This window comes from Castanea sativa, chromosome 8 (genome assembly GCF_040712315.1).
Source record: "Castanea sativa cultivar Marrone di Chiusa Pesio chromosome 8, ASM4071231v1".
Taxonomy (NCBI): Eukaryota; Viridiplantae; Streptophyta; class Magnoliopsida; order Fagales; family Fagaceae; genus Castanea; species Castanea sativa.
Window position 1 is genome coordinate 11,754,019 of NC_134020.1, and position 72,089 is coordinate 11,826,107.

General features: G+C 36.2%; 1 protein-coding gene across 1 annotated transcript; it reads right to left on the reverse strand.

Moving 5' to 3' along the window:
- Positions 1 to 25,997: 25,997 nt before the first annotated feature.
- On the reverse strand, positions 25,998 to 55,939 carry LOC142606867 (seipin-1). Its single transcript, XM_075778230.1, has 3 exons — positions 55,335 to 55,939; positions 36,234 to 36,417; positions 25,998 to 26,518 (listed from the first exon to the last, which is right to left on the reverse strand). The coding sequence occupies exons 1-3, from the start codon at positions 55,902 to 55,904 to the stop codon at positions 25,998 to 26,000; spliced, it is 1,275 nt and encodes a 424-aa protein (XP_075634345.1). The 5' UTR covers positions 55,905 to 55,939.
- Positions 55,940 to 72,089: the final 16,150 nt, after the last annotated feature.

Here is a 72,089-nt window from a genome sequence, read left to right on the forward strand (position 1 = left end):
TAGATGTTAGAATACATTATGCATAAGTTGTCCTTATTTTGCTAAATTAACATTCACCTTACAAATGTAGTACTTTATTTTAGCAAGAATAGGTCCAAAAGAGGTCCAAAAGAATATTCTTAACTTTTTGAGGAGTAAGGGTTATGATGATGTTCTTACCTATGGGGTGGTTCATCTTCAAGTTAAAACACTTATTGGTTAGTACTTTATTTTAACAATTGACCCACACTACATGGTGTGACTACTTTTTTGTTGTTGTATTATTTGAAACTAATTGTATTATATTACACATGAAAATCTATATTTGCTTTCTACAACTTATATATTAGGAGTTGTGATTTTAATTCATTGGTGTAGCTACTCTTAATGCATTGTTAGAACTGTTTCTTATAACATAGTTAATGTTTTTACTTTACGTTTTTAATGTAGTATTGTTTTTATATTTGTGCAGATTTCTTATTGGTGGCTTTTAGGGGATTTACTTTTGGCATTACTTGAAGATATATGAGGACATCTTTCGTTGGTTCTAATTATATTATGCTACATTTTTTGTATTGTTATAAAACATCTTGAGTTATTGTATCTGTTGCAAACAATTATTATATGGAAGGAGTTTGAATTGGATACTTGTTTTATTTTTTACTTGTGGAATGTATGGATCGGTTATTTATAAATGTGCTGTTGAAATAAATGTGTTATTCAAATGTGAGGTTTTAATAATGTAATGACAGGTTACATGTTAATATCAAAGCCATGAAAAAAAATAAAAACAGAAAATAAGTTTTAGCGACGAATTTTTTTGTCACAAATATAGCAACAAAAAATTGTTTTAATGACGAAATATTTCGTCGCTAAATGTAGCAAAATTTTGTAATAAATGGTTTTAATGACGAAAATTTTCGTCACTATATGTGCTTGGATTTTCTTAAAAATAGTTTTAGTGACGAATTTTTTCATCACTATATGTACCCAAAAATAGTTTTAGTGACGAAAGTTTTCGTCACTAAATATGATTTAATAAACTGAATTGTTTTTAGTGACGAAATATTTTCGTCATTGAATAGTGTTTTTAGCGAGGAAAACATTTAGCGATGAAACATTTTTGTCGCTAAAAGTTTTTTCTTTTTAAAACAAATCGGACTTCTAATGACGAAATTTTTCGTCGCTAGGACTTTTAACGACTGGGTTTCAGCGACGAAATGAGTTTCGTCGCTGAAAGTCCGATTTCGTCACTAAAGGTTCTTAGTGATGAAAAATTGGACTTTTAGTGACGAATTTTTTCCTCACTGAAAATACATTTTGTTGTAGTGATTAGTGAGAGATGAAAGAAATGAGAGAGTGGTAGAAGATTTTTGTAGAGGGAAGATGGAAGTTTGAGAGTTTGAGAGAATATGAAGAGTTGAAGAAGATGAAAAAGAATAAAAAGAAAAAGAAATGGTTGGTAACCGTTGGAGACAAATGAAGAGGCGAGAAGGTTTGATGACTAAACTACATGTAGTTTAGGCCTCCCACTTAACTACGTGTAGTTTAGCAAAAATAATTTTATTAAAAAAAAAAATTAACTTTCATAATATCCCCAGTGGACTCCCAAAAGGTGGGAAATACATAGAAAAATTCAAGAATGCATCCAAAGATGACAGAAATACCCCAGTTGGGTGGAAGACACAACAACTCTCAAAGCACCTCCAGTGGATTGAAAGGATCAAGAACATCCCTTAGTAGATCAGAAATCACTTAGGAAACTTCCTCATGAGTTAAAACCATCAACCAAATCCCCAATAAGTTACAGAATGCACAATTTTTCCAAGTATCATAGAGGACTCCCCTGCAAGTCCAAGGCATAAGGACAACTCCCTCGAAGGTTGTGAAGAAAAGAATTTCCCCAAAGAGTTGAGGAAAATTCCTCGTGAGTGGAATCAACACAATTTCCCCAATTAGTCATGAAGGAGAAGAAAAGAATTTTCCCCTAATGGATTGCATATCATCAGAGACTTCCTCGTAGGTCAAAATTACCAAGAAAGCTCCCCCGTGGGCCACCAACACACTCCTTAGTGAGTTATTCTCCCTTGTGGATCTTACACCAAGGACTTTCTCGTGAGTCAAAACTACCAAGGCCACTTGTGTACATATCCTGCGGAAATTGAATTTTCAGGCACAGCCTTATACAAGTCAAAAGAGAAGAATACAAAACATATGCACATATCCTCGTGGGAATTGTTAACGGATTTCAAAAATAAAAAAATGGGCATCTATAGACACCACATTTTGTACCCCTTACGACTCAAGCCCCTGTCCTTCAATTATGGCAGTACTCTAAAGCCCAAGGTTGGTTTAGGGCCCAATTTTGTGAAAATTGAATTGAGGAACGTATTTGTAGAAAATATAACTTATTTTTAGAAGAATAAAATAATTTTTGGGAAAAATAAAGGCTGCTGAAAATCCTAGAGTGTGCACACTCATACACGTGTATGCATACGCATACTCAAGTCATGCGTATGCATGCTTATGGCATGCACATGCATACACGAGCATGCGTATGCAGCTAGGATTCCAAAAACTATGTAAGGAGATCTTTTTGTACTTAATTCTGGTTCGGAACAAATCCCACATTGTTTGGGAGTTGCCCTAAACCCCTATTTTACTACTATATAATTATAAAGACATAAATGACACTTTTTCAAAGGAGGATGAAAATGGTGGCAAAACACACAAGATTCACTAGAAAATAGTCAATCAAAGAGGAGGATTTGTCAAAAAACATCCTCAAGTCAAATTTTAGTTGATTGGGACCTTTTTTGGTCTTGATCTTCGAGTTCAAAAGTTTGCTAACCCATTTTGATTTGGTTTTGAATAAGTTTATTGAGGGAAACTGTCAAAATCAAGCTCTAAAGAGTTCTAGTGTTGAGATAAATGTTCTAACTTTCGCTGTTCACTTTTCTTTGTTTCTATTGTTTGTTTATATGTTTTAAATACTTTAATATATTTGTTTAAGTTTAGGTTTACTTCATGTTATGTTAAGAGCAAGTTTCTTTGTCTTCTGTGTTTTTTGTTTTGAGGGTTTTTGGTGTGTATATGTGTACATGCTTTATGCATGCATATGCATACTCATTGTGTGCGTGCACATACAATTGGGATGCACATGCATACCCTATGTAGGCATATGCACACTTGTGCCTAGAAACCCTAATTCATTTCTGTTTGTTCTTTCTTTGTTTTCTTTATATGTTTAGCCTCTATTTAACCTAGTTTTCATATCTTTAGGTCTTTGTCTCTTTGTTGTGTTTTGTTTTGTTTTGTTTTATCTCTTTAATGCTTATTAGGGTTTTAGTTTGTTTGAATACCATGAACATGCATTGATGCATAGGTGTTGTGATGTAGTGAGGTAAGTCATGCATAATTACATGAACATGATATGGTTATGAGCATGAATATGCTTGGTTGAATACCTTGAATTTGATGCTTGGTTATCTACACATGCTTGTCCAGATTTTTCTTAAGTTGTTTCTGCCCTTGGTAGTGTACGTATAATGTCATGATAGATGACTGCTAGGCTTAGGGATGATTATGTCATGTTGTTTGCTTTTAGATGCATCTTAGAGTGTGTGTGAGTTAGAATAACATGTTAAATATGCTTTTAATGAGATTATGATTTGGAAAACAATGAGTGGTAGGGTTGGGTTCCTAACACCTTCCCATCCCCATACCTAAACTCTGGACACGTGCTCCAGTAAAGATCAATCCTTCCATAAAGGGTGCTATATTTGTGGTTCCTAGATCTAAACTAGGTGGCAACTCCATTTACACCCACTGCCATGGTTCATCATTGGCCAAGGTGTAACTGAATGAAAAAACCACCTAAAGAGGTAGTCTATCTAAGGAAGAAAGTCAGGGATGGACGAGCTAAGGAGGTTGAAGAGTTAAGGCTGAGCTGAACTTGTTGGTTCAAGGAAGGTAATAGTAACTAGCATGGGAAAAGTATCTTGGACAAGAACCACCCACCCCCAGGTGGATAGCCATGATTGAAGTATTGGGACTATAAATATGGGGAAATCCCTCATGTACATGGATCTGATCCAAAAATAGTGAGAGAAAAAGATAGAACACTTAAAATATTGATAGAAGTCCAATCTTGTATCTTCCTCTAAGTGTAAACGCTCCTTAGTAATTCCGAGGAAGAATCAATAAAGCCCAAATCTTGTTTTATGATTTAAATTTGTCTTGTAGTGTTTTATTTTTAGTTCTTTGTTTAGAAGTATTGATTTAAACTAAACTGTTGGTCCAAAAACCCACCTCTATAAATTAATTGTCTTGGATATCAATCTAGTCCAATCCTTTAGGGTCATTGGATTTTAGCCCATACAGTTATCATGTGTCTATTTTTGCTTAGTTACATTTTTGTCATATAAGTTTATTTGTGTATGTAATAAATATAGTTACCACAATGATTGATCAAAGGGTAAAATTTGGCTATAAATTAAGTTGTAGCATAAGGCTATAACAACCATTTTAAAAGTTAACATAACGCACATTTTAAAAGTCTACATGTTGGATTACATGTTCTTTATTTTCATAAAGCACATGTAAAGCTTATTTTTAAGTATAATTTTCATAAAGCACATGTAAAGCTTATTTTCATTTACAATTTGATATATAAACTTATTTTAATGCATAATTTTACACTAAAAAATCTTGAAATTAAAACATTTGATTGATGAAATAGCTGTTGATTTTTTTCTTGTATTTTTTGGAAATTTTGTAAACATGGAGGAGATAATAAGGAAATATAATCCAACGGTAGATTTGTCAAAATTCACATCTAACAAAAATATATTAAGTGGAATTGTAATCTTTGGCTACAACCAAGTTTGTTGCCAAATTTGTCCTTGATCAAACATAAATAGAAACATCTAATATTATTACCTAATCTTCTAACATATTTAATTGGCTAAAATTCAAAACTGACTCTCTAAGTTTCAACTTTTGTCATTTCAGTCATTTAAGTTTCAGTTTTGTCATTTCAGTACTCTAAGTTTTAAATTTTGTCAACTCAGTCCTCTGTTATATTTCTATTAACTATTGCCATTTACTCTAACCAAAACTACACCATTTTGGGCCCTTTTTTAATTTTTTAATTTAAAAAAAAACTATTATTACCACAAAAAAAGAAAAAAAGAAAAGAAAAAGAAACTTAGGGTATGTTTGATTGGGTAGATTTTAGGGAGGATGGAAAAAAAAGAGTAAAAAATAGGAGAGAAAATGAGTGGGAAGGGTGTTTGGTTGAGTGGGGGAGGGGGAGAGAAAAGTGGTGGGCCCACAAGTTTTCTCTCTTCTCCCTTCAAAATAAAATCTCTCCAAATTGGGGTGAAAAGTGGGAAAAATATTTGGACAAAACTACCCCCACCTCTTTTAATGTTTCTAGCTCTTTTTTTCTTTTCTTTTGACTTTTTCTTTGTAATGCAGGCTTTTTGTTTTTGTTTTTGTTTTTGTTTTTTTCTTTTCTTTTTTCTTTCTATGGTTTTGTTAGGTAGTGGGTTCTTCTTCCTTTCCTTCTTTTTTTTTCTTAATTTTTTTTTATTATTTTTTTAAGAAAACACTTTTGAACGATTTCTTATGCTATTTTTTGAAATGTCCACTTTCATCTATATACAATTTTTAAAAAAAGTATAATGTATTACTTTTTTTTTTATTTAAGAGAGACATGATGGTAAATTTATACAAACCTTATTTTCAACTAAACCAAAAAGTTTTCCATCCCTCCACTATTCCACCCTTTTAACCAAACACAAATGAGGAAAACTAAAAACTTTTCTATCCTCCCACTTTTCCATCCTCCCTCTATTTTATATCCTCTCACTTTTCCATCCTCTCAACCAAAAGGACCCTTAAGCGAAACCACATCGTTCCCTTGCCAATTGAAAACAAAACAATAAACCCTATCCCCACCAATACCCTAGCCTTACCAATTTCTAAGAAACAAATTAAGGGGTTGAGGGACTAATTAAGGGAGAAAGAAAGAGGGGGAAGGAGAGAGTGGGAGGGTCCAGATGGTGTGGGCTACTGACATGACATTTGAGAGGATCCATGTTAGGACATATGTGACATTTGAGAAGCTATTGCGTTTGTACGCTGTTGGATTTTGTGACTAAGAAGCTTCGTGATCTTCATCGTGTGATGAACTGATGAACTGAAGAACTTTGTATCCAACATCTTTCTCAAGTTGGTGATTAAGTTGCGTACTGGGATCCGCGCATCTATTGGTTAGTCACGTACTGGGAGTCGTGCATTAAAAGGAGAGATTGTCACAATAGAACAAGTCCAATTGGGTATTGGGGTAAGGGTTCAACTATAGGTTGGTATAAAGTACTGAGATTCCTTTACTTGTAACCATTTATTGTGATAATAGTGAATTTTTGGGAGTGGTGACCTTAAAATCACCCGATGGGGTTTTTGCCTTGGAAGTTTTCCCTATTCGTAAGCAAATTATCGTGTCAACTTTATTTTCCACTGCATTTTATTTTAGTTGGTAATTTGTTTGTGTTGTCACGCATATTGTATGTTAATCTGATTAATTAATCAACTTGGCTAATTAATTGGTTAATTCATAACAAGGGGTCAATACATTCTTGGCCTATCAATCTAGATGATGTGTAATGTGGTTTGGGCATTTGAGAGGGCCCAAATGGTGGGTGTTATTGCCAACACATTTGAGTGGGCCCTAATGGTGATTGCTAGGGTCTATTCAAAATCTAGGCACAGTTTGCTACCTTAACATTCTTGATCAATTCATCGAACACCCTATTGCCAAAACTAGCAAACACCCTTAAACCAGCATCCACCACTCTGTTCAACACCTTCAATGAATCATCAATCTTGTTCAGTTTCAAAAATGCATCAATCAAAGTTCTATGAGTTGTGACAACAGGAGACAATGATTTTGAGGATAATTCTATAAACAACATCTTTTCTTCTAATAACATCTCATTCTCACAAAACCAAGCAATGATATTATTATAACCTGCAACATCCATTTGAGGAGCCTTTTAAATTGATTTTGTCCCAACTTTCTTAAATGTGGGAATTACCTCCTCAAACTTGCCAAGCTTAAAACATTTATTAACCATTATGTTAAACATTTCTGAATTCACAGCATGGAAAGTTGGCGGGGTATGATTATCCAACATCGAATCAAACAATACCAAAGCTTCATTTTCTTCACATGCTGAAGCAATACCTCCAAAAGAACATTGCAAGTCATAGGTACCATCTTAAACTAGAGATCAAGCAAGTACGTATATGACTCCATTGCCTCCTTCACTCTTTCTTTTTCCCCTTTTTCTTCCCCCTAAGTCCCTTGGCCCCTTAATTTTTTTTCTCAAAAATCGGTGAGGGTGGGGTTTTTTGTTTTGTTTTTAGTTTTTAAGGGAACAACGTCGTTCCCCTTAAGTTTTTTTTTGTGGTAATAACAATTTTTTATTTATTTTTTAATTACAATTTAAAAAAAAAGAGAGCCCAAATTAGCATAGATTTGGTTTGAGTAATCGACAACATTTAATAGAAGTCTAACAAAGCACTGAATTGACAAAATCTAAAACTTAGAGGACTGAAATAGCAAAACTGAAATGACAAAATTTGAAACTTAGAGAGTCAGTTTTGGATTTTAATATATTTAATTTGAGAAACACTTTTTGTTAGAATGTCCATTAATTCATTTATAAAATACTTTATTTATATCTTGAAATATGTTTATAAATTTCAGAGGTAAACTACTATCATGTTAAGAAGACAAATTTAAGTGGGATTTTTTTTATATTTAAATATTAAATAAATATTTTTAATTAAATAATGTTTATTTAAGTTTCAGTATCATTCTTTCTGATTTATTATCTATTTATCTTTTTTTTAGATGTAAAATTATTAATTAAGTTTTTGTATTTAAGTTTCACTAGCATTTCATTTTCAATTGATAATATAACTGTTTTACTTAATCTTTCTTGTGACATAGTCGATTTTAAAATGCAACTGTAATAGATATTAATATAATATTATGTAAGTAATACATGCATTTAGAAAAGAATCCAGCGTTTAAGGTAGCCCTAACTAAACTGACACTCATTATAACTCAATTTTTGAAAAATGACATTACACCCATAAATCATCAAAATATCTCACTCTTCCCCAATAACGGCATATCCTCCCTCTTGACAAACAACTTTAAAAATTAAGAAGAAATATTTTGAAATATTCTCAACAAAACTATTTTCAATATATATTTAATTTCTATGTTTAAAATAAAATAAACTCTTTTGTATCCAAAGAATCCTAAAAAAGTTTCATTCCTGTGGTCAAATAGCCTGAAATATCCAGATTTAAGTCCTTTAGAATTTATAGGGCACTCTACTATATAAAGTTCTTTTAATCCCAACATTTCGTTTTAAAATAAATGGTTTGGATTATACCGCGCCATTAATCTATTAACAAAAACTTTAAAATAAATGCCACATTAAAAGACACATCAAAATTTAAATGTATTTCATTTAAAAAAAAATTTAAAAAATGAAAACAAAAACAAAAACCATAGATCTAAACCCCAATTTCACCGTGATAATGATGGGACCTGACTTGTCTCTGGTGAGATCTCGAGGCCAGAACTATAGAGAAGTATGTTTGCAGTGGTCATCAGCGTAAATAAAACAATTGATTTGGTAGAAGAAGTAGACCTATCAATTAAGGGGAAGTTGCACTTAACCCACCTGTGGTTTGACCAATTTTAACAAAGCCTACCCGTAGTTTGAAACTTATCACTTAACCCATTTATGGTGCCCTCCGTTAGACATCAATTACCAACCTCTTCCTTTTCCGTTACAAAACCCCCTTTACTATATAAGCCAAAATTAGAACCCTAATTAGAACTACAAGATAGAAGAACCAGCACTCTCTTTGACTCTACCCTCTTTTATACGAACTTAGAATCCCTAAAATCCTCAAACTCAAACCCATTATCCCTTTTTTTAATTCAATTTCCAAAGAAATTCAGTGTCCTTTATTGATTGCAAGCAAGGAGGTATACTGAAGTTGGAGTTCTCCTCTCTATTAGGTACGAAATATTTTCTAGGGTTTACTTAAGTACACGTGTTGTTGTCCAATGATTTTGTGTTTGTTGTTTTTCAATGGGTAATTTATTATGTTTGTACTTATGGTTTCAAGTTGTTTGATATCTAAACATGTCTTTATCAAGTTATTACTTAAGTTTCAGTTACCATTCATGCTCTACTGAGTATTGTCAACTATGGACGGCTTTGACCTAGAACAATTTTGGGAGGAGGTTTTATGGTTGCTGCTATTATAATGTGGTGAGTAATAGTTGGGTTTTATGCTTTTCTAGTTTTTTGGTTTTCTAAATAAACCCTGCTTGGATTTTGCTTGTAGGATGATGAACCTACTTTTAAACATTTTAGGTGGTTGGACAACAAAACATGGGTCTGAAGTTGCATCTATTGTCCTTGCAAGTATCAATAGGTTCAAGACTGAGGCAAGGGTTACAAAAGAGAAAGGATAGCTCAAGAGAAGTTACACAACTATGAGATTGCACTTGTTGTGTCATGGGTATTATTTGCTATTTTTTTTATATTAAGATGGGAGAATTTGGAACAAAGCCATTGAGTCTGCCATAAAGGCAAGTTGTTGTAATTGTTATGTAATTTTGGGTATTATCACTTTTGGCAATGTGTTGTATTGATACACTTAAAGACAAGAATGTAGTGCATGCCATGTATTTGGCAATATGTAATGTTAATATGTATGTTTATTTGAATAGAGTATGTTTTCTTACAACAATTTTCAATCACTTAGCAATATGTTGACTTGTTGATTATATGAAATATCCTCCAAGAGGCATGCATAAGTTTATGCACTCAACAAATTATGTTTTACATTAAACCAAAAGTATGTTTTTATGCAATAAGTTTATGCATCCAACAAGTATGTTTTATAACAAGAGTACCATTTCATCCATATATAATAATAACATCACCAAAAGTATGTTGGGAACAAGTGGACTACACTTAATAATAATGGCAAACAATGCCAAAGTACAAAAATAAGGATTGTAACATCTCCAACATCAACCAAATCATAATTGTTTATGACTACCACATGTCCAAAGAAACCTAATAATAAGAAAGATAACTTTGTCCATGAAAAGGCCAACATATGTGCACTGCCACTAGTAAACATGCATAATAACAAAAAAGTAAAATAAAAGAATCACAACTTCAGATTTCATTTTCCAATGACTTTGCCTTTGTCTTTATCATTTCCTTGCATATTGTTTTAGTTGAGAACATTGCAACAACTATCCGAGATCTTAATCCACCTCTCCTAGTTGGGAACACTTCACTGGTCCTAAGTACTTGATTTGGAGCTATACCACTTTAAGGCTGCAAAATATAGCCAAATATTTCAAGTTAATGTCATAGTGGGTGTTGATCTAAACAAAAAGAGTGGCGTCTGGGCAGATACCTGTGATAAAGGTTGTCTTGTGTCCCATGTTTCTTTAGGAGTATAAGAGATGGGCTAGCTACATGAGAACCATTAAGCTTTGGCTACTCTACTTGATGGTGGTGGTCTGCTTGAAGCTGAAACTGATGTCTAAGCTGGCTATGGATAGGGTGGCTGCCTATCTTGATAGTTGGCTGGCTGACTTGCTGGTTGTCTTGATTGCTTTTTCGCTTGTTGTCTTACTGGTTGGTTGATTGGTTGCCTTGTTGGCTAGCTCACTGGTTGTCGACCTAGATGGCTAACTAGCTACTTTTATGATTGGTTAAGTGGCTACTCTTGTGCCTGGTTGGCTGGTTGTATTGCCTGGTGCCTGGCCAACTGTCTTGTTTGATGGCTAGCTAACTATCTTGCTGGATGGGTGGCTAGCTATTTTGTTGCTAGGATGAGTGGCTACTTAGATGTTGCCTAACTGCTTGTTTGATTGGCTGCATTGTTTGCTAGTTGGCTAGCTAACTTGCTAGTTGTCTAGGTGGTTGTCTTGCAAACTTTCTTGGTGGCTACCAAGTTGGTTGACTTGCTGGCTAAGCTACTGAACCTTGGCCAAATTGGTTAGTGCTTGCACCATCTCCCCCTTGTGCCTACAAAAGAATGAGAATGTGAGAAGTTGTTTTGTAATAGAATGCTTATTGTTTAGTTTGTTGAGTGAATTCCTTATTATCTTTGCCTTTCAAGCCTATATCTCCTTGGCCATGGTGTCTAACCAGTTATTCTAGCCTTGCACCCCCTTGAATTATGCCCCTTTCTATGGCAAAACCCACACTTTATAGTTCTATTTGCCCTAGAAACCTTGTATGGATTGTTTGGCTCATCTACATCTTTCTTCCTTTTCATGGGTGGCCTACCTGGAGGCTTATGCACAATTGGGGCAACAAGTGCAAGTTGGTTGGTTTGAACCCATTCTTCCTAGCCAAGCATTAGGGTAACCATCTCCTTGTATGCAGCCACATAGATATCCTTTCGATAGCATGAATACAAATAATCCTCAAGTTTCTTCAGATTCTTATAGATTGCTACAACACCATGGTTACATGAGATTCCTGTCAAATCCCAAATTCTACAACTACAACTTGTTTTGTAAGGTTAACCACACGCCTTTCATACTTATTATCAACCTCATATATAAAGCTACTTGATGGAATGGCAGAAAAAGATTTACAATCAAGTTTCAACTGCTCAAGATTTTGTAATATGTTTGGACATATGTCACCAGTGAATTTATTAATCCCAATCCTCTTATTGTACATTCTAGTCATCAACCTAACCCAAATTCATTCTAACACGGCTATAATAGGCTTATTCCTAGCATCCAATATCATAAAATTAAATGACTCACTAAGATTGTTCATATAACAATCTGAGATGGCCTTTGGAGTGAAATGTGACTTGGTCCATTGTGTTGGTTGGATGTCTGCTAGGTACTCCCATCCATCTTTGTCCAACTCCTTCAAATCCTACATTCTCTTCTAAAACTCCCTAAGTGTTGTTGCTACAGCACGCTTCCATAATGCAACCTTCAATTCTAATCCCTTGTAATTTAACTTGAAGTTGTTGTAGTTATGCTTCACACAAAATTTATGTTCAACTGTTGGGAACAACTCCATGACAAGTATCAATCCTTGGTTGTAATACACAAAATTAGCCAACATCCAAAGAAACTATCAGTTGATGCTGTAAATACAATGACTAAGAAGAAAACATAAATGTCAATTAGTAAGTGAAATGTATTACCTTCTGCCTATCTGAAATGAACACCAAATTCAACTCATTTGGCTTTCTATATCATCTACAAATGTTTGTAAAAACCACACCCAAGAATCCTTATTTTGTTGCGGATACTATATGCCCACCAAACTTGCCTTTCAAATGGCAACCATCTAATCCTACCAATGGCCTGCACCCCCCCCCCCCCCAAATGAACCCAACTTTCTGTGCATTGTATCTCACATATAACCTCCTAAACATATTTTGTGTGTTAGGCTTAGTAATATCAGTCTGCAAAATTACCTTATTACCTACATCAATAACTCTAATCATCTCAGCATAGTCCCTAATCTTCCCATACTGCAACCTTTCATCCCTTAGAATGAATTCCCTCGCTTTCTTCTTAGCTATGTAAACTTGATTTCCTATTGATATCTTGCCTAATAGGATTTGCACACCAGAAATTTCTCAATTAGGATTTTTGTTGAAATCATCCAAGTACTTCCTAGCCATATATGTAGAAGTGACCTGATTATGCTTGAATGTCCTCCTACATGTACAATTTGGAACCATGGTCTTGATCTGGAAGTTTAACTTCCTTTTAATTTTGGATGCATATATCCTCCAACCACATTCAAACGTGTAGTGTACAAAAACCTTATGCTTTTCATTAAGCTTGAATTTAATGTCAACAGGTTTATTCACTACATATTCTCTCAAAGCAGCTCTAAACACCTTCCCATTAGCAAACTTCATACCCTTCACTAATTGAGGATTACTCATCTCAATCTTCTCATTAAACTCTAGTCATCTCACCCTTTCATCCTTATCATTAGAACTATTAAGGCTCCTAGTGTCATCATCATCAAGAGCTTTTTCAGCACAATCATTGTTATTAAGTTCAGAACTATCAGCTGCATAAGATGGTCGGTCCATCATTAGCCATAGATTGTGGTTACTTCCCCTTATCCCTAAGCTTCTCTCTACAATGCTCTCCCACATTTTCCTTTTCAGTCTCTCTCACATGCTTTCTCATATTATCCCTCTCTTTGTTTTGTGCATGCTCTCTCTCGGTATCCCTCTCATTGTTTTGTGCACATGGTTTAGCAAACATGTCATTTCGAAAACCTAGTCCTTCATACCCTTCATCTAGCTAATCAGGTTCATCCAAACTAACTTCTTCACTACCAACATTTTTTCCACCCCTAGTACCACCATTCATTTCCCCACCAATAGGTCATCACCTATTCCTTCATCCATATCCCCCCCCCCCCAATCGGTTCTTCATCATTTTCACTACCCCCTATTTGTTCACCCACATTACCAATCAAATATTCATGACCTTCTTCACTACCACCACTCTGTTCATGATCTTCTTCACTGTCAATCATTTCATCTTCATTATACATTTCCCATGGCATTTCTGCTATAATTGATTGATCTATTCAACTACAGGTTCTTCAACAGCAACTGGTTGAACTTCATGTTCTACATATAATGTGATTTCATTTGTTGGCTATTTAGCATGTAGTTCACACATGTAGGTCACTTCTTCATCTGAATTAATTAATCTTAACCCTTCCTCTAAGTTACTACAAGGTATTAAATGATAAATCCTAGTGCTAATGTGTCCCCTAGCCTCAGCATAAATATCTTGTATCTCAAAATGACTTAGAGTCTGTTTAGGAATAGTTTATTGAACTAAAACTAAAAAACTTTTGCTGAAAGTACTATAGATAAAACTAAAAAGTAGTTGAAATAGTACAGTGGGACCCATGAATAGTATCAAAAAGTGCAATGAGACCTATGAATAATAGCAAAAATAAGCTAAATAGTAAAAAAAAAGGTAGCTTTTTAAGCCAATGCCAAACACAAACTTAGTAGATCTAGATCAATATTGCCCATCACAAACACCTCACCACCTACATACTCTAACCTAGGGTTCCACTCAAAAGTCCCACTATGGTGAATAACAAATTTAAATCGAATTCCAGCCATCTACAAGAGTTAAAACACATGCATAAAGAACGCTAATCAAATACAGAATCAACATATGCAAAGAGAGCACTAATCACTGTCACACACATACAACAAAAACAACATAAATTAAATACAACTAAACAAACCAGTTAATGTGGCGCTAGGGGAGACAAAACACACAACTAACTAAATAAATTGTCTCCATGGGACCACAAACAACCTAAAGATGCATTTACCCAAAATATTTCTAAGGCCACAGTCATCAACGTTAACAAACGGTCCTAGGGTTACAACTATAAAAGCAAACCATTAATCATTTAACAAAAAACCTATTGGAAAATCTGGTTTTGTATCTCATACAAAACACACAGCGGAAGCAACAAACATGGATCTATTTCATTCATGATTGACAACATGCAATATGTAAATTTCAGAATTTAAGAACAAGATAGTGTACCTTAGTGTGGTGAAATTCAAAAAAAAAAAAAGAAGATTAGAAGTACTTGAGAACACTTTTAGTCTTCACTCAAATTCCACTTTACGCCCAAGAAGTGTGGTCTCTTAATCAGTTTCCAAGGGAGAATTATCAAGTGGCTTCACTCACACATACACACCATTTATAACAAACTGATTATCAAATTGAACTGGCCTATTGGGTCTTTCCAATTAGGCTTTAGTGTGTGGCTTGGAGTGGGATCAAAAGGGACCAATAAGACACTAGCTCCAATGGGCCTTGAGCTTTTCTGTCAACTCTTGACAAGTCCAAAGTTACCATTAATTATATTTAATACCACTATATAAATATAATTGCACTCTAGGCCTTATTAATAAATTATATCCCAAGATTTTATTATACATGTAACCCCTTCATAAAATATTTGTAGTAATACAAAGTCATGAATATAGACTGTCACTTTGAAAATTACTACATCTTAATCCTTGAGTATCCGGTTTAATCCTTTAAGTTATTCATCATATATTTATGAAATCTAATTTCATAAATATATATACTTTAGTATCTCTTTACTAAAGTGGTTAGGCTAAATACTCTGAATAACCAAACCCATTAAACTTATCTCAAGGGAATATTTTATATTTTTGTTAAAAGATTATGAATTTCATCTTGAGAATATATGTTCCATCAACATTAAATGTAGTAGCCCAACATACTGAGGTTTTGATCGTGATTTTAGATCTTACTCCTGATATATCAAAGCAACTTACACCTCATGATTAGGTCCATTATTCTCTCAGGATTAGAAGTCGTGAGATTTATTATTCATTTGACAGCTGTTAGGAGAATAATAAATCTCATAGCGGTCTAGTTCAATATGTCTTAACTCTTAAAACATATCAACTAAAAGTCTCCACTTCCATGATCAAGAAAAATCATCCTAGTTGATATGTTATAGTCTTCGTAGATGAAATTCTCAATTTCATCACCAACTACGAACTATAATTCTAAGTTTACAAAGAACTTGTGATTTATATCTTCTGTGACTTTTCACATAAATCACATATTGTGCATCTCGTGGACCATATGATAATCTCCAAATATTCATGTTACCATTATTTTAGATAAAAATAAAACAACTTTATTAATCATAACATTAAGTCATACATAGCATCATACAATAGGATTTAAGGGCACACATCCTAACAATCTCCCACTTGCCTTAAAGACTGCTATGCACTAATCTTACTCCCATTCCCTCCAAATGTGACTTAAAAGTCCTTTGTGGAAAGGTTTTGCTAAAGGGATCTGCTAGATTACTTGCACTATCAATCTTTGCTACTACTACATCTCCTCGAGTAACAATGTCTAGAATAATGTGGTACTTTCTCTCAATGTGCTTTCTTTTCTTGTGATTCCTCAGATTTTTGGATTGTGCAACCACTCCACTACTGTCGCAAAACAATGTGATGGGAACTTGCTCCATTCTCACAACATCAAGATCAGAAAGAAATTTCATGAGCCAAACAGCTTCCTTTGCCGCCTCACAAGCAGCAACATATTCAACTTCTATGGTGGAGTCTGCAATACAAGATTGCTTAACACTCCCAAGGTGAACACACAACCTGAAGTGGACTTTCTGAAATCAAAATCTGACTGAAAATCTAAATCTATATAATCAATGAGAATCAAATCCTCACTATGGTAAACAAGCATATAATCTCTCGTTCTCCGTAGATACTTGAGAATATGCTTTACAGCTTGCCAATGTTTAAGTCTTGGATTTGATTGATATCAGCTAACCATGCCAACTAAATAACAGATATCTGGTCTAGTACATAGCATGGTATACATGAGACTTCCCACTGTAGCAGCATAAGGAAATTTTCTCATTATATTTTCTTCCTCAAGAGTCTTAGGCCTTTGGTCATCAGACAGAGGAACTCCATGTCTAAAATGAAGTAACCCTTTCTTGGAGTTTTGCATGCTAAACCGTTCTAGAACCTTATCTATTTACCCAGTTTGTGATAAACCTAACATTTTATTCTTGCGATCTCACCAAAGCTTGATCCCTCAAATAAAGTTAGCTTCACCTAAGTCCTTCATTTCAAATTGGCTTGACAACCAAACTTTTATCGATGACATTACCCCTACATCATTTCCAATGAGTGGAATATCATCAACATAAAGCAATAGGAACATTACTATTTTGTCTCGATGTCTTTTGTACACACATGGTTCATCAAGATTTTTTTCAAAACCAATGATTTGATTGCTTGATCAAATATGATGTTCCATAATCTAGATGCTTGCTTAAGTCCATAAATGGATCTTTTCAACTTGCATACCATATGCTCTTGATTCTTTGCTATGAAACCTTCTGGTTGCATCATATATATTTCTTCTTTAAGATTGCCATTAAGAAATGCAGTCTTGACATCCATTTGCCAAATCTCATAATCATAATGAGTAGCAATGGAGAAGAGAATTCTGATAGATTTAAGCATGACTACTGGCGAAAAAGTTTCATCATAGTCAATACATTCTTTTTGTGTATACCCTTTCGCCACTAGTCTTGCTTTAAAGGTTTCAACCTTTCCATCTATCCCTCTCTTCCTCTTGTAAACCCATTTGCAACCAACAGGTTTAATGCCATTAGGCGCCTTTACAAGATCCCATACTTGATTGGAATACATAGAATCCAATTCAGAGTTCATAGCTTGGATCCAATGATGTGCATCTATATCATTCATTCTCTATTCATAAGTGTAGGGATTTGATTCAGCCTCTTCTGGGATAGCTTCATAAGTTTCTCCCAAACCTATAAATCTTACAGGAGGCCGAACAATTCTCCTACTACGGCGAGGCACCTGTGTACTGGTCATCTTATGAGTAATATCTTGTAGTGAATCCAATACAGCCACATCATTCCTAGTTTTATTCATTGGTTGTTCAATTACAGGTTCATCTAATTCAGCCAATACAACTTTACTTCTAGGATTAAAATTATTCACATAATCATCTTCCAAAAATTTGGCATGGGTGCTAACAAACACTTTGTTATCCTTATGATTATAGAATAAATAACCCTTGGTTTCCTTTGAATACCCTAAGAACATGCATACTTCTATTTTAGCTTCCAACTTATCAGACTTCCCTTTCAACACATGTTCTGGACATACCCAAATGTGGAGATATTTCATACTAGGCTTGCGCTCATTCCACAATTCCTTAGGCGTGTTAGAAACAAATTTTGATGGAACTAAATTCAAAATATGCATAGTAGTTTTTAGTGCATATCCCCAAAAGGAAATTGGTAAAGTTGAATAACTCATCATGGACCTAACCATTTTCAAAAGAATCTTATTCCTTCTTTCCACTACACCATTTTGTTCGGGAGTTCCAGGTGCAATTAATTGGGAGACAATCCCATTTTGAATTAGGTAATCCTTAAAATCCCCAAGAAGGTATTTGCCACCTCGATCAAATCGAATGGCCTTTATGCGAAACCCAATTGATTTTCAACTTCAGCCCTAAACTCGTTGAACTTTTCAAGGCTTCGGACTTCCGTCTCATTAGGTACACATAACCATATCTTGGGTAATCATCCATAAAAGTGATGAAGTACTCATAACCTCCTTTTGCTTTGGTTGACATAGGAACACATACATCTGTATGAACTAATTCAAGCAACTCTTAGGCTTTTCTACCTTTTGCATTAAAAGATCGTTTGGTTATTTTACCTTCCAAACAAGATTCGCAAACTGGATATCCATCAAAGTCCATGGGCTGTAAAAGTCCATCTTTGATTAGTCTTTGAATTCTATTTGAATTAATGTGACCCAAATACAAGTGTCATAGATATGCATCACTAGTAGAAGGAAACTTTCTCTTTAATGATTTTACATGAGAGTTACTATCTAATTCAGAATTTTATAATTCATATTTGTCAGGAGTTAAAATATAAAGACCATCCACAATATTGCTAGAACAGATAAACATTTTATCATTCTTTATTACAATATTGTCTTTAAGGATAACACAATATCCATGTTTACCTAAGTAAATTGTAGAAATTAAATTCCTACGAACATTAGGTATATACAAACAGTCTTCCAATATTAAAACTCTAGACTCAAAGCATAAATTAAACACTCCAACAGCTACAACTGGAATCCTACTCCCATCAGCCAAAGTAAGAAATAGTTCTCCTTCATTCCTCTTTCTGGTCTCCTGGAACCCCTGTAAAGAATTGCAGCTATGATTAGTACAACTTGAATTCACACACCAAGAATCCGTGGGATTTTGTACCAAACATATATCAAGAAGAAATGAACTTTTCATACCTTTATTCTTGGCAGCCTTGAATATTGGACAATTCATCTTCCAATATATTTTCTCACCACAATGGAAACACTTTCCTTTGGTGTTCTTTCCTTTGTTGGCAACTTCTAAGGCAATTTGTTTACCATCTTGCTTAGTGAAGTCCTTCTTCTTCTTCTTACCATTGCCTTTCGACTTAGGTTGAGAAGTAGAAGCTTCACCAACATTGGATGCAACACTAGAAGTACCAAGGATGCCTTCTGCCGTTACCAACTCATTCATTAATTCAGAAAATGAATAAATCTTTTTGTTCATATTATAATTAAGTCTGAATTCCTTGAATGATTCCGGTAGTGACTGGAGTATCATATCCACTTGGGATTCTCCATCAATATCGGCACCTAAAACTTCCAATGTATTCAGATTAGAGATCATCCTAAGACAATGCTCCCTTACTGAAGCACCTTCAGTCATTTTGGTATTATAAATTTGTTTTATAGTTTCCTGCCTTGCAGAACAGCCTTGCTCACCAAACATCTCCTTCTCCTTCAGACTTAGCATTATGTCCGAAGCTTGTTCTACATCTTACATTTGATGTTGTTGAACATTTGAAATAGATGATAGGATATAGCACTTAGTCATCTCATTAGATTTTTGCCAACGATCATATCACTATTTTTTCTCAGAATGAGCATCTAATGAAGGAAAGCTAGAACATGGTTGAGTAAGCACATATTTGTGCTCTTCAGCTGTAAGAACAATGTCCAAATTTCTCTTCCAGTCAACATAGTTGGATCCAGTCAGTCTGTTTTGATTAAGAATAGCAACAAGTGGTCTAAATGATGCCATGATTTAAATCTGAAAATAATAAACATGAATATAATAAGTAAACTGGACATTATCAATTTAGCATATAAGCATATAATATGGAACCTTAATAAAACCATAAAATAATATATGCAACGACAACTCAATCCATGTCTATAATTCCTTGGTAGCAAGTTTATTATAAACATATTAATTGGTTGAGAACTATTCTCGTTATCAGTGCTATCATGATAACTCTTATCAAACATTAATAATATGCCGTATTACCTTTAGCCTCTAAGTAATAATGACTCTAGTGTACACCATTATTTAGAATCATGTGTAACCACATTTCATCTCCCTTATAATGTTTAAACTTGTAGTACCATGGAACAAAACACCCTCCTTTGGGATCGCGAGGCATATACGCCAAGACGAGGTATTTGTCCACACTACTTTAAACAGGTAAGTTTAATCTTGTAGTACTATGAAGTGAACACTCTCCTTGGGGATCGCAAGACATATACACCAAGACGAGGTGTTTATCCACACTACTATGAACCGATAATGAAGGCCTTGAAATCCAACCCTTGTATCTCTCTCCCACTAGATGTTTTAAATTAAAGGTTTTTAAGATCAAGAGCCATAATAACGCTAGAAACCTTGAGAAAATAATCCTAAGCTCATTAGGAATAAATTTCACTAAACAAATACTTTAATCCTAGCATTAATATATTTAAATATATAAACCAAGGCAAGCAACAATATGATGAATCCTTTATAAAAAAAATTTGCATATAAACCCATATATATATATATATATATATATATCAAATAACGCACAGATTCAATGTAATTTGTATATAAAGCATTCAATACATTCAAGGCACATATTACATGCTTATAATAATCAAACCATGCAAGCCTTGTATATATTTATATCCAAGCTGTGCATTAACATCCAAGCCGTGCAATGAAGGATCCAAGTGGTGCAATGAATTGATACATGCAAATGATAGTTATTTGAATAACTATATCCAAAACATAAACTTCAAGATGGTTTGGATATATCAGTTAGAGCATTAGAATAACTACCCTTGACGATAACTACTTCACGCACATGATGGTTATTACAATTAGATTCATATAACCATATCTAGGCAATTAATAAGACACGATACCAATACTTAATACAATTGTCATCATCATGAATGGTTATCTCAATAACTCTCAATAACTATACTTGAAACAGCGTTGAACATCATCATGTGAATGAATTCAATACTCACATGAATCCACATATATTTTAATAAACAATATTAATGAAACAACGTTGAACATCAAGAAATCGTTTTTCTTTTATTCTAAAATCCAATCACATGTTGTACAATCATGATATGAAAACCTGGCTCTGATACCAATTGATGGAAAATATGGTTTTGTATCTCATACAAAACACACAGCGGAAGCAATAAACACGGATCTATTTCATTCACGATTGACAACATGCATTGTGTCAATTTCAGAATTTAAGAACAAGATAGTATACCTTGGTGTCGTGAAATTCAAAACAAAAGATTAGAAATACTTGGAAACACTTTTAATCTTTACTCCAATTTCACTTTACGCCCAAGAAGTATGGTCTCTCAATCATTTTCCAAGGGAGAATTATCGAGTGGCTTCACTCATACATACACATCATTTATAACTAACTGATTATCTAATTGGACTAGCATATTGGGCCTTTCCAATTAGGCTTTAGTGTGTGGCTTGGAGTGGGACCAAAAGGGACCAATAAGACACTAGCTCCAATGGGCCTTAGACTTTTCTGTCAACTCTTGACAAGTCCAAAGTTACCATTAATTATATTTAATACCACTATATGAATATAATTGCACTCTAAGCCTTATTAATAAATTACATCCCAAGACTTTATTATACATGCAACCCCTTCATAAAATATTTGTAGTAATACAAAGTCATGAATATAGACTGCCACTTTGAAAATTACTACATCTTAATCCTTGAGTACCCGGTTTAATCCTTTAAGTTATTCATCATAAATTTATGAAATCTAATTTCATAAATATATATACTTTAGTATCTCCTTACTAAAGTGGTTAGACTAAACACTCTGAATAACCAAACTCATTTAACTTATCTTAAGGGAATATTTTATATCTTTATTAAAAGATTATATTTTTCATCTTGAGAATATATGTTTCATCAACACTAAATGTAGTTGCTCAACATCCTAATGTTTTGATCGTGACTTTAGATCTTACTCCTGATATATCAAAGCAACCTACACCTCATGATTAGATCCATTATTCTCTCAGGATTAAGAGTTCATGCAAATAGAAGTCGTGAGATTTATTATTTATTATTTATTTAACAATCGTTAGGAGAATAATAAATCTCACAGCGGTTCAGTTCAATATGTCTTAACTCTTAAAACATATCAACTAGAAGTCTCCACTTCCATGATCAAGATAAATCATCTTAGTTGATATGTTATAGTCATCGTAGATGAAATGCCCAATTTCATCACCGACTACGAACTATAATTCTGAATTTACAAAGAACTTGTGATTTATATTTTCTATAACTTTTCACATAAATCACATACTGTGCATCTCATGGACTATATGATAATCTCCAAATATTCATGTTACCAATATTTTAGATAAAGATAAAACAACTTTATTAATCATAACATTAAGTCATACATAATGTTATGCATAGTATCATACAATAGGATTCAAGGGCACACATCCTAACAAAACCAATAAATTTATAACACTCTGAATAACCAAACTCATTTAACTTATCTCAAGGGAATATTTTATATCTTTATTAAAAGATTATGAATTTCATCTTGAGAATATATGTTTCATCAACACTAAATGTAGTTGCTCAACATACTAATGTTTTGATCGTGACTTTAGATCTTACTCCTGATATATCAAAGCAACCTACACTTTATGATTAGGTCCATTATTCTCTCAGGATTAAGAGTTCATGCAAATAAAAGTCGTGAAATTTATTATTTATTTGACAATCGTTAGGAGAATAATAAATCTCACAGCGGTTCAGTTCAATATGTCTTAACTCTTAAAACATATCAACTAGAAGTCTCCACTTCCATGATCAAGATAAATCATCTTAATTGATATGTTATAGTCTTCGTAGATGAAATGCCCAATTTCATCACCGACTACGAACTATAATTCTGAATTTACAAAGAACTTGTGATTTATATTTTCTATAACTTTTCACATAAATCACAACTGTGCATCTCATGGACTATATGATAATCTCCAAATATTCATGTTACCAATATTTTAGATAAAGATAAAACAACTTTATTAATCATAACATTAAGTCATACATAATATTATGCATAGTATCATACAATAGGATTCAAGGGCACACATCCTAACAAAACCAATAAATTTATAACAGAAAACCTTTAGTCATATTGTTGAAAATTTTGGTTTTGCATTTCATACAAAACACACAGCGGAAGCAACAAACATAGATCTACTTCATTCAGGAGAGAGAACATGTGACCTTGAATTCTAAAAGAAAGAATAGAAAGCGTACCTTGATGCAGTGAAATTCAAAACCAAGACTTGAGAATACCTGTAATCAACATCTCAATTTCCCTATGGTGCCCGAGAAGAGTGGTCTCTCAATCAGTCCTTATGTACGTTGATTCTCAAAGAAAAGTTCTTTTTCAAAAGATCTTCTTCTTATTATTGTAGAGAAAAACTGTTTTCTTTTCTTTTCATCATATGTACATCTAACTACCCTTGGTAGTTATTTTATTTAATAACTTTTATTAAATAAAAACTGATTATCTAATTGGGTTAGCTTTTTGGGCCTACCCAATTGGGTTTTAGTTTGTAGCTTGGGATGAGACTAAAGGGAATAAATAAGACTCTAACTCCAATGAGATTTTGGTTTATTTGTCAACTCTTAACAAGTCTAAAGTTACCATTAATTATATTTAATACCACTATATAAATATAACTGCAATCTAGGCCTTATTAATAAATTATATCCCAAGACTCTAATGATATCATTTGACCCTTCCATGAAATATCCATAGTGAACAAAGTCATAATGAATTGTCACTTTGTAAACAACTATTTTATCCTTGAGCACCCAGTTTAATCTTTTAGCACCCAGTTTAATCTTTTAACTATTCAAATTTATTGAAATCTGATTTCAATAAATATAATCTTTAGTAACTCCATACTAAAGTGGGTTCCCTAAATAACCATATCCCATTAAACTTATCGCAAGAGGATATTTCGTATCTCTACAAAAGAGATTATGGATTCCATCTTGAGAATATGTGTTCCCTTAACACTACGTGTGGTTACTCAACATACTAAGGTTTTGACAGTCAATATTAGATCTCACTCGTAATATATTAAAGTAATCTACATTTCATGATCGGGTTCACTATCCTCTCATGATTAAGAGTCTATGAAATTAGAAGTCATGAGATTAATCATTCAAATGACAGTTGTTGATTGAATAATTTAATCTCACAGCGGTCCAGTTCAATATGACTTAACACTTAAGACATATCAACTAAAAGTCTCCACTTTCATTCCATGATCAAGACAAACCATTTTAGTTGATGTGTTATAGTCTTTGCAGATGAAATGCTCAATTTCATCACCAACTACGATCTACATTTTGAGTTTATAAGGAACTTGTGATTTATATATTTTATGACTAAATCACATAAATCACATACAATGCATCTCATGGACTATGATAATGTCCCATTAGTTCATTTGAAAATAGTCTCATATAATTAACAATTTAATTATTTATGACATGCCAATAAATTGGATTTTAGGGCATAAACTCCAACAATATAACCTTCATTAATCGTTACACTACTCAAGTAAACCTTAGAAAATATTTCATACCTGATAGAAAGGAAAACTCTAGCTTCAGTATGTCTCCTTGCTCGCAATCAGTAGAGGACATTGAATTTCTTTGGCAATCGAAATCAAAAAAAGGATAATGGGTTTGGGTTTGGGGATTTTAGAGATTCTAAATTCGTATAGAGGAGGGTAAAGAGAGTTCAGTAAAAGGGATTATATATAGAGTTAGAGAGAGTGAGTTCTAATTACGGATCTAATTTTGGCTTATATAGTAAGTGAGATTTTGTAACGGAAAGAGAAGAGGTGGATAATAGATATCTAATGGAAGGCACCATAGGTGGGTTAACACGATGGACAAAATCGTCCATCATGTTCCACAAAAATACATACATACATCTAAAGAAAAGTTAGGTTATGTTTGGTAACAATTTTTATTTTCTATTTTTAAAAACTTGTTTTTGGGAATATAAAGAAAAAAACAATTTTTTTGTATTCTTTAATTAAAAAACATGTTTGGTTAGTTGAAATTAAAAAAATATTTTTTTGAAGAAAAAAATAGAAAATACTAAAATATCTTGTTACTAGGATTTGAATTCTAATGTTAACTCATTAAATAAGATAGATTCATTAAATTAAATGCATGTTTTCATTAACTTTTGAAAATTAGAAATTGAAAATAACATTTTACGTATTTTTAGTTTTTTTTACAAATTGAGTTTTGAGAACAATTTTTGTTTTTTGTCTATTTTAGGTTGCTAAACAAGTTTTTTAGTCTCAAAAATAGAAAATTGTTTTTGAAAACAGAAAATAAGGAAAAAAAATAGTTACCAAACATACCCTTAATAATTCCTCCCGCAAGATTAGATTTGGCAGATTGGCAAATTCCATATTTTGACCACCTTCCTTGAAATCTAACTTGCCTATTACTATTAGAACCAAAATGTTGTCTCAAAAATCGTACTTCTCATTTGACTTTTCAATGATTCCCTACACCACTTGAAGCTATCCTCGCACCTGAATTTATCTTTAGAAAACTCTTTTCCCTGCTTTTGCTCAATGCAGAGGGAGCTATTTCAAATTAGTCATTTCTCAAATAAACCCTCTTTGTGAATTAAATTGTAACTAGGAATTTATTTATTTATTTTATAATTCAAGTAAATTGTAACTAGGAATCTTGCAACTTGAAAATCATAAATTTCTTATCCAATAGAAAGCACGTATCTGGGTCTGGAATGATAACCATATAATCTTTTAGCCCTAACTACTCAACCTCCTAAACACACTGATTCTGAGTCCACAGTATCTTCCTCAACAACCGTACTAGTGTCTTCTCTGGTTACACTCATGCTTGATGTGGATGAGCCAACAGTTTCTCTCATGGCCTCATGAAAATAGATTGCCTTTGTTTTGCTCCTTTTCCATTTTCTCAATAACTCTGAGACCTCTCTTTCATCTCTAGCTTGGGTTAGTGCCTCTGCAGGTTCTTCGGTCATCAATTCCCTCTCACTACAGTCACCACGGAAATTTGCTGCAGTTGTCATTGGGAAGATGAGTGGTTTACAGAAACAGACCAGAACTATAAGTAAAATTATGTAAATATATAAAGACGTCCACACGTATAATGTCCATTTCCAGTTGGATACCAATTGTTTTGTCCAAGCCAGCTGAGAGTGGATGAGGATTTCAGCTTCATACAACTGGGGCGGAGATAAAGTTCCAGCCCTTGGAACCAAAGTTACTCTAATAGCCTCAGTTCTTCGAATGCCTTCCTTGTGCTTTAACATTTCTGATGAAGCCGAAAATATCACCAGTGAGTTGCAAGCGCTCCTCAAATGAAAGCAACACCTGCAAAAAGAAAATAGACGACCTAAAAGAGAGCACCGGTGTGGTGCCGGCCAAAAACCCTCCGAAGGTCAAGTTAGAATCTTGTTTCTTTAACCCTAGAGTGCCAGAGTTAAGAATAGTGTGCGTACCTTCGTACCTAGGGTTTCTGGGGTATTTATATTGAGTGGAATTACCTTTCTTTTAGGATATAACTTCCTTCTCAAGTTCCTTTCCATATAGGAGTCTTCCCAAACGTGCGTCGCAAGAAGTCCAAGTATGCACGTTTGCGTGGGGATAAAGCAAAAGCTCATCTAAAATATATCAAACGATATGCCACGTGGAATCCATAATTAATTTATACAAGACGGATATTCAGCAGTACTTAACCGTCATGGCCGAGTCAGTTAATCGTCATAGTCGAGTTAGTTAATCGTCATAGTCGAGTCAGTTACGGTGTCGACCCGTCCTCATTATCTCCGTCCATTTACTATTTTTATCCCATTCAGTTGCCCCCTTCAGTCCTTGGATCCGTCCTTAGAACCTGACGGATCCATGGAATAACTAAAAGCAATGTATTAAGTGGGGACGGCCTTGGTATACCACAACGGATGACATGTGGCCTGCATTTCTGACGAAGAGCACGTGGCCCTCGTGGATTGGCTATTTCCCCAAAACGAAGCGTCGCTTCGTATTCTGTGCCCTTTGTTCTATAAAAAGCCAGATTTTTCTCCCTTCATTTTCTCTTCTTATCAAAAAATTAGCGAGTAGAGCGCAACTGTCACATCTATTGTGTCTTCCTGTTGTTCAGCAGATCCGTCCATCGTTCCTCGTCAAAAACAATCTCGATACGGTATGTATTCCAAACTTTTCTCCGTCTTCCCTTTAATTTTATTGTTTCAAATATATGTATTTTCTTTAGATCCGTCGGTGTCTTAGGTCATACCGTCATAAATGTAGGTAATGTCTAGTGCGTCAAGTAACCAGTCGTTTGTCCGCGAGGGGGCGGGCTACGATGAAAAGTTTCCGTCAGGTCCAAGAGATCCTGACACTTCAAGTGAAGAGAGGAATCCGTCAAGTACCTCTTCTTGCCTTGATGGTGGTCTAGAGACGGAGAGTTCAGAGTCGTCCAGTAGTAGCTTGGACGGTGTGGATCCCCCCGTCCAGTCAGTAATTGGCCCCAATGGCCTTAGGGAGTTCGTCATGCTGCCTCTCTGGACGGTAAATGATTTTAGGTCGTCCATGACTGAATCTCAACTCAACACACTTAGGACCAAGTACCAAATACCAGACAACATCCGTCTACGTCTTCCCGAAAAATCTGAGAAATGCTACTACAAGGGGGTAGACGGTGTTGGGATCTACGAGCAAGCTTTAAAGGCGGGGCTCAGATTTCCATTAAGTTCTCTTCATCGTCGACTTCTTCAATACCTTGGTCTGTCTGTCACCCAAATCTCCCCAAATGCCTGGAGAGTGTTCATTGGGGTGAGGTTTTGTATGGGGCAATGTCTGAAGGTTCCCGAAGGTTGACGGTGGAAGAATTTTTCCATTGTTACCGTCCAACAGAGATTGTCAAGTCCAAGGGGATGTATAGCTTTGCAGCTAGAAGTCCCTTATTGAGGCTCGTCAGTGACACCTGCATCGAACAGATCGGAAGAGTCGTTACTTCTTTTTGGAAGGGGACGAATGGATGTGTCGTCCAGGAGATGTAACTAACATGCCCGTCGACACAACATGGGGCATAATGCCTCCGTCGGGTATGTGTATCCCTTTTGCTTCCGTCCAGTCTTTGAAGTTAATTTATTATTATTTTTTAGGTCTAACCGTCCTTTATTGCAGCTCGGGACCGTCCTCAGGTTAACTTGGAGCAGTGGAGTTTTTTGGAGAGAATTTTTAACAAGACGAAACTGCAGGAAAGAACTTGGGCTCAACTCGTCACCCTTGATACTCTGAATTGGTATTGTGACGGACCCGAACCTTCATCTGCTGCCCGTCGATACGACAACAGAATTCGAAAACGTAAGTTTGTTGAAAACATGTCCGTCTTTTTCCTTACCGTTGCTTTCTCAACCGTCTTTGATTTGCAGAAATGGATGCCGCCAAGAGGAGAGCCCTCATTAAACAACAGGCAGCGAAGAAAAAGCAGGAGGGGGGTCAAACAAAGGGGACGCCCCCGTCGGTACCGTCAAAACGAACTCAACATGAAAAGACAGACCGTCCTCAAAAGAAACAAAAGACCACCCTCGAGCCCGTCGTGGCCTTGCAAGCTGAGAAAACGCCCGTCAAACATGGAAAAGGCAAAGGCTTAATGAAGGGTCCAGCACCTTCAGAGGAGAAACCACCCATCTTCCGGGAAGATTCCAGCTATGCCCTCGAGAAGATGTCGTCTATGCTGACAGCTGACGACTACGCAGACCTTGGCAACCATTCGACGGAGGCGATGGGTGAAACGGGCCTCTTCACCCTTGCACAGGTAATTTTGAATCCGTCTAATATTGTTGCTAAGTTCCTTTACACCCGTCATTATCATGACATTGTGTTTCGCTTCCAGGCCATGGTGATGATGAAGGGGCTTTTTGGCCGTTGCCTTAATCACGAGACATCCATGGACCGTCTGAGACAGAAAAACAAGACGATAGAGGATGAGCTTCACGAGCTGAAGACCTATAAGATAAATATGGACAGAAAGCTCAAGTGCTCGGAGCAAGTTAGAGGTGAAGTGGAGAGAGAGAACGGGCATCTACGCAAACTTTTGAAGGACACGGAGAAGCAGCTGACGGAGACAGTGTCCAAGCTTGACAACGCAAAGGAGATAGCCGTCCAGGAATACCGTGATTCTAAGCATCTTCTGACGGAGCTTGGGAACTCCTTTGCGGACGGGTTCGATGACGCTATCCGTCAGGTTAAGTCGTCGTATCCTGACTTAGACGTATCTCATATTAACATTGATGCTCAAGGGCAAACACTCGCACAATCCGTCCATTCAGAAAGTACAGACGAAGTGTTTGCCATCACTGCTCCAGCCGACGAAGGTGAAGTTCTTCCTCCTACTCAGCCAGACGACGGTCCATTGGTCGGGAACTCATCTCCAAAGAATGAATAGAATACTTTCCTTTTTGTAAAAATTTATCACTGTTAAGAGAACTTTGTTTGAACCGTCATTTGTAATTATTAAACTTGACTTATCAAATCTTTTATTGCCTGTTGCTTGCTTATTATCCGTCGTATATTCAGATAACCCATCCACTTTATGAATGGACTTTCAAATGTATTTTTGCTAACCGTCCACTTTGTGAACTAGGTTTTCTAATCTTTTTGTATAGTCTGTCTACTTTATGAAGTTGTAAAACTTTTCATCCTTCAGATGATCCGTCCACCATGTAGACTTTTATCCATAGGATGATCCATCCACTTTATGGACTTCTAGGTTTTTCACCCTTTGGGTGATCCGTCCATTTTGTGGACTTGTAGGTTTCTCACCTTTTGGGTGATCCGTCCACTTTGTGGACTCGTAGGCTTTTTCACCCTTTGGGTGATCCGTCCACTTTGTGGATTTGTAGATTTCTCACCTTTTGGGTGATCCGTCCACTTTGTGGACTTGTAGGTTTCTCACCCTTTGGGTGATCCGTCCACTTTGTGGACTTGTAGGTTTTTCACCCTTTGGGTGATCCGTCCACTTTGTGGACTTGTAGGCTTTTTCACCCTTTGGGTGATCCGTCCACTTTGTGGATTTGTAGATTTCTCACCTTTTGGGTGATCCGTCCACTTTGTGGACTTGTAGGTTTCTCACCCTTTGGGTGATCCGTCCACTTTGTGGACTTGTAGGTTTTTCACCCTTTGGGTGATCCGTCCACTTTTGGACTTGTAGATTTTCATCAGCATGCATTTTAAAAAATTCCTCTCATAAGTTCAACAAACCAAATTGTCAATGGAAAAGAAAAACTGAGCTCTAAAAAGTAAAAGCTATAACTGTCTAAAATTAAACTGAAAAGTAAGGCAGTAGGTATCGTGACTGCTGCACTATTGGTAGTACTTCTTCAGGTGCTCCGTGTTCCAAGGATGGCCCAATTTCTTTCTGTCTAATGTCTCCAAGTAGTACGTTCCTCTCCTGCACCATGAGATGATTCTGTACGGGCCTTCCCACTTGGGACCCAGCTTTCCCAGGGATGCATCTTTCGTAGCGCCAAGCACTTTTTGTAACACTAGATCTCCAACCTTGAAGTCCCGGTGCCGAACCTAAGAGTTGTAATGTTTTGCCATCATGTCCTGGTACCGTGCCAGTCTTTGGGCCGCTGTTGCCCTGACTTCATCTACAAGGTCAAGCTCCAGACGTAATGCTTCAACATTCTTGCTCTTGTCATAGCTTTCCACGCGATAGCTCGTCAACCCCACTTCTGCCGGTATGAGGGCTTCAGCACCAAACGCCAATCGAAACAGTGTCTCTCCCGTTGGCGTCCTTGCCGTTGTTCTGTACGCCCATAGGACACTTGGTAGTTCGTCCGGCCATATGCCCTTTGCCCCCTCGAGCCGGGTCTTGATGATCTTTAACAAGGACCGGTTCGTGACTTCAACTTGTCCGTTGGCCTGTGGATGAGCGGGCAACGAGTAGTGATTCTTGATTCCCAGCTGAGAAAAAAAGTCTCGGAACGCATCGTTGTCGAATTGCTTCCCGTTGTCTGACACGAGCACTCTCGGGATCCCATATCGGCAAATAATATTTCTCCATACAAAGTTGCGAATATTTTTCTCCGTGATAGTAGCAAGAGCTTCTGCTTCCACCCACTTGGTGAAGTAGTCGATACCAACCACCAAGAACTTCAGTTGTCTTGCCGCTATTGGAAATGGACCCATGATGTCTAACCCCCATTGTGCGAACGGCCATGGGGCCGTCATGGGTGTGAGTTCCTCCGTTGGCTGCCTGATAAGATTGCCGAACCGTTGACACTTATCGCAGGCTCTCACGTACATGTGGGCATCCTTTTGCATTGTCGACTCGCAGAATACACTCGCCGGAGTAGCTTGTGTACTAGAGACCTTGATCCCGAGTGGTTTCCACAGATCCCTTCATGAACTTCCCTCATTACGTAGTCTGCTTCGTCATGGCCCAGGCATCTTAGATATGGTCGGGAGAATCCTCTTTTGTAGAGGATGCCTTTGATCAGTATGAATCGGGCAGCCCTAACCTTCAATTTCCTTGCTTCTTCCTTCCCGTCTGGCAGCTTGCCGTCCTTGAGGTACACCACAATTGGAATCGTCCAATCATCTTTAGTGGTTAATTCCTGCACCTGAACGTTATCTAGTAACAACGAATATTGGACGAAGGACAATACCTGCTCTGGGACGACCATAGGTTCGGCCGAAGCAGCCTTTGCGAGTCGATCCGCTTCTTGATTCTCTTCTCTCGGGATCTGAGTTATCGTGAATTGGAGGTCACTCGTTCGACCCTTCACTTCTCCGAGGTACCTTCTCATTCGTTCACTCCTACAATCATAACTCCCATTAACTTGGCTAGCTACGATTTGGGAATCGGAGTAAACCATTGCCTTCCTGGCAACAGCTGCAATTGCAAGCTCCAAACCCGCCATCAGGGCCTCATACTCCGCTTCATTATTCGTAGTAGGGAACTCCAGACGGATCATACATTCAATCTTATCTCCTTCCGGGGTATGGAGTACAACTCCGACTCCTCCCGCATGCTTATTGGAGGATCCGTCTATGTGAATTCTCCATGTAGGCGTCTCTTCTGCCCCCTGCTCCTCATGTGTAGTGAATTCCGCAATGAAGTCTGCCAATATTTGTCCTTTCACAGCTGTTCGTGGCTGGTATTGGACATCGTACTCACTTAGCTCGATAGCCCACAAAGCCATCCGTCCGGCGGTTTCAAGATTGTTCATTGCTCTCCGCAATGGCTGATCCGTCAGGACTATTATTGTGTGTGCTTGAAAATACGGCTTCAATTTTCAAGCTGCAGTTACAAGTGCGAAGGCGAGTTTCTCTATCCGTGGGTACCTCTCCTCTGCGCCTCGTAGCGCCCGGCTTACAAAGTACACGGGCTTCTGTACCTTCCCTTCCTCTCTAATGAGAGCCGCACTTACCACTGCCGATGAGACAGCAAGGTACAGGAATAATTCCTCCCCCGGCGTAGACGGGCTAAGTAATGGCGGGGCAGAGAGATATGCCTTCAACTCTTCAAATGCCCTTTAGCATTCGTCCGTCCACTCAAAAGATCTCCTTAGCGTTCTAAAGAAAGGGAGACACTTGTCTGTTGCTCTTGATACGAACCTATTTAAGGCTGCTATCTTCCCTGTCAGGCTTTGCACTTCCTTCACCGTCCTTGGAGGAGATAGATCCATAATTGCTTTCACTTTCTCGGGGTTGACCTCAATGCCCCCCGCCGGGACACCACGAACCCTAAGAACTTTCTAGCAAGTGCTCACGAATGCGCATTTGCTTGGGTTCACTTCATTTTGTACATTCGAAGAGTGTCGAAAGTCTCCCTGAGGTCCCTCGCATGATCCGACACCTTTACGCTCTTCACCAACATGTCATCTACGTAGACTCGGACGTTCCGGCCAATCTGGTGCGTGAACATTTTGTTCATTAACCGTTGATATGTGGCTCCCGCATTCTTCGAGCCCGAATGGCATTACCTTGTAACAAAAAAGCCCTTGGCTTGTCACAAATGATGTTTTCTCTTGATCCGTCTCCTCCAAACTGCGGTTATACCCCGAGAAGGCGTCCATGAAGCTCAACAACTCATGTCTTACGGTGGAGTCCACTAAGGCATCAATGCGTGGAAGCGGGTAACTGTCTTTAGGGCACGCTTTATTTAGATCCGTGAAGTCAACGCACATTCTCCACTTCCCATTTGACTTTTTGACCATTACCACATTTGCCAGCCAGTCTGGGTAGTACACCTCTCGTATGAAGTTGGCCTCTCGTAGCTTCTGTACTTCTTCTGCTGTAGCTCGATCCCTTTCGGGGGCGAATGCGCGTTTCTTTTGTCGGACTGGAGAGAACGAAGGTGACACGTTCAATTTATGGACTATGACTGTCGGATCTATTCCCGGCATGTCGTCATGGCTCCATGCGAATACGTCTTGGTTTTCCTTGAGGAACAATAGGAGGGCATGTCGAACCGTTTGGTCAACCGAGGTTCCTATCCTGGTGGTTCGATCGGGCCTCGAATCGTCTAGTTGTACTTCTTCCAATGTCTCCACGGGTTCTGCCACTGTTCTCTGCTCTTCGATATTCAATGTCTGTACATGGTCATCCATCTCCATCATGGCCACGTAACATTCCCGTGCAGTCACCTGATTTCCGCGCAGTTCTCCAACCCCATGTTCAGTGGGGAACTTGATCATCAGATGGTAGGTTGAAGTGATGGCCTTCCATGCGTTGAGAGTAGGACGTCCGAGTATGGCGTTATATACTGAGGAGCAATCAACCACTAGAAAGGTGACGTCTGCTGAGCTCCCGTTGTCCACTAGAACTCGGTGGACATTGAAGTCTCCTACCTGTATACTAACCACAAGCGTGTCGTCATGGGGGTGGTGAAGGCGCCGGGCCTCTTTTTCAAAAAACTCGATACTGGAGTCGTTCCGTCGTATTCTTTCTAGTGAAGGGCCCGTCGACTGGACACTTTGTACTGTCCGTAAATAGGTCTTCCTGGCCTTTTTGGACGATCCTGCTGAAGCGCTTCCCCCCATTATCATCCGTATGTCTGCTACCGGTGGTCTGGGACGCTCGTTTTCCCGTCTAGGATTCTGTTCTTGGGGCTGATCAGTTCTTTCCTTCCTCACGAACCTTTGTAATCTTCCCTGCCTTATAAGGGCTTCGATCCGTTGTTTCAAGTCATAACGATCCGTCGTATCATGGCCGTGGTCACGATGAAAACGGCAATATCGATCTCTTGGCCTCTTGTTCGGATCTCCCCTTCAACTTGCCCGGAATGTCAAACTTCCTTCATCTTTGATTTGCATAAGCACTTGGTCAATTGGCACGTGAGGGGTGAAACTTGCAAACCTCCCCGAAGGTGGTTTGGGTCTCCTGCTTCTCGTCGATCTCCGGTTCTAGCCACTTTTCGTCCGTTATCCGGTTTCATATCTTCCGTCTTTCCCTTTTCTTTGGTTTATAGTCGTCTCTGGCCAGCAAGGCATCCTCCGCGTTCATATACTTCGTCGCCCTGTAATAGACATCGGACATAGTCTTTGGGTCATTCTTACATAGGGAAAATAAGAACTTATCCTCTTGTAACCCGTTTGTGAATGCTGCCATAAGTGTCTTGTCATCTGCCTCGTCTATCGAGAGGGATTCCTTGTTAAAGCGGGCTATATAAGACCTTAATGTCTCGCCTTCTCGTTGTTTAATTCCCAGTATACATGCAATAGACCTCTTGTGTCGATGACTTCCAATGAAGTGTGATACAAACTGTGCGCCTAGTTCCTTAAAAGTGCCGATGGAATTACGCGTCAACCTGCTGTACCAATCCCTCGCAGGCCCCTTCAAGGTGGTGAGAAAAGCCCTGCACATAATTTCATCTGGTACACCCTAAAGATGCATTAGGGTTCTGAAAGACTCTAAGTGATCCAGCGGGTCTTTGGATCCGTCGTAATTTTCCATATGGGGCATGCGAAATTTTGGAGGAAGGGGACATGAATTCACTAACGCTGTGAATGGTGAATCCGTCCTATGGACGAGGTCGTCCAAGTTGCTGGATACCCGTCCTTTAAGGGCGCTCATCATCATATCTATGCGTTCCCTCATCTCCTGCAGTTCAGCGGCTATGGGAGTCGGTACAGCGTCTAATGCCAATGGTTGATTGGTTTCTTGTCGCTCGGGTCTAGTTGGAGCGTTACTGCCCTCAGGTCTTTCCTCGTTCCTGCCTTCCGGACTAGCGCCCTCTTGGTCTTCTTGTGGTGCACTCGTGTGTGCGGTCCTTAGCCGCAACTGTTCTTCCAAATCATGGTTCTGCTTAGTGAGGCGCTCAACCGCCGCCGTGAGCGTTTGGACCTGCCTCTCAAGAGCGGTGGCGCGCGGTTCGTCGCCTTGATTGTTGTTCGTTGCCATCGATCGGGTGAGTGCCATGCAACTCTTTGTCTCAGGAATAGAGCGAGGCTAAAATAATCAGAAGATTTTCTTCTTCTGTTCTTGCTCTTTCCCACAGACGGCGCCAACTGATGAAGCCGAAAATATCACCAGTGAGTTGCAAGCGCTCCTTAAACGAAAGCAACACCTGCAAAAAGAAAATAGACGACCTAAAAGAGAGCACCGGTGTGGTACCGGCCAAAAACCCTCCGAAGGTCAAGTTAGAATCTTGTTTCTTTAACCCTAGAGTGCCAGAGTTAAGAATAGTGTGCGTACCTTCGTACCTAGAGTTTCTGGGGTATTTATATTGAGTGGAATTACCTTTCTTTTAGGATATAACTTCCTTCTCAAGTTCCTTTCCATATAGGAGTCTTCCCAAACGTGCGTCGCAAGAAGTCCAAGTATGCACGTTTGCGTGGGGATAAAGCAAAAGCTCATCTAAAATATATCAAACGATATGCCACGTGGAATCCATAATTAATTTATACAAGACGGATATTCAGCAGTACTTAACCGTCATGGCCGAGTCAGTTAATCGTCATAGTCGAGTCAGTTACGGTGTCGACCCATCCTCATTATCTCCGTCCATTTACTATTTTTATCCCCTTCAATTTCAATGCTTATCATTTGGGTCTCATGAGAAATTCCAATCAAAAGAGGAATGCCCATAAAAAATGTCCGAGCGAGTCGAATTGGGATGCTTCTAAACTTTAACATGCATGGCTGGCTAGATTTTGCTATCACAGCTCCATTGACTGATAACAGTTCTGCAGTCAACTGACAAAATAGCCTCGAGTAAAACATAAGAATTAATAACAATCTGTATTCATAGACAACTGGTTTCTTGTGACAGTCTGACCTTTCAAATTAATGTGCTTTCACTCCTTTATAATTTATTTGGTTATTTAGAATTTGTATTGACTATTTAGTGCACCTACGTGTTAATGCAGCAAATCAGAAACTCATTGGCAAGTTGAGCAGAAACTTTTCAAGAAGTAACTGCTAAGAACTGTCAGAAACTAGACAACAAGAACAGCCCAAAAATAGTATAAGTAAATATCAAATAATGGGAGATCAAGGGATTCTAAGTAAGTAGATGTATAGCCACATATTTAATGCTCCCGTTAGAAAATCCAAATCCAAATACTAGTGCTACCATGTTTTTGGCACGTTTTCATCTGAGATAATGATTGATAAGAAATTCTATTAGCTTTCCAACTTAGAACTGAAAGAAAACTGCTTCTTTGATTAAAATTTGAATATTAGTCTATGTTTTGGAGAGTTGGGTTGGTTTCTCATGAGGTTTGCCAGCTTTGTGCCTTCGTTAGCCAATTCATGAAGATGAAACACCATCTATCAAATCAACCCCATAAAGCTCTTTCTAACATATGATTTTTTCTAGTTGACATAACTAGAACTTAGGGAGAAGGGCAGAATAGAAAAAGCCTATTAGTAATAAAAGACAAAGCATAACAGAACTGATACTTTTTTACATCAGCCTAGAATGAATCTAGGAGGATTAGAATGTGGGAAGAACAGAAATGTTGAATTTGCTTTTTACATGGGGTAAGACCAATCCAGGGTATGCAAAAAATTTCCCCAACTATATATATATAAACCCAGGAAAATCTGGTAGGAATAGCCCCAGCAGGGAGTTGAATTTGGGACATTCAATTCCTAAGGCATGGTCCCAAATTATTTATTCTACTATTTAGATTTGAAATTATATGGAAAAACACTTAATGAAAGTTGAAATTTGGAATGCAAATGAACTCCTATTTGGGGTGCAGCTAGCTGCAGACATAATGAACTGTAATAAAATTCTCTCTTCAGATTTCCCTGTTTGCATAACTAGCCTTAAGGAGAAACCTACTCAAGATCTGCGCATTTTTCTATCCTAAGTTTTAATTAATACTTCTTTGAGAATTACTTTGATAGTTCAAAATCTAGATGTGTTACCGAAATTCTCCGAATATCAATATACGATTTCTCCAAGGTCTGCAAGACTTGAGAACCAGGAGGATATATATTTCTTAATAAATAGCGATTTCAGCAAGATAGCTATCCATAATATCCAAGCCAACATGGTTGTATTTTTCTTTTCAAGATTACTTTTTCCACGTCCATTACTCAAATTTAGAGAGTTGCTACGAAATAAAAAGTCCTGCAATGCATATGTGTGTGTGGGGGGTTAAACGTACACCAATTTGTAAATATGCATATTCGAATCAAACTGGGAGAATATAATTGATTCCTGCAAAAACTTCTTAGCTAACTTTTGACTGTTCTTTCTTTTCCCTAGGACCAAGTGTTAGAGTCATATTTTCTATGTATTGACTTATCCTTTGACAAAATGCACTTTATTTGTAATTAGGTAGATCTAAGATGAGCTTAATGTATCAAGAAGTATGTAACTCTTACATAACAAGTGGTATCATTAAAGACATGAAAATTGAACCAAGAACCAAGTAAAGAAAAGTTGATTTAGTGAAGCTCAACACTAGTCTTGGCACTAGCATCTATTGAGATTTAACGAAGGATTCTCGACACAAGCTTGACATCTCTCAATCTATTGAGCTCCGCGATTTCAGAATTCTTAAATCTGAATTTCGGCCCATAATGACTTGGATTGCTAGGGTTTCGTTCACTAAACCTCTAGACAATATAAAAGCTTTATTTTAAAGTCATCAAAGACAAAAAAACTCAATTAAAGAATTCATACTCTGTGAGAAGCTATTGCCTTTTTGTGCGCCTTAGGGTTTTGTAACCAAGTACTTTCAAATCTTCAATGTGCTTTGAAGTGAAGATGTTTGCAACCAACAACAGTAAATCAGTTGCTGGGAAGTCAGACATGTACTGGGATTTGTGCAGACAAGAAGAAGTCTCTACAAGAGCAAGTCCAATTGGGGAAGAAAGTTTGCAACCAACAACAGTAAATCAGTTGCTGGGAAGTCAGACATGTACTGGGATTTGTGCAGACAAGAAGAAGTCTCTACAAGAGCAAGTCCAATTGGGGAAGAAAGGTTCAACTATAGGTTGGTATTTTGGGATAATCCAAGGTAGTGGTAAGATTCTTTATACTTGTAACCGTTTGTTCCTAATTAGTAGATTCTTTGGAGCGGTGACATGAAATTCACCTAGTAGGGTTTTTGCCTTGAGAGAGGTTTTCCCCATTCTTCAACAAATCACCGCGCCAATTTAATTTCCACTACACGTAGTTTTGTTTGGGATGTGATTAAAAGTTCAAATTATTTGAGTTTTTAGCTTCTTTTTGGTACTATTAATGAGTACCATTGCACTTTTTAATACTATTCATAGGTCCTATTATACTATTCAACTACCTTTTAATATTTTTTTTTTTTTACACTTTCAACAAACAGATTTCAGTTTTAACTAAATAAGATATTCCCAAATGGGCCCTTAGTTTATTTGATAATTTGTTGGTGCTTCTACGATTTGCATGTAATTTGAATAAATCAATCAATTTGGGTAATTAAATTAATTAACCAAGGTCAATCTATAACACAACATGAAGAAATTTTGAGCCTTTCAGGTGTCACTTGGCCGGAAGGCCGTTAATAAAATTCGAGCTTTGTTGCCATATTGGAAAAATCAAATCATTTGATTTATTTCACAAATTCCAGTCGTATGCATTTTTCATGAACCAAGAATTGCCCTTATCCATTGTTAATGTTGAGAATACACCCCTTTCTTTTCTTCCTTTTTTGAGGGCCATGATTCTTGATGTGGATTGACATACTCGTGTGTCACCTCAGTGATTCCTTCGGTGGTTTTGGCTAATGTTATTGTTATCACGAGGTACATGGTCAAGCTTTTAAAGCTATTTCCATGGACCGATATCATTATTACTCCGAATTTTTCATGTTAACCTGTTTCCCATAAATATCAATTGAGTTTCCTATATTTTTTTTTTTTTTGATAATCTGTAATTTGTATTACTCAAAAGGACTTACAAAGGGCAATCCACCTTACAAGCAGAAAGTAGAAAGGGGGGCAGATTGCCATTATTGAAACAAACGGAAGCAATGGAATTTAAAGCAAACTTAGCAACTTTGTGAGCTGCGACATTGCAGTCTTTCTTAACCAAACTAAAAAGAACAATTAGAAAAAGATTCAGCTAAAAGCCCAGACTTTGGGTGGATGACCTCCCTGAAGACATTTACCACCTGGTTTTATTTGATGTTCATTGATGTTGCTTTTTTATTCAATAAAAGCCCAGACTTGTAGTCTGGTTTCTCAAAAAAAAAAAAAAAAAAAGATTCAGCTAAACATAAAGAGTTATCCAACGCGGGTTTAATTGACCAGTCAGCATATGTAGGTTTAGCAGATAAGGAGTTGAAACAATTTTAAGCGTCACCCTCAACAATAATTTGGGACCATGCTTCTGATTTTGCTAACTAGACAGCCCAAAGAATTGATGATGCTTCAACTAGTAGGGGTGAGCAACTATTTTGCAACTTAACCCAAACCTTGATCACATCACACTGTTGTTTTGAGCAACTACTGCTAAAGATCCCTTGGTAGCTGATATGGCAGCATCAACTGATACGGGAGACGCAAGAAGATTTTTATTTAGTATTATTTATGTTTGCAAGTCAATTGTATTTTTTATGTTTTAAATCCTAGTAGTTTATTAGGCTATTAATATTTTAATTTGGAAGCAAGGTTATTTTCGTAATAAGGCAATTAGGATTTCCTAGCCAATTAGAACTAGGGTTTAGTAATCCTTTATAATTTATTATACTCCTTAAGGAGATAGTTGATATTTTGATGAATGAAAAAAAAAATGGCCGTTTGGTCTTTCTTTGGTTTGGTGCTGACTCCAGGTCTACCCTAGGTGCTAACTCCTAGTGGTTTCCTCGTTTGGTGCTGACTTCAAGCCCGGCCTAAGTGCTGACTTCTAGGTCATATCCTTTATTTTATTGTTGCTTTTTCTTTTGTTCTGGTTGTCCTGCGTCAATTTTGGTATCAGAGCAAACCCCGATCTATTGAAGTATCACCGCAGGAAAGAATCAAAAAAATCTCACACCCAAAAAAAAAAAAATCCCATCACTGCCGTGTTTTTCACCGCTAGAGAGTTGCCTTTGTCATCTTCCTACTTAGTACCAAAAAGCTGTCCTATAGTTGTGCTACCCATCAGAAGACTAGATATTCATGCCAATCAAAGACTCCAATCCAAAATCCCACAACCAAGTCTCCAAATCCCTTGCAACCACAAAGATAGAGAGAAGAGAAATAAGAGTCCATTGATACAATCATGCCACGCTACCAGTCTACCACCAACTAACCACCACGTTGAGATTGATTGAATCCTTTCACGACAGTTGCTACGCATGCCACCACCACCACCTCCATGAGCCTCCACTAAGATTGATGAACCACTGCTGCCGAGACCCATCGACAACCGAGACCCACCGCTGCTGAGATTGATGAACACTGCCGCTGAGATTGCTGAACCATTGCCGTTGCCAAGACCCGAGACATGCCGCCACTGGTCCTTCATGTTTCGTGCCATTGCTGCCTATGCCTCCTTTGCGCCGCCGCAAGGCGTTGGCTCCCCACACCGGCTGATGACTCTCATCACAGAGGTAGCCTTTTAGATTCCTTGAGTTTTGTTAGTTAGTTATGAGTTTATATTTTGTCTTTAAGTTTACCGTGGTTGACTCTTGTATTTTGCTTTTTTTTTTTCATTTAAAAAAAATTAAAAGGAAAAGAAAGAAAGTAGTGCTTGTTGTGTCAGCCCATTGCATTGGGCCTTTAAATTGTTCATCTACAGGTCACTTTGTCCAATTAGATCCACTTAGTTGCAGAGCCAAGTTCATGACTATCAAGTGCAGTAAGAGTGGCCACTAACAAGGAAGGTGAATTATGGTAATATCAGAAGCACCATATTTTGATGGTTGTAAAACTAATCCATGAGATTTTGTCAACTGGATGAATGGGATGGAGCAATTCTTTGAGCAAGCAAATTGGGTAGATAACAAAAAGGTTAGGTATGCAAAGTTGAAGTTAAGAGTGTTAGGATTAATACCCTTAAATCCTATTGTATGATGCTATGTATGACATTATGTATGACTTAATGTTGTGTTTAATAAAGTTGTTTTATTATTATCTAAAATAATGGTAACATGAATATTGAGACATTATCATATAATCCATGAGATGCATAGTATGTGATTTATATGAAAAATCACAGAAGATATAAATCACAAGTTCTTTGTAAACTCAGAATTGTAGTTCATAGTCGATGATGAAATTGGGCATTTCATCTGCGAAGACTATAATATATCAACTAAGATGATTTGTCTTGATCATGGAAGTGGAGACTTCTAGTTGATGTGTTGATATGTTTTAAGAGTTAAGACATATTGAACTGGACCGCTGTGAGATTTATTATTCTCCTAACGACTGTCAAATGAATAATAAATCTCACGACTTCTATTTACATGAACTCTTAATCTTCAGAGGATAATGGACTTGATCATGAAGTGTAGGTTGCTTTGATATATCAAGAGTGAAATCTAAAATAACGGTCAAAACCTTAGTATTTTAGGCAGCCACATTTAGTGTTGATGGAACATATATTCTCAAGATGAAATTCATAGTCTCTTAACGGAGATATAAAATATTCCCTTGAGATAAGTTTAATGGGTTCAGTTATTCAGAGAGTTAGGCCTAACCACTTTGGTAAGAAGTTACTAAAGTATATATTTATGAATTTGGATTTCATAAATATATGATGAATAACTTTAAAGGATTAAACCGGCTACTCAATGATTAAGATGTAGTAATTTTCAAAGTGACAGTTTATATCCATGACTTTGCATTACTACGAATATTTTATGAAAGAGTTGCATGTATAATAAAGTCTTAGGATATAATTTATAAATAAGGCTAGAGTGCAACTATATTTATATAGTGGTATTAAATATAGTTAATGGTAATTTTGGACTTGTCAAGAGTTGACAGAAAAGCCCAAGGTGCATCGGAGCTATTGTCTTATTGGTCCCTTTTGATCCTACTCCAAGCCACACACTGAAGCTCAATTGGAAAGGCCCAATAGGCCAGCCCAATTAGATAATTAGTTAGTTATAAAGGGAGAAACATACAGAATTTTATGAATGAATATATGAAATGGTGTGTATGTGAGTGTGTGACACTCTCTAATTCTCCCTTAGAAACTGATTGAGAGACCACACTTCTTGGGCGTAAAGTGAAATTGGAGTGAAGATTAAAAGTGTTCCCAAGTACTTCTGATCTTTATTTTGAAATTCATCATACCAAGGTACGCTCTCTTGTTCTTAAATTCTAAAACTTACATAGTGCATGTTATCGATTGTATATGAAGCAGATCCGTTAAATTTGCGTTGCGTATGTTTTGTATGCGATACAAACACCTGATTATCCAACAAAGAGGTGGAGCACAAATGTTTTGGGAAAAGCTTGAGTATTTCCACTATCTAAACTATGAACCTACCATTAGTGTGTGGGAAGATATGAAAGAAAATCTTTGTGATGAGTATTTGTCACCATATTTTCGAGCTAAGTATCTACCTCAATCTCAGTAGTGTGTGGGAAGATATGAAAGAAAATCTTTGTGATGAGTATTTGTCACCATACTTTCGAAATAAGTATCTACCTCAATCTCAGTGTGGTACTTTTCAAGTTGAAGCAAATAGGATCAATCCTCATCCCATTTCATGTCCTTAATACACTTTTGAACAATCTATCAAGGAATTAAAGGAATTATCTATAAAGCTCATGAAAGATGTTCAAGACATGATTGCTCAAATGAAGCAAATGAAGACTCAAACAGATTCAATTGGGAAACCAAGGATAATTGATCACAATGAACTAATTGCTGCCCCCATAGAAGACAACATGGATAATGATATCTTGGTTGTGGAGAATCCTCAAGCAACACTAAAGCCTAATGTTGACACAGACGTACATGCCTCGACAAGTGCTGCTTTCACATGCGTGCAAGGAAATGAATCTATTGAAGAGCAGCAAGGTGAAGAGAAGGTTTCTAAAGAGAGTATTATGTTAGAGGGTGCACATGATGTGATATTGGAAGCTAATGAATCTGCTTTTGATCAGCCTTTCATTGTGCATGAAGACAAACAATTTGCTAAAGTGGAGAAAGTGGATAACATAGTGCTTCCAATGGTGCAAAATAACATTATGTTGATTCCACACATTGATTTTGTTATTCCAAATGAGTTTGATGTGATGGAATTCAAGGTTTTTCTTTTCCCTGTGCTCCCTAAGGTGATTCCAGACTTGAAGTAAGTGTTACTTGTCAGCATCCTAATTCTTCAATGCTTTAAAACTCGAGGTCGAGTTTTCTCTAACTAGAGGAGAATGATGCGGGAGACGCAAGAAGATTTTTATTTAGTATTATTTATGTTTGCAAGTCAATTGTATTTTTTATGTTTTAGATCCTAGTAGTTTATTCGACTATTAATATTTTAATTTGGAAGCAAGGTTATTTTCGTAATAAGGCAATTAGGGTTTCCTAGCCAATTAGAATTAGGGTTTAGTAATCCTTTATAACCTATTGTACTCCTTGAGGAGATAGTTGATATTTTGATGAATGAAAAAAATAGCCGTTTGGTCTTTCTTTGGTCTGGTGATGACTCCAGGTTTACCTTAGGTGCTGACTCTTAGTGGTTTCCCCGCTTGGTGCTGACTCCAAGCTAAGCCTAGGTGCTGACTCCTAGGTGATATCCTTTATTTTATTGTTGCTTTAGTTTTGTTCTGGTTGTCCTACATTAAGCTTGACCCAATCCATACGTGGGGAAACCTAACTTACAAGCGATGGGGGTGGAAGGAGGTGAGTAGATTGGTTTGTTAGGGTTGAAAACTCCATCAACCTATAGTGAATTTGATGAATGGAACCAAATATATCAGCTGGGCCTCCATTGTGCAAAGACATGAAGGCACCATATTCCTTTTAGAGTAAAAGCCATATTTAAGAAGTAACCAGATGTTATTGACAGGACATGATGAGTTTGGAGGGTTTAGGACTAACTTGACAATGTCCTCATTGGAACTAATATGAAATTCATCTGCCTTAGAACCCCAACAAGCTGGGTGCCAGACAGATTTGGCACAAGGCATTCGAAAAAAAATGTGGCATGTGGTTTTGACCTCTTCACCGCAAAGAACACACTTGGAATCTGTTGCTTCTAATCGTCTCAACATATTTTCTTTTGTAGGAAGGATAGTTACACCAATTCTCCATAAGAACATCCCGATTATTTGGGGAGCATTCATCTTCCAAATCTTCTTCCAAGAAGTTTGGGATTGAGGGAGTGTGCTGGCATGTTGTATGACTGAGTGATAGGCATATTTAATTGTGAAGGCTCCTTTGGAGTTTGAGAACCCAAATAAGCTTGTTTTCATTGGATCTTATATGGAGAGGGATTTATAAAATGGCTTGGAAATCTTCTTGATCAAAAAACTCATGGACTAAAGCTGTGTTCCAGGCATGTTGTCCTTCCAAAATGAGTTGAGGTACCATATTAAGACGATAAGAGAGTCGCTGAATTCTTGGCCTAGGCTTGATACCTTGGAGCCATGGCACCCACGGGTGCTTCCATACATTGATTGAAATTCAGTCTCCTATGACATAGCATGCACCTTTTAAGATGGTAGGCTTGGGTGAGGCTGACTTTGGTGGGTCTTTATGCAGCCAGTCATATCTAACCTTATATTTGGCCCTCAAAATTTGCATGCACAAGCTATCCCACTTTGAGGCAATCATCCAAGCTAGCTTGGCTATTAGAGCATTATTGAAATCCTTTGCTTTTCTGAGCCACAGCCAACCCTTAGCTTTCTTTTGACACAAATAATCCCATGCTTCCACCAAAATCTTCGAGATAGCACATCCAACTTGTCATAAGTTTTTTTAGGAATATTGAAAGATGACATAGTGTAACTTGGGATTTCTTAGGTGACTGATTTAATAAGGGTGATTCTTCCAACCCAAGATAAGCATTTACTTCTCCAACTCGTGAGCCTTGCCTTGAGCTTTTCTTGTAGAAAATTTAAATCTTTGGAAAGGGCATTAGAGAGGAAGAGAGAGGCACCTAAATACACTGCATCTTTCTTCAGACTCTTCATTTTTAGTAAACTCTTAATCCATCTACGATTATGTATGTTGGCATGCTTTGAAAAAAAAAACCCCAGATTTACCTCTATTTATTTCTTGGTCTGATCACCTGCAATATTTTTCAACACATGCAATGATTCTTGAGGATTCCTTTCTACTAGATTTTCAAAAAAGCATTATGTCATCAACGTACATCACATGGATTATGGCAGAGCCCCTAATGCTAGCTTTGATCCCATTGATGCTGTTTATAGAGAACTCATGCTTTAGAATTCTAGATAAGGCCTCTTGTCCCAAATTAAATAGGTATGATGACAGGGAAGGTCTCTTTGCCATAGCCCCCTACTAGGCTTGAAAATCTCAAATTTCCCTCCATTTACAAGGACCTTAAAAGACACTGAGGATATGCAAGCGAGGATCCAACCAATGAAGAAATAGCTGAACCTAAATCGAGCAAGAACTATTTGCAAGAAACTCCAATTAACTGTCATAAGATTTTTAGAGGTCCAACTTTATAGCCATTAATCCAAATTTAACTTTCATGGTTTTGAAGCTGTGTAGCATCTCTTGGACAAGAACCTGATTTTTAGCTATACACCTATCTAGAATAAAAGCCATCTGACATGGAGATATGAGCCTATGAAGCAAAGGTCTCAATTTGGCTATTAACAATTTTGAGATGATTTTCTATATTACATTGCATAAACTGAATGGTTTACAGTGATTGACTGAAGATAGATTAGAAAATTTTGGGATGAGAATAAGGAGAGAACTATTTACCTCTATAGTGCTAATGGTGAAGAAAGAAGTTACTACTTTGATCACATCTACTCCCACGATAGGCTAGTATTCTTTGTAGAAAAGCATAGGAAATCCTGGGCCAGGACCTTTCAAGTCTTGCATGTGGAATAGAGTAGCTTTAATCTCCTTCGGAGAGGGGATACTGCAATGAGCGAGGTTTTCTTCCTCTATAATGCATGGACTGATCAGATCATCTAAGTGTGCAGGGAAAAACAAAGATCTCTTCCTCACTAAACAGATTTTTGAAATTTTGCAAGTGTTTGTCGAATCTGGCTTGACCTAGTGACCCAATTCTGGTTAGCATCTTTGACTGCATCCACCTTGTTATGTTTGCGACAGATTATGGTTGATATTTGAAAGAAATTTGAGTTTTTGTCTCCCTCTTTTAGGCATAGCTCCTTTGACTTCTGCCTCCATCGGATTTCACTTCTGAGAAGCCATTAAGCAAGCTTAGTTGTGAGGCTTACTCGGTTTTGCCATTCTCCTCCGAAGGCACATTTTTTTGGGTATCTCTTATGTTATTTAAAAAGGTGTTGAATCGGTTCTTATCTAGCGAAGTGCATCTGTAGTTGCAGCTTAATTTTTATATAGCTTTACAAAATCAAAGCCCCTGACATCCTCATTCCAAGCCTTATATATTACTGCAAAACACCTATCATCTCTTATCCAAGCTACTTCAAACCTAAATGGCCTGTGAGCAAATGAGTCTTCTGTGTTTGTGTCTGAGAATGGGAGCATGATCTGATTTGATGGCTTCCAAATGTGAGATATTGGCTTTAGGAAAAGCAAGTCTCCAAGATATACTTAATATTCCTCTATCCAGTCTTCTCTTAATTACTGTGATTCCCCATCTACCTCTAGCCCAAAAGAACTTATTGCCTGAGAATCTGAAGTTTATCGCACCAAGTCAAGAAGCAGCTTTTTGAGATAATTTGGGACTGAGGATTCACCTTGTCTACCACCAGACTTTTCCTTATCACTGATGGTATGATTGAGACCACTGAGACAAACCCAAAGGCCCTCGAATGAGTTGAGGTGAGTGAACAAATTTTCCCATTCTTTCTTTTCTTTTTTTGGTAGGATAAGATGGCGCGGAGAACCCTACAAACATCCAATTGCAAACCACATCTGAAATTCTAATTGTAATGAAATTATTATTGAACTCAACCCAATGTGTAGAGAAACCTATTTTCCAATTCATCCAAAGGCCACCAACAGAAAATTTGGCCTCAACAACAATCATTTCATCAAATCCAATAGAACTTTTGACTTCCTCCATACATTCTTTTTTGCTTCAGTTTCACTTAAAAACACTAAGTCGAGCTTTGACTGTTTATTTGAGCCCTTACGGCAAGGGCCCTCGAATGAGTTAAGGTGAGCAAATAAAATTTCTCATGCTTTCTTTTTTTCTTTTTCTTTTTTTTCTTTTTGGTAGGATTAGATGACCCATAGAATCCTACAAACATACAATTGCAAACCACATCTATTATTCTAATTGCAATCAAATTATTATTGAACTCAACCAAATGTGGAGAGAAACCTGTTTTCCAGTTCACCCAAAGGCCACCGAAAAACCATTTAACCTCAAAAACAACATCAAATCCAATAGAACTGTTGACTTCCTCCATACATTTTGCTTTTGCTTTAGTTTCACTTAAATTAAGTCAGGCTTCAACCATTTTATTTAAGCCCTTACAGCTTGAACTATCGAGGCATTGCAGATACCTCGACAGTTCCATTCTGAGATCCCAATGGAGAGGTTAGGGGCTTGATAAGGCCTGTCTCCTCGACCATAGGAATAGTAGATGAGCAAGACACATAATTGGAAGTTTCATTGGAAGTAACAGCCCGTGATGAAAAATTTCTTACGTGAGATTTTCAGGGGCTCACCTCAAATTTTGGTGGGATAAGTGTTACTTGATATTTTTCTTTTAACTAGAATGGAGTGCTCTAGGTGAGATTGGGAGATCAGTGTAGCTGTTTCCGCTTCTAGCCCTTCAATTGATTTCCTCAACCTTTTGGCAAAAATAGCTAATTCATGTTTGGTGACTTTCCTTTTGAGCAGGGTGGGTTGGTGTGTAGTTTGTTGGGATGGAAGTGGAATAGGTGAAGAATTGAGTATAAGGGTGGGTTGGTTGTGATGAGGAGAAGAAGGGGGTTTGATGATATCTGAGTGCAATGTTTGGTGCAGATTAATTATGCTAGGTGTGGTGGGGATGCTGTTTGAATTTATTTTTTTTCCATTTAGCTTTATTTTTTTAATATTTTAGTTAGTTGTCTAGTTTGCAAATTATTCAGCAAACTAGCATCTCGAGTTTCTAAAACTCGAGTTCCAAGATAGAAATTGAGTTTTTAAAACTCGAGTTGTAAGGGGTGGGAGCGGACGTGGAAAAAAAATCCACGTGGAACTCGAGTTTTTAAAACTTGAGTTCCACCATTTACTTTCCTGTGTTGCTTCTCCTTCCTTTGTTCTTCTTTCCATATTCTTCTTCGTCAGATCAACCCGTGAACATACAGGTGCCTTTTAATAGGTGTGATGAGTGGATGGGAATTCTTTTGTGCCTTGTTTTTGTACCCCGCGAGCATCATCGATACCCACCTAAAATTGAAGTTTATTCAATTGAAGTCGATGGACAGCAAGAATATTTAGTGCCACTTAGGTATAGGATTGGGGAAAGTTATTGTAAATTTGAATCACTGGCTGATTAGTACTTCCGCTTCTTCTTCCCCTGTTCTACTTCTTCTTCCCATTTTTGGTTCTTCATATTCATCGCCATCTTCGTTCGTGTTCTTCTGTGGAACTCGAGTCTTTAAGACTCGAGTTCCATGTGGCAAAATCTTGTCCATCTCAGCAATCAAAACTCGAGTCTTTGAGGCTCAATTTTTCCACCGAACTCGAGCCTCTAAGGCTCGAGATGTTATTTTCCTCATTTCTTTCCCGTTCTTGCTAACGAACTATGTTGTGTTGCAAACTTCGGCTATTCTGAAAATTACCTCATGTTGTTTTGGATGAAGGTAGAGGGCTTGGGCTTGGAACTGCAACTTGAATATGACTTGGAGGACCTTAGATCATGATATTTGTTTTTAACTGGCCGTCTTGATTTGGAGTGTGATCCGACACACTATAGCCATTGTTAGCTAAGTAGATGATAGTGGAAATAGGGCCTGTGTACTGAGAGAATAAAGAGTTTGTCTCATTTATACCGACATTCTTTTGGTTTTGTACCGTTACTGATTTGTTGTTTTCCTAGTTTGAGTTCGGGCTATGGGGTACGGTGTACACATCTAGTAGGGATTCATCATTGTCTGCTCTTAACCACAGGCTATGGGGTACGCCTAAAGGATTTTGAAGGCAAAGCATGTTACCTTTGCAATGTCTCTCTTCATGGCCAATAAGACCACATTTGTAACAAACTTCTACAAGTTTTTCATACTTTAAACTAACCCATAAATCATTTAAATTATCATGGAGAAGGAAGACACCTGGGCAGAGTGGTTGTGTGATATCCACCTCGACTTTTATAAGAATGAACCTTCTCCAAACGTTGCCAACAAAATCAACCTCTTCAACATTTTTAGCTTTTGATCCAATTTTCCTTAGATTTTCCTCCGATTTCCACAGGTAAGGAAGACTATGAACTCGAATCCAAAACGTAGCGAAGGTGAAATGCACTTCACACCAATCAAGTTTTGGGTTCCACGGTTTTAGCATGAGACGCCCATTGTGGATGGACCATTGACTTCTTTGGAAAACCTTGTGTAGATCTACTTTGTGAAGGAAGCTAAACATGAATATGTCTTTATCTAGACAATTAACTTCAAGGGGATATACTGTCCTTCAAGATCTAGTGACCACATCCTAGACGATACTTAAAGGAGACAAGTTTGCCTAGTAGAAAAATTTAAGGCGATTTTATTGTGTTTTGATTTGGTGGGAGTTCTAGACGTACACATTGATTGTTACAGTTGGCAACGTAGAAGACATCCATGCTTAAGAGAAATAGAATGCTGGTTGGTCACTGGGATAAGAAAGATGGTTAAGGAAAAGGTGACATGGGAGGCGGTGAATGTGGTGGTGTAACTTTCAAAGTGTTAATGTGTAATAGGCTATGGGCCTTAGCCACCTTATTTAACTTGTATAGCACACATATAAGTACTGCACACTCTGTCTCCTATATAAAGGCACTCATGTATATTTTATTACTAGATTAATACAATACATTCATTTAGTATTTCTAACGCGGTATCAGAGCCACTACTCTAACTTTTTGGTGTAATATTTGCAATCTTGTCTTCTTAGTGTTCTCTACTGCCTCTACCATCAACGTTGCCGTCAAAGTTTACGTTGCCGCCACCATCACACACTGGAGACCATTGCCTTCTCGGTCACTGCCATAAGTTTTGCTCCGATCTTGTCGTCGCTGCTGCCATTGGGATCTTTTTTCTTCAATCTACATCATTAGAAAGAATCGACGTCATTGGATACCCTATGTTTTTTCTAAAGCTTTTGCTTCTTCGTCTACGCACCTATCTGCCACTTATCTAGCACCTACTAACGTCATGTGAGACGCCATCCTATTACGTCATCTACCATGTCAGTTGCCACGTCAGCCCTAGCTGACTTCATTTTCCATGTCACCTGCTTACATCAGCTTGCGTCATCCACTGACGTGACCCCCAGTTGACCTCCAACAATTGACTATGACTCTACAGGGTTGATTGTTGACTTTTTTGCCAAAGTTGACTTTTTGCAGTCCAGGTGCTCCTTACCCAATTTTTTGTTTAGATTTCATTTTTGCCGTCCATTTTTAAATATTTTGCTTATAAATGAAGAACAAGGACATGTCTTCTTCTTATTGCAATGATTGTGGAAATCCAACAAATAATTTTGCAACTTTTGCAAACGTCTTGGCCAAATTATTAAGACTTGCCAATAATCCAACCAAACGTCTTGGCCATAATATTAAGACTTGCTATCATTGCAACAAATTAAATGTTTCCATTTTTGCTGCTTTTATTGCTAACACTGAAAATATCCAACCAATGGCTCACATCTCCACGAAGTCCAAGTCTTCTAGATACATTATCACCAATTTCACAGTCAACTTGCAAAAAATCATTGCTAATACAATTCGTATGGTTGGTAATGCATCTTTTTTTTCTTCTCTCTTAATTTTATCTAGTATGTCTCATTCCTTTTGGCTTATGAATTCTGTTTGTTGCAATCACATGACACCTCACTCGTCCTTATTTTCTCAATTTGAATCTGCACCACACCCTTTTAATATTCGCATAGTAAATAGGTCCACAATGTTTGTTCATAATATAGGTTCTATTTTAACTTTTAAACTCTCGATTCCTAGGATCTTTAAAGTTCCTAACCTTTCTTACAATTTTTTTTTTTTGTGTGGAACAATTAGCTAAATTGGATCATTGCATTACCTTTGATTATACTGGGTTTATTGTGCTAGATCCAAGGATGCCACAGGAGCTTGGGACTAGTCCTAGAGTTGGGCATATGTTTCCCGTGGACAACCTTCGTCTTTCACTTATTGCTCCTATTTCTATTGCTACTACAACTATTGTGATTTCTTCTATACCTTCTCTTGCACTGTCGCATGACCGACTCAGTCATACATCTTCCTTTTGGGTACAACACTTAGCTTTTACTGGTTTGTTTCAGTGTTTAAAACATTTTTTGATTGTGTTTCGTGTCAGTTAGGAAAAAAAACCAACTTTGCCTTTCAATACTAGTAATTCATGTTTTGATATCTTTGACCTAATTCAATCTGATCTAGGCACCTTCCTCTATCTCTAGAATTGGTAGATCTCGATATTTTTTTGTTTTTGTTAATGATTATTCTCGTTATAGCTGGATTTTTCATACTTTCTGTTGTTCTAAATTGTTACAATTATATTGTAACTTTGCATAAATGGATGAAGCTCAACTTTCCAAACACGTTAAAATTTTTTGATCTGACAATGCTCTTGAATACACTCAACATGCTTTCCAAACTATTTTGCATTCCTATGGCACTATTCATCACCTAACTTTTCTACGTACCTCTTAGTGAAATGGTAGAGCCAAACAAAGAATTTCGTCATATTCTTGACACCATTCATGCTCTCATTCTCTCTGCTAAAGTTCTTACTCCTTTTTAGGGCTAAGTTGCTCTTCATGCTATTCATGTTATTAATCGCATTCCCATCACTGTCGTCTAAAACCAAACTCCATATGAGTGCCTTTTTGGATCAGCTCCTAACTATCACCACTTACGCTCTCTCAACTCTTCCTTTTCTGTTCTTCTTCAGCCTTATGAGCACAATAAACCTGAGCCTTGATCCAGGCTTTGTTGTTTCATTTTCTATGGTGAAACTTAAAAGGGGGTATCGGTGTTATGATCCTATCTCTTATCATTTTCGTGTCTCCCTAAATGTTGTCTTTTGGGAACATTGCTCCTTTGTTGAACTCTCTCACTTCTGTGCCTCCCTGTCTACCTCCTCTGTCTTAGAATTTTTTCCAGATGAGCCACATATTCCTTCTATAGTTGCTCTTGATCCTCCTATATACTTCTCTGTCCAACCACCAAATAAATAGGTGGAAAATGAACAGGTCGAAGATAAGCTACCCAAATTTGAGCCTAACTCCCCTAATTTTGCTTTGCCTGAAGATCTTGGACAAGACATTCTACCTCGTCACTCAACTCAAGTAAGATCCATTATTGCACATTAACTTAACCATCATTGTTACACTGCCCTTGCTACATGACACAAGCCTCACACTTATCGTAAGGTCTCTACTGACCCTTTATAGCAAATTGCAATGAAAGAGGAACTTGATGTATTATCTAAAAACCATACATAAGATTTGGTGACTCTCCCCTTGCAAAATCTACAGGATCAAGACTCGATCTTATTTGTCCATTAAGCGTTATAAAGCTCATCTTGTCGCAAAAGATTTTACACAAGAGTATGAGATTGGTTGTGAAGAACCCTTTGCTCCGGTTGCTTGAATCTCAGCTATTCATGCCCTTTTAGCTATTACCCCTACCAGTAAATGGGATCGTTTTCATATGGATATCAAAAATGTCTTTCTTAATAGGAATTTATGCAACCTCCTCCTGATCTCGCTATTGAATCAAAGAAGGTTTTTCACCTTCGACATGCACTTCATGGCCTTAAACAAGCTCCATGAGCTAGGTTTGCCAAGTTCAGCTCAACATCTTTCTCTTAGGTTACACTGTTACTCCTTATGATTCTGCATTATTTCTTCATCACACCGATAAAGACACTACTGGTGTGACAAAGAAATCTTGGACTCAAGGATTTTCTTAGTTAGCAATTTGAGATGAACAATCTTGGACATTTCAGCTACTTCTTAGGTCTTAAAATTACTCATTTCACTGATGGACTTTATACTACTCAAGCCAAGTATGCTTCTAAACTTTTGTCTCGAGCTGAATTCACTAATAGTAAGACTGTTGACATTCTAGTTAAACTTAATACGCATTTAACTCCCTCAACTGGGAAACCATTGTCTAATCCTTCTTTTTACAGACAATTAGTTGGCAGCCTAGTTTATCTCATTGTTACTCGTTCAAACATTTCTTATACTATTCACAAAGTGAGCTAGTTTTTGTCTCCTCCACGTTCAACTCACCATGTTGCTGTCTAGGGCATTCTTCAATACCTAAATGACACTCTCTTTCATAGCCTTTACTACTCTACTCAGTCTCCTCTTATTCTCCATGCATTCTCTGATGTTGATTAGATATGAGATCCCACTGATCATAGGTCAACCACTGTTTATTGTTTTCTTCTTGGTTCTTCTCTAATCTTTTGGCGAAGAAACAAACAAACCGTTATGGCCTGCTCCAACATTGATGTGAAATATCGTGCCCTTAATGATATTGCATCTGAACTCCTCTAGCTCCGATGGCTTCTTAAGAATTTAGGTGTGTTTACATCTTCTGCAACTCCTTGTTATTGTGATAACCAGAGTGTTATTTATATTACTCACAATGATGTTTTCTATGAATGGACTAAACACACCGAGATTGATTGTAATTTTATCTGTTATTATCATGTTCTTAGTACCCTCAAGCTATTCTTAGTCTCCTCTAAAGATCAACTTGCAAATATCTTCACCAAGTTATCATTTGTACTTTAGTTAACAAGCTTAAGTTGGTCTCACACCCACCTTACATTTGAGGGGCTGATAATGTGGAATAGGCTATAGGCCTAAAGTTGACTTTATTTATCTTGTATAGCAAATGTAATTGTACTACACTCTCTATCTTCTATATAAAAACACTCATTTATATTTTATTAGTAAAGAAATACAATAAATTCAGTATTTCTAACGAGAAACACTCATTTATATTTTATTAGTAAAGAAATACAATAAATTCAGTATTTCTAACGCAGAGGCCAGGTAGGGTGAGGTTGTGGTTAGGGAAGATATAAAGGTTTAGAGAAATGTGAGGTAGCAATGGGAATGAACGAGGGGAAGATTCGGGGGAGACTAGGTCCAGGGAGACTAGGTCCAGGGGAAGGGGAAGGGAAAAGGTGCAACGGAAGCACGAAAAAAAGAAAAAAAATAGTGTCCTATGTTCTTTTCTTTCCCAATTACCAACTCATGTCCCAAAGTGACATCTAAAAACCATAAAGTAAACTTGGGGGAATAGACTAAATAAAGTAGATAAAAAAAGAAAAGAAAAAAGAATTAATATTAATTTGAAAGAATTGGGCATACCTGAAACACCCCAATGTCTCTATTGAAGTCAGATTCAGGCATCAAAAGCACCAAAGTAACATGAAATGTGTGCCCTATTGGAACACCCATCGGTTTCTTCCTCCGGTTATTCCTTTCAGCCCTAACATTACAAAAATGAAAAACAGCCTTAGGAAGAGGCTCAGTATAGTCAAAATACAAGCTCTCCCTCACAAAAACAGGTTGGTCCACCCACAGTTGCAACAACCCAACACCCAAAAGAACAGCTAGGACCAACACTACCATCAAAACCACGCATACGTATGCAGCTCCTAGGAAGCCCAAACTAAGCATCTTCAACAACAGGGTGCTACCATGGGTGATCGTGGAGGGGACTTTGTGGATTGTGGATTCCACAGTGTCTTTGGTCTCCTCAGTTCGGTGACAGAACTCGTGGAGAATGGAGAGAAAGCAAGAGATAGGCGAGAAGAGAAAGGTCAAGGAGTTGTATATCAAGTCTGCTTGGAAGAGTATTAGTTTTGTGAAGCATTGCAATGGATTTGGTATGGGAGAATAGGCTTCTTCACAGCCCACCTCCTGCTCCTCCTCCATATCTGGTGGTGGGGATGGAGGGTCGATGGTGATGACTCTGGCTATAGGATTCGCTTTCATGAGAGAGAGAGAGAGAGAGAGGCGCAGAGGTGGATTGTGGAACTTTACATGTGTCTTTTGCATGAGAGGGGTGGTGAAACGTGGTGACAAGGTAGTGTAATGAGATGACATCTGTTGTGGGACAAACTCATTCTATTCCTATTTCTGTCCCTAAGATAGTAATTGTGTTTATCTACCACGACTACCCAAAACAATTTATAACTTTTCGTTTAAAAAGTAATTGCAGTTGTTTAGTTGCTGTATATTACGATTCTTTAATTACAAAATTGCATTGAATTAAGTTTTTTCTTAAATTATCCAATACAATTAAGAAAGTTAAAAGTTAAAACACGGTACTGAAAGACTGTAACTATTTTTTTTCCCCTAAAGATGACAAATTCAATTTCCAAAAAGAAGAGAGACCACCAAAAAAATCTGAGAATGAAACTTGGGACCAAATGGGCTTGTAGCCCAGTAAAGTGGGACCACTTCTCCCTTTTTCTGAGAAGAGCTTAAAATAGATCATAGAGATTATGAACAAATCCATGATAAAAGACAGGTGCCAAGCGTTTTGTCTATACCTTGCTTCTTCATTCCTTCTTTATTTTTTTTTTTTTTCAGCCTGCTCCTTGCTTCTACATCATATTAAGAAGTGTTAAATGTCCTCACCCAAAAGGGTTTTGCTTCTCCTTCTTCTTCACACTCAACAGCTTCAAAAAGAGGGATTGCATGGTTGGGTGGTTACCCCCTCTCTAAACTCAGTGATTTCTATCAACTTCGTCCTTCAAATCAACCACCCATGACCCTTCTCTCCTAAACCCTAAACCCAAAGATCAATATCAAAAAAAAAAAAAAAAAAAAAGTCCTCACTCAAAAAGGAGCTATAACAAACCCACATGTACTATTCCAATTTCGAACATTATTTGGAGACAACAGCAGAAATCACATATTATATAAAATTACTATATAACTGTGTGCATATACACGAATATAATTAAAAACAATTACAATTATAGATTTCAAACTATACCTTGTTTTTTTAGAAGATGTTGAAATTATAATATTAGCTTACCAGAAATTTTAAAAAATACGTAGTGATTTCTCATATTATATATATATATATATATATATAATTTGGAATTTAATTGGATTTAAACTTTTCGGTTTTTGTATCCAATAAATCACTTGACACAAAAATTAAAAAATTAAATAGACGCATGGTGAAAAATTGGACTCCAATTGAAATCCAATTTAGAATCTAATTGAATTTAGACTTTACAATTTTTACACTAAATAATTCATTTGGCACAAAAATTAAAACTTAAATGAAACACATAGCGCATAATTAGACTCCAATTGAAATTCAATTTAGATTGTAACTTGATTTTCTCTGAGCTTTGACGTTTAATCTATACTAGCTTGTAAGCTATGCAAATGCACGGGATTTTTATTTATAATTTTTTGTTGTATTTTTCTAGCATCTCAAATGTATTTTTCTTTTTTATATAACATCATCAAAAGTAAATCAAATCATACTTCATCATAGTAACATATATTAACACACTTTGAATAAGGGGGAAAAAATTAAACTTACAATAGTGGAAAAAAAAATATTTTTCTTCATAACATCATAAAAATTTAGATTCATAGCTCAAAATAACATTTATAATCTTAAAATAAACCAAAAGTCAAATAGTTTAATCCCTTAAAAGTTTATGGGTCTAATGTTGTGAGCAACCAAGCCATTGATGATCTTTTTGCATACTTGGACATATTAGAACTTTCAAAAAAGAAAAATTCCAAATTGATTCCAAATGAAGAACACATACAAATCCGAAATTAGTTCTACCATCTCAAATCGAAATCACATGAATCAGTGTTAGATAGCTTATCATTTCTTTTTCATTTAAACATGTTTAATAAAAATCTCTAAATCGAAAAAAAGAAACAATTATTTTTATTGTAAGCATTAAATGTAGCTTGTACTCATTTTCTTGCCCATTTATCCAATCTGACAATAGGTAAATTATCACGTTTTATATTTCCCAAATTTCATCATGATTTTAATTACCTCATTTGCAACAAACAAATGTCCTAACACCCAAACACAAATCCACAACTACCCAAAGTATACCAACCACAAATTAACATAAATTCATTGGAAAGATGTTTAAAATAATAATAGCATTAAGTAACACCTTTTTCCCAACTCAAAAAAATAAATTCAATTAAATTTTCAATTAGAATTACTTAATATATCAGTTACATTCGCTAGTAAATTACATTATCAATACAATTTTCCATTAATGTAATATTTATCTTCAGCTTTACAAATTGCAAATGGCTTCAATAAAATAAAAAGGAAGCACTAACTCACTTAAAGTTAAATAGGGAAAGCACTTTTTGTCATTGAGCAAGAACAAAAGAAAGAATGTGTAGGACTTTAGAAGCACTAATTGCATATGTTGCTTGTGATTCTCTTTCAATGTTTTAGAGCATTAAGCTTCACCATTAGCTATTTATCTGTACAAAAACAAAAGATCTAAACCCCAGACGTTTGTCTCTAGGACTATGATTTAAATCAATAAGATTAATTACCATTTAAATAAGGTTAGCATATATTTATATATGCTAGAGCCCAAAGCTTTTTGTCCAAATTGCTTAAAATTAACCACTATTATAGATACTTGCCCTAATTTGGCAAAATTGAATTGTAGACAACATGTTCATGAAGAAATTGTTTGCAAAGTCCTTGACATAATTCTTTTTTTCTTTTTTTGGCTGAATGAAAATTTTCATTAATAAGAAATAAAGGATACGTTTTTGAATCTGAAAGCTTGGATTTGTGTTAAGAACACAAGAGCTGTTCAGGCCTCAAATTAAATGATTACGGCTAGATTACTTTTACTCTTACTTAATCAAAGTTCGGAAACAAGAGTAAATGGTCGCAATGAACCGATACTACTCTTGTGCATAAACATGAACAACAAACAATAAAAGTAAAGCACATGAGTAAGGGAAGAAAGATGCAAACACAAGAAAATACCGAAACATGTTATCGAAGAGGAAACTAAAGAACTTGGCAAAAAACCTCTTTGCCGCCCTCCAAGCGGTAAATCGATCCACTAGACAATAAGTTGGGATACATGAATAGCAAGAGACCCTCCAAGCCGAATCTACCCAGTGCACCTAAGCCCTCCAAGGTCCTACTCCAACAAAGTTTCTCAGAACCATGTCTTGTCTAGCTTTCCAGATCCTACAATACGCCTGGTTGCATCCACCAAGCCACACTGGCCTCTTTTGGCAAATTCCCAAAGCTTCCTAAGCTCCAAAATACTATTTACACTCTGAAAAGGTGTGGGTTGTGTTTGGGTACAAATCTCTTCTCAAGGTATGACATTGAGAGAGGGAAGGAGAAGAGGCTAGAATGATTTCTCATTAAGGATGAGTAGCTCTCTCTCTAAAGGATGAGTGTGTTGTGTTGTAGAAGACCTATCTAAGGTGTTTCTCTCTGAATGGCCTTCTTGCAATTTCTGTGGGTAATGAGGGTATATATAGTATGGGTGAAGGGTAAGAAAGTCACACTTAAAAATCCTCTAGGCAGAATGTTTCGCGAGTATCTCGCGGAAAGACCTTACTTGCAAGACACTCGCGAAATCCTCCGGGCTAACACGACTCTTCAGCTTCTAGCATGTGCTTCTCACATGCCTTTTTCACAGGATACTCTTTTCAAGAGATTGTTGCAAAATTGCACTGATTCTTCATTTCATACTCGATTCTTCACCAACTTAATACTAAACCCAATACAATAAAATACCACAAACTACAAGAAAATAAATTAATGCAATTACAACACTTTTTGTCATGAAATAAAGCCAACATAAAACATAGTTGTAAATTACAACTTTACAATCTCCCCATTTGGCTATTCCGTGACAAATCACCCTACAAAAGACTCTAGACATAAACGTGAGTTTGAGAACAATGGAAAAACTCACTCACACCTAAATCTAAAACTTGTGATGAACTTGGAACATGTATACCTATAACTTGAAACACTTGCACAAAACACATTAGACCCTCAAGGTAAATCAAGTGATAAAAGGACTAGAATAATGTAACAAGTAAACATACGATCAAGTAAACAAGTTGTAAAACATATGAGCAACTTGATCAAACATAAAAAAAGTCATATGGAAATGAATACAATGATCATATAGCAAAGCAAATGATCATCCGAACATGCAACCAATAAAACACAATAGCATAAAGATGTATGCATGTCCAACATACAAACACGATGCATTGAGAGCAACAAAGCATAACTCAAGGCACCATAAAACAATGAGAAAACAAACATAAAGTAAAACAAAACAAAACAAAACAAGGTTTTCTAAAACAAAAGTCTTCTCCCCCTTGGTATATGCATCTCCCCTATGGCTTTCTCCCCCTATGAATGTGCACGAGGTAGAATTTCTCCCCCCTAAGAATGTGCACTTGAGTCATATTGAAATGACGATACACTTCGGTATACTCTTCCCCTTTTTGTCATGAATAGACAAATGAATAAAGAGGAAGGAAAGAAAGAAAAGAAGATATGAACAAGGATAAGATGCATGAGGGGTGCAAGATGACTGAGAAAATGAAGCTCAAACGAAAGACAAAAACATCTAAAAAATGCTACAAAACATAAAGTAAACATGACATGCTAAGGATGTGGAAAAAATATATAGACCAAGGCATGACATAGACACAAAAACACACTTTATGTGCTGAAAGGGTCTAAAAAGACTTAAATAACATGAGTGAATGCAAAATATATCAAGTGTTAGAGTGTGTGTAGCAAAGGTGCATCTAGTGTGCATCTAGTGTGCATGTGAGATGCATCACCAATGCATGAATAAGCACTCACGGGGAAAAGTGTATAAAACACACCACCAATGATCAAAACATGATAAACATGAATAATTATGGTGATCTCCAAAAATTGGTACTCATCGGTGTCCAAAACAGCGAGAAAATGCCATTTAGCCATTTTATCAAACACATAGAGTGCACCCACTACACATGTATGTTAAACAATGTATGAACATATGAAAATCTTGCCTAAATACATGTTATTTTTGCCACAAGGGGCCAACATCTAAAGCAAATAGATATTTAAAACAAACCCAATAAAAAAGATTGACAAAAATTAAGTTTTCCAATCCCCATTTGAGAAAATCTCATCTATGAACATAAAACCCCCCAAAAACATAATCTAAGGATCAAAATCAATTAAAAGAGTTAAAGATTACCTTAGAGACATTTATGGAATGCAAAATACTTGAAATTAGTTGGGTTTTGATGTTGAAGCATTAAAATAGGGGTTTAGGAGAAGATGTGAGACATTTTTAAAAAAAATGTCCCACGAAATGCTTTTTAAAGAGCTGATCTGGAGATTTTCGCGGGTAACTTGCTGGTAAGCTTCCCGCAAAAAATTCGTTGGTATTTCGCTAGTAAGTTTTACTCGCGAAACAGCCGTAAAACAGTTGTGAAACTCTCTGTCCAAAATTGAAAAACTTGAGAATTGGACCATTTAACTCACGACTGATCTTACACATGAAATAGGTCACTAAAACACCCAGAAACATGTTATTCACACAAAAAACAACTGGAAAAAATTTGAAAATCATGGGTGATACAAATCATTTCCAAAAGCAAACAAAAAGAACAAAAATCCTTTTGGTTTGATCCACATATGGTTGAGCACACACACATCACATATGAACATGTGCATTCACACAATTGTAATAAGCATTAATTGAATAATAGACTTGTGTGTTGTGTGGGTATCAAATGTGGAATAGTCCTTAGTCTAGAGTGAAGCTTCAATGATCACTTCAATCAAGTCATACACAACTAGTACTAAGTCAAGTGCTTTATTTCAATTATAGAAATGAACATATATGACCTCCCACAAGAAAATGATTACAAAACTTTGAAGCTTTTCTTTCTAGCTTCTTACAACTTATAACTTTTGATCATATAAGAACATTACATCTTATTTTGAGATCGATGCCTGAAATTTTTTATATTTCAATTTTGTGAGTAAGCCTTTGGCTTTTTGAGGCACCATACATTTCAATACAAGTCGCTTTCCCTTTTTCCTAGTCAAATACTAGTATGTGCGATGGCTTTTGTAGTTTATTATCTCTTTTTGAGATTTGACATTTGTTAAGCTATAGAGCAAAAACATAAAAACGTGGGAAGACATATAGGCACAAGTCTATGCACATATCAAAATCAATAAGACTATTTGACTAATCATTCATGATAAGCTTGAAGATCGATTTACAACAATCACACAGATTTCAAGATTTTTCCCACAAAGATAGATGTGCATACATAACAAGCTAAGCTCTTAAATGCACTATGCCATTAGTATGAAGGTACTAGGCCAAACTCACATGTGAAATGTGCTCAAACATATACGATCAAACTTTTTGAATTTTTCATTTTTTATGTGATTTTAGATTTTTACACACATAAGACAAAGACAAAAAAGTAAAATCAAATTCAAAAACAAAAAAAATGCATATAAAGAGATACATGATGCATAAATGCATGATAATGAAGCATCTAATGCATAAAAGGTCCTACAAAGATCGAAAGAATTAGATCAAAGACCAAAATAGCATAAGCTTAACGATAGGAACCCTTCCTCATCCAAACGGAACGATTGTTTGGAATGAGTTTCTCATGAGAAGTGAAAAGAGGGTTGGAAGAATGAGAACTGGAGATGCACATATACAAGGAGGTAAGAACATCAAAAACTTTCTTCAACAACTTACTATTTTCCCCCAAAACTAGTTTTGCTTTCATAACACAACTTCCAAAAAGCTCAAGTTTCTCTTTTCTTTTGATTCTTTTAAGAGCTTGAAACTTAGAGCAATGAGGTCTAAGATGACCAATGGCATCACAATGGTGACAAACAATGTGTTTAGGTCCACTAGGCTTTTTAGGGAGGGATCTAGCAACATGGTTTTGTTCTCTCTTTAACTTGGGACACTGAGGTCTTATATGACCGATCATATCGCAATGGTGGCAAGTTGGAACAAACTTAGATCCATCCAAAACCTTAGGTTGAGACCTAAACGGAGACTTTGGCTTAAGAGTCTTTCTCTCCACCTTTTGATTTCTTTTATGTGGAGGAATGTACACCGATTTTTCTTTAAAGGTAGAACTCACAATAGGAATAAAATTAGGTACCGCAAAATTATTGCAATAAATATTTTCATCCTTTTTAGCAGTAGGTTATCAAACACTTGGCATGCATCTTAAGAGATTTATTTTCACATTTTAGCTCATCAACAAGTTTGTTAGACAAAACAAGTTTAGCATCCAAGTCCATATTCAAACGTTCAAACTCCTTTAGTTTTTCAAGAGAATGTTCAGCGAATTTCTTATAATTTTCAACCAATTTGTTGGATTCATTTAGCTTAGCAATCAAATCGTCCTTTTTACAAATGAACTTGTTGAAATTCTCATGAAAACTCTTAGCCTTTTTCTTCAAGAGTTTGACATTTGAAATTTTAACAACACCCATAGATTCATGTAACATGTCATCACAAGTATGATGATTAACACTCATAGAGGCATTTTCACAAACACATTGCATGTTACAATCGACAACATCTATTGAAGCATACAAAACACTATCCATGGCAATACAAATAAGGGGTCAAGGATCACACTTAAGTAATGACACCAAAACAAGTGTACCCACTCTGATACCAATTGAAAGCTTGGATTTGTGTTAAAAATACAAGAGCTATTCAGAACCCAAATTAAAAGATTACTGCTAGATTGTTTTTACTCTTACTTAATCAAAGGGCGAAAACAAGAGTAAATAGGCGCAATGAACCGATACTACTCTAGTGCATAAACATGAACAAAAAACAATAAAAGTAAAGAATAAGAGTAAGGGAAGAAAGATACAAACACAAGATAACATCGAGACGTGTTATCAAAGAGGAAACTGAAAAACTTGGCGAAAAACCTCTCCACCGCCCTCCAAGCGGTAAATCGATCCACTAGACAATAAGTTGGGATACACGAATAGCAAGAGACCCTCCAAGCCTAATATACCCAGTGCACCTAAGCCCTCCAAGCTCCTACTCCAACAAGACTTCCTGGAATCATGTCTTTTCTAGCTTTTTAGATCCCGCAATATGCTCGACTGCATCTGCCAAGTCTCACCGGCTTCTTTTGGCAAATCCCCAAAACTTCCCAAGCTCCAAAACACTCTCTACACTCTGAAAAAGGTGTAGGTTGTGTTTGGGTACAAATCTCCTCTTAAGGTATGACAATGGGAGAGGGAAGGAGAAGAGGCTAGAATGATTTCTCACTAAGGATGAGTAGCTCTCTCTCTAAAGGATGGGTGTGTTGTATTGTAGAAAACCTATCTAAGGTTTTTCTCTCTGAATGATCTCCTTGCAATTTCTATGGGTAATGAGGGTATATATAGTATGGGTGAAGGGTAAGAAAGTCACAACTAAAAATTCTCTAGGCAGAATGTTTTGAGAGTATCTCGCGGGAAGGCCTTACCCATAAGACACTCGCGAAATTCTCTAGGCTGGCACGACTCTTCAGCTTCCAGCATGTGCTTCTCAAAATATAAGGAAATACTAACTTAATACTAAACCCAATACAATAAAATCCCACAAAATACAAGGAAATAAATTAATGCAATTGCAGCACTTTTTGTTATGGAATAAAGCCAATATAAAACATAGTTGCATATCACAACTTTATAGAATCAAACCTCCCAAATGAAAAGAGGAAGAGAGGAATTACTATAACATAAAGACAAACTATTTGTGGGTGCAAAGTTTTCTGTCGTTAAAGGATCACTAGATTTAAACTTTTCTTTATCCAAGCTTTAAGATAGATTGCATATCATCTTGAACTTCTACTCTCAAAATTGAAGCATTCATTGACATAGCAGCATTAACATTTACTTTGACTATACCAGGTGGGGTAATTTCCATCTTTTGATTACTTGAAGTCCTTGCTCATGATCTTCTCATCAGCCATTTGACAGGTGCTTGGCTTTAGCTGATGCACTTATTGAATCATTAGCCATTACACAACTTTAATTCTGATGGATATGACAAAGAGGTTGTTGAATTGTTTGACAAAGGGGTCTAGTATAGACTTGAAGATTGTGTATATGCAGTTTTGAGTCTTGAGCCATATTGAACTTGTAAATGAAGATCAAGTGATTTATGGCTGTGTTGTAGGTATGCTGCTGCAAGGACGGTTGAGGACGCTTATGAGCTAAAATAGAGTAGGCCATTCAAACCTGATAAGTTTGTAAACCAAGACATCAATCATCATACTGCTACTTTTCACATAAAAATTTTTAATTACAAATAATCCCTTAGACAATAGTATCATTAAAAGTACATAATCTCAGCATGAATCTCCATTAATACACCAAAGAAATCATGCATAGATTATACAATCCTCTCCAATCATCTTATGGGTCACATTTATATATAAAAATCCTCTAACTTCCTTTTAAGTTGTAAACTTATAGTTATTTCTTTTTCCAGATTATGCTTGTGTGATCCGAACAAAAATTGGGGGCTTAGAGATTAATCCAGAGAGATCCTAAACCTTCCTACTTCTTGAAAGGTATTAGAAATAATGCATTGAAATACTGAAGGAAAAAAAGGGCACAATATTGTAGTAAGTAAATAGACATTCCTCACTATGGTTAAAAAAGCATCACATGGTCCAAAATAACGCTAAGGCACCCTAGCCAATAATTTCCCTTCAAATTAATGTTTTGACTATTTGCAATCCACACAACATAACCCAAAAAAAAACATGATTAAATAGTAATAATCAAGCTGTATCTCTCTTCAATAACTACTTAAAATCTAAAAGATAGAACAACAAGGAAACATTTTAAAGAACCAAACTTACCTTCTTCTTCTTTTTCTTTTTTTTTTCCAAACAGTTGCATAATTTTTTAGTGGTGCATTGGTCAGATCCAAGGCAAACTTTACATATGCCACACAATCTCTTTCTTGTGATTTGGCTGAGTTGCCCTTAGTTCCTACAAATAAATCAAGAGCAGTCCATTTGCATAGAGTAAGAAAATGTAAATATTAAGTATTCTAAATGGCACAATGGATTCTACATAGCCACCTTCCCTAATCATATCAAAATATGCCAAAAGGATCCAAAAGCCCAGACAAAGTATTCAAATTAAAAACTTTCACCCCTAACCATAACATTGTTTGTCTTATAAACAACGTTTTCATGTCAATTCCCAATTATTAAGACTATGAATTTTGGAGCAAAGCAAATGAGGATGGCTATTTTTCAATTAACGATATACGTCTTAACACAACTTCAGCTATTGTTTTATCAAATTTTATTGTTTCTCTTTTTCCTAATCTCCCATTAAGTTTGCATTAAAATATGAACTTTGATAGTTTTAGTGACATGTAATGCAGCGTCAAAATTGATTAAGAAATTTAATTGATTTAAAAAAATTATGTGTCCTGTTTTATTTAGGTCTAATTTCGTTGTCATATTTGTTCCCTTTAAGAACAAAGAATGGTTGTGGGAAATGTTTATAGATTTTATTTATCAGAACCTATATTTGTTCTACGTATTCACTGAAAGGTTTAAACAAACATAGAGAAAAAACACAAAGATAACCAAGACAAAAGTTATTGAAAAACAGTGCAGAAAGTTATTCGAAACATAACAGATTTAATGAAATAGTGCAGTGCAGTGCAGATTTTTATGAATCAGTGTAGTGTAGATTTTGTGAAATAGTGTACTGAAGATTTTATTTGCAAAAAAAAACAGTAGATTTTAGATGTGTAGCAGTGCAGATTTTATGTAGAAAAATAGTGCAGAAAAATAACATTTTGAAGAAGAAATCTTTTTAAAAAATTGGATCCATAGACCAAATTTTATTCACTGAGAAATTTAAACAAACAAATAGAGAACAAACACAAAGATAACCAAAACAGAACCTTCAAACTCACATTACTCATTTTATAGAACTTGGCATGTAAAACAAAAATCCCAAAGCCTATTCTTTAGTAAAATCACATACCAATTAAAATGAAGGTTATGATGTGGTTTTGGAGAAGGAGATGGGTAGAGAAAAGAGAGGATAGACTAATAGAACACAATGAATTCAAGGCCGAGTGATACCCATTGAGAAGCTTCAAATAGGGCAAAAAAATCCTTTAAAAAACCTTTCTTTTAAAGGTATAGATAATAGGTTATACAATATCAATTGATTTTTTATATTCTAAATAAAAATTGATTTGTGGTAAATTATGATAAAATAAGCTTCAAGACCCCCATATTTTATAAACCAGTTAAGTCAGAACGTAAATTCCCAAAGTCATAATCTATTCATTCTAAAGACAACCACACATAAAGAAATTTAATGTGCTTTCAAACATTACCCTAACAAAAACATGTGTGTGAGAGAGAGAGAGAGAGAGAGAGACAGACAGACAGAGACAGAGAGGGGGTAATTATAGAGAGACAAAGTGAGAAAACTGGTGAATCTATTGGACAAAATTCTGTTTTGATTAGTATATTAAAGCCGATGAATGTTTTAGAAACCAAAGAATGTTGAAGGCTGATAGCAAAGGGGTTTCGAAGAGACCATTGTTGATTTATTTAAGTTTTAATTTTCTTTAAGAATGCCTTACAAATTGGCTCCTTGACTAACTCTTCTCCCTTGCTTGGTTGAGTAACTGTTCTCGCTAAAAGAAACTGATACAAAGGGAAAAATACAGAGACGTTTACAATTTAAAGAAAATAGTTTAAACAACCAAAATTGATGATATAAACTTTGCAATATTTTCTAATAGTGCAAAGCAATAAAAATAAGGAACCAAGCCAACTAAAACTTAGGCAAAAGAAATTTTATTTTCAAAAAAATAAACCAAAGAAAACTTAATTTTGCAGACAACTATCCCAAATACATCAATTGGCAAAATGTAATCCTATGGATGAATCCAATGACACTGATATTGAGATAGAAAAGAGAAGAAGTCAATTGGAGAAACAACGGAATCAACCTAATGGAAGTCATAGGATAGAGAATGAGAAGAATGATAGAAAGAACGTCCTAACCTGCCAGTTTTATCCAACAATGTTTCTTGAAAACACCTGGTGAACGTTATAAATCTGTCAAAATAGAGGTAATTCAAACAACAAATACATAATGTATATAATCTATTACAAAGTATAAGATAAACGAAAGAGAAATTAGTCTTTCATAAACAACGCTGACCCAATCTCCAAGTATGTTTGATCATATCTAAAACAAATTAATAAAGTACCAATATACCTCATTGTCATAGTCAATCTTACTTCAAAAGACTGATTTTCAATTGGTAATCTTATCACTTCTATGATACCATTTCTATTAAAAGCTCTTCAATTGGCATATCTCATCCATATATGTTAAGAAATCACACTGGGTTAATTTGCAAATTTTAGCAAGTAACAAATATTGATTTCAGAATTTAATCAAACAAATTGGAATCAAAGAGAGACTATATACCAATTACAAATAGTTACCACATTGAATTCAAACCCACAATCCAATTGATTAAATAGTGCAAAAAAATTAATACTTTTTGGTCAAAATAATTTCTCTTTCATGAACAGCTTTTGTTATATTTTTTGGAACATAGCTTTTCATTTATAACAAAAACATATAAACGTTATAAATACCAAGACAAAGAAGAATGTACAATAGAGGGAAAATGTGAAGTTACAGGTCAATTCAATCCAAATACTTGAGGGCAAAAAACTAAAATATAGAAAATAATTATACAACAAAAAAGGGCATAAGTAACAATAAAGAAAACCCAATTAGATAGCAAAGCAAAAAACCAATCCCTAATAAACAAACAACACTGCTTACAAAACATATAACATGGGAAAATAAATAAATAAATGCAACTTATGCATAGGTTAGTGCTTTTTAATTAACTTCGTATTTATTTGTTTCTAATTTCAATACAAATGAAAGTCAATTATAAAGTCATCAAAGGATAAATATAATATACAAATTAGTAAATAACAGAGTACTGGAATTGTTCTTCCATGAAATCTAAAAAACAAAACCCACAAACACCAAAAAAGAACAAATGTTATAGAGACCACAAACCAAATATAAAACTTGATTTGAAATTGAAATTAATGATTACATAATCATCACTAATAGAAACTCAAATCCTTCAAAGCCAACACAATGTAATCATTGAGCTACACTGAATAGTAAAATTGCATAAAAACAAATAAGCCAAATTAATTGCAAAGTAGAGCAAACATAAAAATAAAGATCCACGGACTAATCAAAAACATTAATGTGTTTGTTAAGGACATATTTTATGTAATTGGCTAATCCTTTGACAAAACGCACTTTACTTGTAATTGGGTAGATCTAGGATGGGTTCAGTACTTCAAGAAACATGTTGTTCAAGTCTAGTATTAAAGCGATGGAGACTGGACCAAGAAATAAGTGAAGAGAAGTTGTTCATTAAAGCTGGATAGACAGCTCGACAGCTACCAACAGATAGCTATCTATCGAGGTTTAATGAGTCTCGATAGCTATCGACAGATACCTATCAATCGAGGTCTCGACAGCTGCTTAATAGATAGCAGTCTATCGAGAATTACGAAATCAGAATTTTCAGATCTGATTTTCGGCCCATGATGACATGTATGTATAGGGTTTCTTTTCTCACAACCCTAGACATATATAAGGCTTATTTTAAAGGCCGTCACATAGTAGAATACATAGAGAACATATGCAAAAGGTGACTGATGCCTTATTCTCTCTGAAAGAAGCTACTTCATCTTTGCGTCTTAGGGTTTTGTAACCAAGTGCTTCTTGATCTTCATTGTGTGATTAACAAAAGAACTTTGCAGCTAACATTCTTTTTCCTCAAGTTGGTGAGTGAGTCACGTACTAGGATTTGTGCAAAGAAGTTAGTCACGTACTAGGATCCATGCATCAAAAGGGTGGTGTTTATATATTGAAGAGTTTAGAGATTCTGAAGCAGTAGAAGGTTGATGGAAAATAACATATTTCTATCGTATACAAAACATACACAATGGAAAAATAACGGATCTACTTCATTCATAAATGTTAACATGTACTATATAAGTTTCAGAATTCAAGAACAAGAGAGTGTACCTCGGAGCGGTGAATTTCAAAATCGAAGATCAGAAGCACTTGGGAACACTTTCATTCTTCACTCCAATTCCACTAACGCCCAAGATGTGTGATTTCTCAATCAATTTTCAAAGGGAGAATGTCAAAGTGTCTAATACTTCTTACACCACTTCACAATAGTGTTCTTACAATTCCCTTACAGAAAAATTCTGTATGTTTCTCCCTTTGTATCTAATTGATTATCTAATTGGGCTGGCCTTTTGGGCCTTTCCAATTGGGCTTAAATGTGTGGCTTGGAGTGGGACCAAAAGGAACCAATAAGACACTAGCTCCAATGGGCCTTGGCTTTTCTGTCAACTCTTGACAAGTCCAAAGTTACCATTAACTATATTTAATACTATTATATAAATATAGTTGTTCTCTAGACCTTATTTATAAATTATATCTCGTGACTTTATTGTACATGCAACCCCTTCATAAAATATTTGTAGTAATACAAAGTTATGAAAGTAGACTACCACTTTGTAGACTACTACATCTTAATTTCTTGAGTACCCGGTTTAATCCTTTAAGTTATTCATCATATATTTATGAAATCCAATTCCATAAATATATACTTTAGTAACTCCTTACTAAAGTGGTTAGGCCTAACTCTCTGAATAACCAAACCCATTAAACTTATCTCAAAGGAATAATTTGTATCTCCATTAAGAGACTATGAATTCTATTTTGAGAATATGTGCTCCATCAACACTAAATGTGGTTGCCCAACATACTAAGTTTTTGACCGTTAATTTAAATCTCACTCCTGATATATCAAAGCAACATGCACTTCATGATCAGGTCCATTATCCTCTCAGGATTAAGAGTTCATGCAAATATAAGTCGTGAGTTTATTATTCATTTGACAATTGTTAGAAGAATAATAAATCTCACATCGGTCCAGTTCAATATATTTTAACTCTTAAAACATATCAATATACCAACTAGAAATCTCCATTTCCATGATAAAAACAAACCATCTTAGTTGATATGTTATAGTCTTTGCAGATGAAATGCCCAATTTCATCACCTTTTAAGTTTACAAAGAACTTGTGATTTATATCTTCTATGACTAAATCACATACTATGCATCTCATGGACTATTTGATAATGTCCAAATATTCATGTTATCATTATTTTAGATAATATTAAAATAACTTTATTAAACACAACATTAAGTCATACATAGCATCATACAATAGGATTTAAGGGCACTAATCCTAACAATGGTTTTTGCTGGAAGTTCATCTACGGGAATTGTAGAGTCTAGGGACAAAGGTTTTGTACTAAATCTGAAACTTCTCTTTACTATAGTAAATTGCTTTTCGGAAAGGTTTCGCCCCAGGTTTTTTATTGTGAAACTAATTTGTTTCATTGGTTTTCCTGTGTTATCATATCTTGTCTTATTTAATTTTCCGATGTGCATGATTTTGACATAATATTGATGTTTATTTATTTTAACAAGTTTTATTCATAAAAAACCTAATTAACAACTTAAGTTTAAAACTTGTTACTTCTATCAACCAGGGTCTAAATTTCCCAACAAGTGGTATTAGAGTGGGTACACTCTGATTGGATTTAATTTCCTGAGTGTGATCCTTGACCCTCGTTCTCATGGATCGTGGAAAATCTATTTTGATTTCTCCTTATTTAATGGCACTAATTATACGTACTGGAAAGTTCGTATGAAATTTTTATGGCAGGCTCTAGGTGAACAAGTATGGCAAGCTGTTGAAGTTGGTTGGATTAAGCCAAAGAAAGCGCCAAAGGAAGTGGATGAAGCAACAATCAAAGTGGAAAATTTCAACAGTAGGGCTTTGAATGCTTTGTTTTGTGAGGTGACTAATGAGGAGTTCAAGAAAATATCATCCATAGAAGTTGCC

Excerpts from the sequence above, each read along its gene's own strand:
- LOC142606867 (XM_075778230.1), bottom strand. The coding sequence starts at position 55,904 with ATGGAGGAGGAGCAGGAGGTGGGCTGTGAAGAAGCCTATTCTCCCATA. Across the intron at positions 36,418-55,334 it reads GAGACATTGGGGTGTTTCAG|TTGACTGCAGAACTGTTATC; the intron begins GTATGCCCAATT and ends CTATTTTGTCAG. Across the intron at positions 26,519-36,233 it reads AATTGAAGGGGATAAAAATA|AAATGTTAAAGCACAAGGAA; the intron begins GTAAATGGACGG and ends CGGCTTCATCAG.